Consider the following 71178-nt stretch of genomic DNA (forward strand, 5'->3'; position numbering starts at 1 on the left):
CCTCCCTGGTTTGCTCGTCATGTGACGGACGGACGTTCTGCGACGCCTGCGACGACCTCTTCCACCGCCTGCCCGCCAGAGCCAATCACAGGAGGGCCGCGCCGCCGGGTACGCCGGGCGCCGGAGACGGGGCCGCGGGCGCTTGGGCGCCACGCTTGTTTGTGAAGTTGTTGTTGTTGTTGCAGTGGGGGTCTGCACCATCTGCTCCTGCAGCCACGCACTGTGTGACCCCTGTGACGCGCTGTTCCACGCACACCCCGACCACCGGGGGCACCGCAGGGGGGCCACGACCTCCAGGTGAGGACAGGAAGGGCTCCTCTTCTTCTTCTTCTTCTTGTTCTTATTTTTCTTTTTCTTCTACTTCTTCTCATCCTCCTTCTTCTTGTTCTTCTTCTCTTTGTTGTTCTTCTACTTCTTCTCCTTTTAAATCTTCTTCTTCTCATCCTCCTCGGGCTGTGTCGAGACGGATGTAACATTCATTTTTCAAAATAAAACGTCCTTCTGACCTCCATAAGCAAACTATTTGTATCATTCATGAGTTCCTGAGCGGAATCAGAGGGTCCTGGTCCCCGAGGGTCCGGGTCCCTGTGGCCCCTGTGGCCCCTGACCCTCTGCCTGTCCGCAGCCCGTCCTTGTCTCCGTGGGCGTGCTCTCGCTGCACCACGGTGAACGAGATGCGCGCCGTCCTCTGTGCGACCTGCGAGCGACCTCGGCTCGCGGCCGCCGCCCCAGAGGTCGCGGCGCCCGTCCCCACGTCGCCCAGCGCGGGTGAGCCGGCGCCGCCCGTCACCGTCCTGCAGAACGCGCGTGTCACGCCCCCTCTGACCGGTTCGCGTGTGCTCGGCTCCTCAGAGTGGCGCTGTAAGAGCTGCACGGTGGCCAACGCCGGCAGCAGCATCCTGTGCGAGGTGTGTGAGCGCCCCCGTCTGGCCACGCGGCCGCCCGCCGCCGCCCTGGCGCCGCCCGGCCCGGGAGCCCCGGCTGAGCCCGGAGCCCAGGTCTGTGATCTGTGTGCGACGTGATGATCATTTTACTCTCTGGTCTTTGGTTTTGACCTTCAAAATAAAAGTCCTCTTATAATAACTTGAATTTCTTTGATAATTATTTTACAAAATTTGGCAAACAATGGATTATATATTATATATATTATACTATATATTAACATGTTTCCACCAGTGTTGGAAAGAACTTGAGGCTCTGTGTTAAATATATATATAGTGTATATGTTTATAAATATATATGTGTATATATAAATATTTATATATATGTTTATAAATATATATGTGTATATATAACTATTTGTATATATATTTGTGTATATATATTGTTATCAACTTTTACAACCTCCACTCTGTGTTTCTCTGATTTGTTGTCGCATGTCTGTCGGTGAATAAATCATGATGTCATAGTTACACAAAGGAGCTCAGAATTTAATGTTTTTAACACAATCTGACGAAAGGAAACAGATTTTAAATGAGATGCATAGAATAAATATAATGTTGATGAAATGTCACTATTTTAAGCTTCTTTGTGTTTATTACATATAATGTGTGTTTTTTAAGCCTCTATTTACGATAGTCTGTAGTTTTTAAACACGCCGTGCTCTGCCCCCTAGTGGATGTGCCAGTACTGCACCTACGTGAACTCCAGTGCCACCGGGCTTTGTGAGATGTGCAACTTGTCGTCCAGAGACTCCGCCGGAGCTTCTCTGCCTCGCTCACTCCAGCAGACCAAAGACCAGCCCCCCCCCGAGGGGCCCCGACCCCCCCCTGAGGGATCCCGAGGCCACCTAGAGGGACCCCAACTGGGACCAGGGGGCCACCTGGAGGCAAAACGCCAGAAGACGATGAGGGAGGACGGCCTCCACCTCGTCCAGCAGATCAGAGTAGGTCACATGACCCAAAGGAGGCGCAATGAATTCTGCACACTAATTGTTTGTATTGTGTGGATATATATATATTTATTTATTTATATATATATACATTTTAAAAATATATATTTAATTATATGTATATATTTTTTTATATTTATATACACAAATATATGTATATATATATACACACAAACAATATATTTATTTGTATTTAGACACATATATATTTTTCATATTTATATACACAAATATATATATTTATATACATATGTTTGTGTGTAAATATGTGAGATTCTCGTGTCAGAATTTTAATAAATATAAAAGAATAAAAATATAGACCTATATGAAGAATTAAGTGTAGATTTAATAGACTAGTATCGTTATAAGAGGGTCAATTAATGCAGTAGAAAAATGTATAAAATATCAAATTGCATTCCAACAACCCCGAAGTGATGGCGTCTCGGGGTCGACGGGTTCAAAGTGAACCAACATGGCGCTGCTTCCTGTTCCTCCTCCAGGAAGCCGAGCGCCGCGGCGTCAGCGCCGAGGAGGTGTACGCCGCCATCTGCATGTGCGGCGGCAGCAACACCGACCCCTGTGATTGGCTGACGTCGGAGCTGCCGCACCTGCTGGACGAGATCTGCGCCATGGCGGCCTCCGTCCAGGTGGAGAGGGACGGCGAGGAGGCGGAGCCAAGAGGCGTGAAGCTGTCCAGAGCCGAGGCCAAGACGGCCTGGCTGGCGGCGAGGGGAGACACGGAGAGAGCCGTGAGACAGATGCTGAGAGACAGACAGGTCAAGGTAGGACCGCAGGTTGTATAGAAGTCTCTGCTTCATGTGTTAAAGCTGCATTCTCTCTCCTGACCACCAGGGGGCGACTCCTCTGGCTGTATAGAAGCCTCCTCTGGCTGTATAGAAGGCTCCTCTGGTTGTATAGAAGCCTATGTTGTATAGAAGCCTCCTCTGTTGTATAGAAGCCTCCTGTGGCTGTACATAATCATTCTCTGGTTGTATAGAAGCCCCCTGTGGCTGTACAGAAGCCTCCTCTGGCTGTATAGAAGGCTCCTCTGTTGTATAGAAGCCTCCTCTGGCTGTACAGAAGCCTCTGATGGTGTGTCCCATGTGTAACAGATGAAGGAGCTCCGCTCTCTGGGCTTCAGGGAGGCCCCCCGCTGTGAGGAGGCCCTCCGGCTGAGCGGGGGGGAAGTGAAGGGCGCATTGTCTCTGCTGCAGCGCCCCCTGCTGGAGCCGTTCCACCAGCGTATCTGGGCTGACCAGCCCGAGCCGCCGATTGACCCCAAGCACCCGGACAAGCAGGTCCAGCTCCGGCTCTCTTTCTGTGTATTTGGTGTGAGTGCCCCCTGGTGGCCGTCGGGCCGCTCGCCCCGCAGCGTGTTTTTAACTCCTCGTGCGCCGCCCTCTCCTCAGAGGACGTGCCGCCGCCTGCTGGCGCTGTACGACCTGCCCAGCTGGGGGCGCTGTGAGCTGGTGCTGGCGCTGCTGCAGGAGCCGGACGTCACCTCCTCGCTGGAGGACGTGGTGCAGGCCGTGAAGGAGTCCCAGGACAAGGACTTCATCCGGCGCCTCCTCATCAACGAGTGCCCCTGCTGCCTCAGCAACTTCCCCCGCAGCAAGGTGGGAGCACAAGCCCACTAGTTCATGCCTAATGAATTTAATGTATACTTAATTCATTAATTACACAAGCATTCATTAATGTTTAATTAAGTAATGTATTATTCATTAATTACACATTTAAAATGTTTTATTAATGAATGAATTGAATGTAAACTTAATGAATTACATATTAAATAATTAATTACACATTCATTTTAATGTTTTATTAATTAATTGAATACATTATTTATTAATTACCAATAAATTAATAAATAAATGAACATTTAATTCATTAATGTGCGTTTTATTATTTAATATATATATGTGTATAAAGAATCTTAAAAAAATATATTAAATAAATATAATTACCGCAAAATAATTAATGTGTTTAATTAATCAAGGTGTAAATAATTTGTTTTGTGGTAATTATATATTTTAGTTGGACTAAATTAATTATACATGTTTTAATAATGAATAAATATTTTGTATTGTTTAATTCGCTTTGCAGTAAATATATTTTTTTATTAAACTAAATAAATATGTGTAGTTAATTTGCTTTTTGTAATATACAAATATATTAAATATGTATATTAATTATTTTGTACTCATTCATTCATGTGTTCATGTAAAGTAAATGCTCTGCATGTTTTATTGTCTCAGATACGAAGGACTTTGATTTAAAGAACATTTAAAGCGCCTCGTTTCTTCTTCTGTGGTTCAGATGCAGTCCCTGACCTCCTGCCAGTGCTCCGTGTGCCACGAGTGCTTCGGGCAGCACTTCACGGTCGCCGTGCGCGACCGCCACATCCGGGACATGGTGTGCCCCGTGTGCGGCGAGCCGGACATCAACGAGTCGGAGCAGCTGGACAGCTACTTCTCCACGCTGGACATCCAGGTGTGTGCGTGTGTGTGTGGGGGGGGGGTATTAATGCTTGTGACGTGAATACTGTGTCATTAACGCCCCTGCAGCTGCGTAACTGCCTGGAGGCCGACGTCTACGAGCTGTTCCACAAGAAGCTGACGGAGCACGCGCTCATGAAGGACCCCAAGTTCCTCTGGTGCTGCCACGTGAGTCACCGCCAGGCCCATCCACCGTGTACTAGTACACACTCGGGGTACTAGTACACACTCGGGGTACTAGTACACACTCGGGGTACTAGTACACACTCGGGGTACTAGTACACACTCGGGGTACTAGTACACACTCGGGGTACTAGTACACACTCGGGGTACTAGTACACACTCGGGGTACTAGTACACACTCAGTACTAGTACACACTCGGGGTACTAGTACACTGGGTACTCGGTTGTGCACACACTCGGGTGCTAGTACACACTCGGGTGTACACTAGTACACACTCGGGGTGCTAAGTACACACTCGGGGTACTAGTACACACTCGGTGTACTCGTACACACTGGAATGCTAGTACACTCGTTGTACTAGTACACACTCGGGTACTAGTACACACTCGTGTACTCGTGCACTAGTACACACTCGGGGTACTAGTACACACTCGGGGTACTCGTACACACTCGGGGTACTAGTACACACTCGGTGTACTCGTACACACTCGGGGTACTAGTACACACTCGGTGTACTAGTACACACTCGGGGTACTAGTACACACTCGGGGTACTAGTACACACTCGGGGTACTAGTACACACTCGGGGTACTAGTACACACTCGGGGTACTAGTACACACTCAGTACTAGTACACACTCGGGGTACTAGTACACACTCGGGGTACTAGTACACACTCAGTACTAGTACACACTCAGTACTAGTACACACTCGGGGTACTAGTACACACTCGGTACTAGTACACTCTCTGAGTACTATTACACACTTGGAGTACTCGTACACAAAACTAGTATCTTGTATCTATCAGTTGTAACTTGTAACATGTATATCTTTCAGCATTTCTACAGAACAGAAGTTATTTAATTAGTTTTAATCACTAAAGTTCCTCTTTTTAAGTTTTATGAATCATTTTTTGTGTCCTTTCAAAATTATTATTATTATTATCACCATTATTATCATGAGTATTATTATTATTGTAATATTTTGCCCTCATGATTCTTATCACTGTTATTTTTATTATTATTATAATAATTATTGTCCTGTTGCCTCCTGAGTCTGTATGGAATCAGCAGAAGACGAAACAATGCCCTCCTTCTCCTCTTCCTCCTTCTCCTCTCCTCCTCCTCCTCTTTCTCCTCTTCCTCCTTCTCCTCTTCCTCTTCCCCCCCTCTTCCTCCTCTTTCTCCTCCTTCTCCTCTTCCTCTTCCTCCTCCTCCTCCCCCTCCTCTTCTTCCTCTTCCCCCCCTCCTCATCCTTCTCCTCTTCCTCTCCCCCCCCCCCATCTCCTCCTCCTTCTCCTCTTCCTCTCCCCCCCCCTCCTCCTCTTTCTCCTCCTCTCCCCTTCCTCCTCCTCAGTGCACCTCAGGCTTCATCAACGATGGCGACCAGCTGAAGGTCACGTGTCCGTCGTGTTTCAGGAGTTTCTGCGCTCGCTGCAAGAAGCCTGTGAGTACCGAGATCTCCCACGCTCAGGACCCGCACTGAAACGCCTCACGCCGCTCAGGAATGTGGCCTTGAAGCCGAGGAGGTTCTGACTCCCAGTGGGAGGCCCAGCACCAGGACCTGTCCTGTGAGCAGTTCCAGCAGTGGAAGCGAGACAACGACCCGGATCACCAGAGACAAGGACTGGCCGGCTTCCTGAGGGACAACGGCATCAGTGAGGAGACTCGCCAGACTATAGATGTATATATATGTATCTATACATATATATATGTATACTTTTTATTATATATATTTTATATATTTATATATACATATAAGTAATATATATACATATATATCTAAATCAATATATATTTATATATAAAAATAAATAAATATATATATATCTAAATTAATTTATATGTATATATAAATAAGCCCCTGTGTGTCCTCAGCCTGCCCTTCCTGCAGGTTCCAGTACGCTCTCACTAAAGGAGGCTGTATGCACTTCAGCTGCTTACAGTGCCGCTACCAGTTCTGCAGCGGCTGCAACAACCCCTACCACAAGGTGAGCCCCCTCCCCTACCACAAGGTGAGCCCCCTCCCCCCCACAAGGTGAGCCCCCCTACCACAAGGTGAGCCCCCCCTACCACAAGGTGAGCCCCCCCTACCACAAGGTGAGCCCCCCTCACAAGGTGAGCCCCCACAAGGTGAGCCCCCCCTACCACAGTCTAACCTGTCTCCTGTGCTCTCTCTCCCCCCTGTCTCCTGTGCTCTCTCTCCCCCTGTCTCCTGTGCTCTCTCTCTCCCCCCCTGTCTCCTGTGCTCTCTCTCCCCTGTCTCCTGTGCTCTCTCCCCTGTCTCCTGTGCTCTCTCCTCCCCTGTCTCTCTCCTGTGCTCTCTCCCCTGTCTCCTGTGCTCTCTCTCCCCTGTCTCCTGTGCTCTCTCTCCCCTGTCTCCTGTGCCTCTCTCCCCCCTGTCTCCTGTGCTCTCTCTCCCCCTGTCTCCTGTGCTCTCTCTCCCCTGTCTCCTGTGCTCTCTCTCCCCTGTCTCCTGTGCTCTCTCTCCCCTGTCTCCTGTGCTCTCTCTCCCCCCTGTCTCCTGTGCTCTCTCTCCCCCCTGTCTCCTGTGCTCTCTCTCCCCCCTGTCTCCTGTGCTCTCTCTCCCCCCTGTCTCCTGTGCTCTCTCTCTCCCCCCCTGTCTCCTGTGCTCTCTCTCTCCCCCCCTGTCTCTTGTGCTCTCTCTCCCCCCTGTCTCCTGTGCTCTCTCCCCCCTGTCTCCTGTGCTCTCTCTCCTCCCCCCTGTCTCTTGTGCTCTCTCTCCCCCCTGTCTCCTGTGCTCTCTGTCTCCTGTGCTCTCTCTCCCCCCTGTCTCCTGTGCTCTCTCTCTCCTCCCCCCTGTCTCCTGTGCTCTCTCTGCCCTGCAGACGGTCTGTAAGGCGGCTCAGTGCAGCTACACCGGGCTCCACGCTCACCACCCACGGGACTGTCTGTTCTACCTGAGGGACTGGGAGCCGGCCCGGCTGCAGGCGCTGCTGCAGGTGGAGCCACCGGGTCACATGGGTTCTGACCGGGTCACATGGGTTCTGACCGGGTCACATGGGCCCTGACTGGGTCACATGGGCCCTGACTGGGTCACATGGGTTCTGTTTAGTACAATATACACAAATATTTAGACACGAGTTTCATCTCTCTGTTAGTGGAAATAATTAATAAACATGTAGCATATATATGAAAAATATACATATATATATTTTATGTTTATATATATATATATATATATTTCAAATATATACATATATATATAATATTTATATATTTTAAATATAGGTTCAAAAGATATACATTTATAAAATATTTAGATAAAATTACAAAATATATATATATTATATATTTCATATATATAGTTCTAAAAAATATACATATATAAAATATTTAGATAAAATTAAAAAAAAGATATATATTTTATATATATATATATTTGAAAGAAATATAAATAAAAGTAGATTATTGGACTGATAACCGACGAGAGGAATCAGACGTTTGTTTTTATAGTTTTAATGACTTTTATGGTTCATTGTTTTGTGAATGTTAGGTCATCCAATAACTGACGTGTTATTTTATTTATATGTCAAGACCATTACAGAATAAATACCGTTACAGCCTTTTGGCTTATATAATAATTTGTGATTAAATGTTCCTGCAGAACAATATTATTTATAACCAGCGGAGCAACATTTACTTCCTCGTTCTTGAATGTCGAGTAAAGTTGAGTTAACGAGCTCCTTCCTCTCGTCTCCAGAGGAGCGGCGTGGACTTCAACACGGACCCTTCAGACGCAGCGCAGGGCGGTAAAGCACGCCTCCCTTAGTCTCTACGGCTTGTTGGACCTTTGACCTGTGAGTTGACGCGCCTCTCCTCCTCCAGCCTTGTGCTACGTGATGGAGCAGAAGGACGAGGACGGGCAGCAGATCGATTCCCCGTGCGGCCACCGCGCCGAGACGGGCCGCGCCGGGCTCTGCGAGTGAGTTCAGCTTCTGAAGGGGAAACGAGAGGCGCCTGTTGGAGACGGGGGGGGGGGTCATCATGTAATATAATGATGTCATCATATTATTATATAATCATACAATCATATTATATAATGATGTAATAATATTATTATATAATGATGTAATAATAATATATAATGATGTAATAATATTATAATATATAATGATGTAATAATATAATAATGTTATAATATAATGATATTTTAAAATAAAAATATAATGATGTAATAATATTATAATATAATGATGTATTAATAATATAATGTCATAATATTATATAATGATGTAATAATATAATATAATGATGTTATAATATAATGATGTATTTATATAAAAATATAATATAATGATGTATTAATATTATACAATGATGTAATAATAATATATAACGATGTACAAAATTATATTGAATATAATACTATTATATTATACTATAATGATAAAATATAATGACATAATATAATTGTAGGAGCGCGGGAATGAACGATATGGACAAAGTCACTTTCTTTGGCTGCACACCTCTGTGGCCGTTTATTTCCTCACACAAAACATTTCCCCCGTGACACTGACACCTCGTGACCTTTAAACCCTCGATGCCACCCCGTTGCCCTGGTTACGCTCCCAGCTCTTAAAGGGACCCGGTCACGTATCCTGCACACCACCCTACTAGTCTTGTGAATTATGTGCTCCCAACAGAGTCCCCTACATACGCCCCCCCAGAATTCACCAAGACTAAAGAAAACAAAAACAAAAAAACACACTCATAGTCTCGGGGCCCGAATCAACCGTCCTGCCTGACTCCTTGTTACTGGAGCCGGAATTGGAGGCAGCGCGGCCGTTGCCGGCAGCTTCTGGGCCTTGCAGCGTGGTGGAAATATATAGGGCGCCAGCCTGGAGGTTCGGCCAACCTTACCGGCCGGTCTAGGTCGCGCTGTGCTGGTTTAAGGTGATCAACCGACAATTGCTCCACCTTACCGCCAACGTCGACTTTGAAGGTTTTTGTCCCCGGCCTCTAGAACGCGAAACGGTCCTTCGTAGGGCGGTTTAAAGGGCCCATGGCGGCCGTCCTGGCGAATGAAGACGTACTCTGCTGTCTTTAGGCTGGACGGGACGTGTGACTGCGGGAGGCCGTGCTGCGACGTGGGCACAGGGGTGAACACTCCAGTCTTTTCCAGGAGAGCGGCCCGCTGTTGTGTCGCAGACCACGGGTCTGTGACCTTGGGGATGAACCCGCAGCGGCTGGCCGTACACCAACTCGGCGGATGAAGCTTGAAGGTCCTCCTTGGGGGCTGTTCTGAGCCCCAACATGACCCATGGGAGCCTGTCCACCCAGCCCCCGTCCTTGAGGCTGGCCCGGAGAGCACAACCCATTAGCCTGTGGGTGATGAGCAGGAGTACGGTGGAGCTTCACCCCCAGGCTTTCTGCTACTGCGTTCCAGAGCGCCGACGTGAACTATGGGCCTCTGTCCGAGGAAACGTCAGCTGGGGCCCCAAACCTGGCGACCCGAGTCCCAATGAACGCTCGAGCCACCTCATCCGATGTCGTTGATGACAGCGGGACGGCCTCTGGCCAACGCGTGGTTCGGTCCACCGCGGTGAGGAGGCGTGTGAACCCTCGGGACGGAGGAAGGGGTCCCACCAGATCCACATTTACATGTGCAAACCTCCATTCTGGAACTGAGAACTGTGACAACGGGGCTTTTATGTGGCGGTGAACCTTGGCACGTTGACACACCACACAAGTCCCTGCCCATTTTCGCACATCTTTCTTCAAGCCGTGCCAGACAAACTTCGCCGTCACCAACCTCTGCGATGCCTTCTTGCCGGGGTGCGAAAGATCATGAATAGTGTCAAACACTTGCTGTCTCCATCCGGTGGGAATAACCGGTCGTGTCTGACCTGTGGAGACGTCGCAGAGGAGCGTGGTCCCTTTTTCGCCGAATGGAACCTCCTCCAATTGCAGTCCCGTTGTTGCCGTCCTCAATTCCTGCACGCCTGAGTCCGAAACTTGATCCTCCGACATCTTAGCATAATCCAGTCCCAAATGAACCGGCCCCACGAGAGCTCTTGATAAACAATCTGCGACCAGGTTATGTTTGCCTCCCACATGTTGAACATCTGTGGTGAATTTGGAGATGAAGGAGAGCTGGCGCTGCTGGCGGCCTGACCGTGGTTCAGCTGTCTTACGCATCGCGAATGTCAATGGCTTGTGATCCCCAAAAGCTGTGAACTGTCGAGCCTCTAGCAGGAACCGGAAATGTCGAATGGCAAGAAACAGGCCAAGGAGCTCCAGATCAAAAGTGCTGTACTTTCTCTCGTTAGGACGCAGCTGTCGACTAAAAAAGCAAGTGGCTGCCATGCCCATTTCACCCACTGCTCGTACACGGCGCCCACTGCAAAATCTGAAGCGTCAGTGGTAATGGCGATCGGAGCCTTGGGTGCGGGATGTGCCGGCATCGTTGCCCTTGCCAGAGCAGTCTTGGTATCCCCAAATGCCTGGTCCCGCTCCTCTGTCCAGTCAACCGCTTGTTTGACAGTCTTGCCTTTCAGGGCTTGAAAAGGTCGCATCAACTGTGCTGCCGGGATGAATCGATGGTAAAGTTCACCATTCCTAAAACTCCTGCAGTGCTTTCACTGTGGCGGGCGCTGAAAGTTAGCCACCGCTCCACCTTCGCTGGAAGGGGAACGGCCCCGTCTTTAGTGATGCGATGTCCAAGGAAGTCAATGGTTGTCAACCCAAACTGACACTTAGCCGGGTTGACGATCAACCCGTGTTGGTTGAGCCGAGCAAACAATATCCGCAGGTGAGACATATGCTCTGCCCTCAATGAACTGGCAACCAGGATGTTGTCCAGGTAAACAAACAAAAAAGGCAGATCCCTAAGCACAGAGTCCATGAGGCGCTGGAAAGTCTGTGCTGCATTTTTGAGGCCAAACGGCATCCTCAAAAATTCAAAGAGGCCGAAAGGTGTGATCAGTGCCGTCTTGGGAATATCCAGAGGTTGAACGGGCACTTGATGATAACCCCGAACCAGGTCGACCTTAGAAAACACCACGCTACCGGACAAATGGGCAGAAAAATCCTGGATGTGCGGAACTGGGTCGCGGTCCGGGATCGTTGCATCGTTGAGCCGGCGATAATCCCCACGGACGCCACCCACCTCCAGGCTTGATTGCAATGTGTGCGGGTGACGCCCACGGGCCGTTGGAGCGGCGGATGATGCCCAGGCGCTCCATGTTGTCTAACTCTGTCTTGGCGATGATGAGCTTTGCCGGGTCCAGGCGCCGGGCCCGGGCATGTACCGGTGGGCCAGTGGTCAAGATGTCATGTTCTACCCCATGTTTGACCGTGGAGGATGAGAAGGTGGGTCGTGTGAGGTCCGGGAACTCAGCCAGCAACCGAAGAAGCTCATCCGCAGCTGAGCGGCGAGCCAGCCTGGGTGCCTCTGCTCCCCCGAGTGTTCACGGGTCAGAGAAGAAAGTCAAAGCATTAATCAGGCGGCGGCCCTTGACGTCTACCAACAGTCCATAGGCACACAGGAAATCCGCACCAAGTAAGGGCATGTTCATCCTCGCCGTCACAAAGTCCCAGTGGAAATGCTGCCCCCTGAAGCACAGCTGTACGCGCCGTGTCCCAGATGTGCGGATGGAGCTGCCGTTCGCGGCTTCAAGGGGGGGGGGGGGGGCATGTCCACCCGTGATGCCGGCATGACGCTGATCTGCGCGCCCGTATCGCACAGGAGACGCCGCCCGGAGACGTCGTCCTGGAGGAACAGCAGCTGCCCGCTCGGCCGACGCTCATGGCAGCTACTGAGCGCCGGCCCGGCATTTCCCTTCTTGCTGTAACTGCATGGCGAGCGGCACCGTGTCGCCCTCGGTCCAAACCGTGCGTGGTAATAACACCAGCCGGCGGTTCCCCGTCGTTGACTTGCTTCCGCTGCCGCGACCACGCCGTCTCCGCGGTAGCCATACATCTTGCGCCGGCTTCTGCACCGCGCAGTGTTGTTGTCCGGCAAGAAAAAAACTTATCGGCCTCCTCGGCCAACTCCCGACAATCCGTAATCCTGGAATTGGCCAAAGCTGACCGCACCTGCAAAGGCAGCTGCTGTAGAAAAAGTCCCAGCATCTTGTCCATAAGCTCCGCCGGCTTGCTGTCCCGAGGCCGTTCAGTGAGCAGCCGGCAGTCCAAACGCCGTCAGCAAGTGTTCTTTCAACGTGGCGTACTTGTCTCGAGGATGCTCACCGCTCGGCCCGCTGTCGAACAGCCGAGCGCCGCCACGACAATAATATTTCGTCGAGTCTGCGGTAATGTCTCTGAGTGCGAACTGCGCTTCGGCTTGAGCAAACCAGACCGATGCATGCGTCTCCCAAAACTCCGGCAGCCGAAGCGAATCTGCGTGCGTCGTCATGTTCGTCTCTGGATCCGTCCAGGAGAGCCAGGGTCACCAATGTAGGAGCGCGGGAATGAACGAGATGGACAAAGTCACTTTCTTTGGCTGCACACACTGTGGCCGTTTATTTCCTCACACAAACATTTCCCCCGTGACCTTTAAACCCCTCGACGTTACCCTGGTTACGCTCCCAGCTCTTAAAGGGACCCGGTCACGTATCCTGCACACCACCCTACTAGTCTTGTGAATTATGTGCTCCCAACAGAGTCCCCTACATAATGATATATAATGATATGATGATATAAATGTAATGCAGGAAGCACTACAAGGAGTACCTGGTGAGCCTGGTCAACGCCCACTCTCTAGACCCCGCCCCCCTCTACGAGGCCGGAGAGCTGACTCGCGCCTGTGAGCGCTACCTGGTGGACACGCAGAGAGCGGCGGGCGGCGAGGAGGACGACGACCTCTACCACGCTCGACTGCTCAAGGTCAGACATGCTGCCGTGTGGCCGGAGGGGGTGGTGCACCGTGACTGAACAATGTCATTCTAAATGAGCCACTTTATTTGTTTTGGACTAATTAGTTCTTAACCGGTCGTCCTGAGATGATCTTTCACTACAAGATTTATTAATAAGACAAAACAGTTAAGAATCCACAATCACTGACATATTAGAATATAAATAACTATTGTTGTGCATGTAGATTGTGTTTTTTTAAGGGCTGTAAGTAAGTAAGTAAGTAAAAGTTTATTTCTATAGCGCCCTTCGCAGTACGAATACACAGAGTGCTTTACAATAAAAACAGTAAAAACAGTACAACATCATCAATATCATCATGTTAAGCATAGCAGCAAGGTGCAGAAGCCAGTGCTACATCACAAATTGCGGGTGCATTACCTCCAGTACACAAGACTTTTGAGCAGTCACAAACGCAGTAGAAGAAACCAACAAACAGTAAATTAAACATAGAGAGCAGAAAACCGATAACACACAGAAACCTAACCCAGAAATGCCTGTTTGTAGAGATGTGTTTTTAGCTGATTTCTGAAGCTATTTTCGGACTGAGCTGCTCTCAACACCTGCGGAAGTGTGTTCCACAGGCGTGGGGCCACTGCAGCAAAGGACCGATCGCCCTTTGTTTTTAATCGTGTGCGCGGCACTGCCAGGAGCCCCTGGTCAGCTGACCGTAAGGACCGGCTGGGGGTGTGCTGTATGATGAGGTCATGTATATAACTGGGGGCGAGGCCGTGTATGGCCTTAAAGGTAAAGAGAAGTACTTTGTACTGGATCCTGTACTGGATTGGTAACCAGTGTAGGGCAGCCAGTATAGGGGTAATGTGACACGATTTCTTTGACCTGGTGAGTAATCTGGCAGCTGCATTTTGAACCAGTTGGAGGCGGTTTATGGATGCCTGGTTTCGACAGGTGAACAGTGAGTTGCAATAATCCAGTCTGGAGGATACAAAGGCATGTATAGCCATTTCCATCTCAGAGTGGGCGATGATGGAGCATGGTGGAAAAAGCAATTGCGACTCAGAGTCATGACGTGTTTATCCAGCAGCATTGCCTGGTCAAAATGAATACCGAGGTTTTTAATGGTTGGGTGGACATTATTTTTGAGAGGGCCCAGATGTTCTAGTACCCTGGCTCTGGTGCCATCGAGGCGATGACCAACACCTCGGTCTTGGTTGCATTTAACTGCAGGAGGTTGTTAGCCATCCAACCCCAATGGCGGCTAAACACTCCATCAGGATGCTGAGGACTGCATATGCTCCGGTTTAAAGAGCAAAGCAGCTGGATGTCGTCAGCATAAAGGTGGTATGTGATGCCAGAGAATGTTCTGATCAGCTGACCCAATGGGATCAGGTATAGGGCAAAAAGTAACGGGCCAGCACCGAGCCTTGTGGTACCCGCGGTGCAGAGGCGGAGTCGGTTTATATGGACCAGCTGACACTGAGAAATGTCTCTCACTGAGGTAAGAGGCAAACCATTTTAGTGCTAGACCTGACACCCCAACCCAGTTCTTTAGCCTATCTAGGAGAATACTATGGTCGACTGTGTCAAAAGCTGCACTCAGGTCTAGCAGGACCAGAACAGAACTTTTGCCACAGTCGGAGGCCATCATGATGTCATTAGATACTCCAAGAAGGGCAGACTCGGTGGAGTGTTTCTTACAGAAACCGGATTGAAACTTGTCACCAATGCTATGAAACGATTACACATTTTAATCAAATTAATCACAGGTTTCTGTGGATTAATCATGATTAATCACATATTACCGATATTCTCGGTATATTTTTGTGAGAACATAGAGATTTATGACAAAAGACGGATATATACATTTATACACAGGGGTGCACATAACTTGCTCCCCAGTGTGCGCGCATCGCGGCATCCGATCTCTGCGGCGAGCGACACGGAGATCGGAGTCGTGTTAACGCGACACTAGAGACAGAATGACACGCTGCTGGAGAGACGACCAACAACAGACGGATTGGAAGCTCATTCTGCGCATGCGTTAAAAAAAATTAACTAATTAATCCTGTAATTTAATCATAACGCGTTAATGCGTTATTTTTCACAGCACTAGTTTTTTTGTAGCTATGAATAGATCGTGTGTGCTGCTGTTGTTGTTGTTTTCTGTAATGTTTCAGACTTGTTTTTCTTCAACCCACAGAAACTGACGGAGGTTCCTCTCGGAGAAACGGTTCCTCGGAATAAATAGAACAATAGAACGGTTCTCCTGAACCTCAGCGCCGCTTCGTCGTTTACTGGACCGGAAGACCCGAAACAACAACTAGGAACATCAAAACAACAACATTAAAACAACAACAGGGAACATTAACATGGTGGCAGCTGATTGGTCGTTGATCGTTGTGATTAATTGATGGTGACGATCTTTCTAATGAATGTATTTGGTTCTGGAGTTTGGATATTTTGACAGTTTGTTGATTTTTAATATTTTTGGAAATTTGTTTCAAGATTTCTGGGGGGAAATTTATAAATAAAACTGAAACAAATAAAAACAGAAATTATAATACAGAAAAATCTAAAGTGTAAGAATATTCATATTTGATCTGTTTTGTCAGTTTTTGCTTAATATAAAAAAATGATTATTTTGAAGTGTGGATTTATTGACTAACACATCAGTTTGGAGCATGAAACCCACAAGGTACTAATACATATATATTAAAGCTTAAACAAAGTACTTCAGGGCCATACAATATTAAAAACTTAAAATGTACATACATGCAGGATAGTACAAAGTACTACATTCACCTAACACTTTTTACTGATAAATCAATACTTTTAGTATTTTTACAGTGATATAAGTATCTGAATACTTTATTCTATGACTAGATAATGTGTGTATATATATAATATACATATTGTATATTATAATATATATTGATATATATACAATATATTATATATATATATATATATTTACACTTATGACTGGATAATGTGTATATTATATATATAATATAACGTATATAAATGAGTGCTGTGAAAAATAACGCGTTAACTCAGTTAATTAAATTACAGGTTTAACTAGTTTAAAAAAAATGCATTTAACGCATGCGCAGAATGAGCTTCCAGTCCGTCTGTTGTTGGTCGTCTCTCCAGCAGCGTGTCATTCTGTCTCTACGTGTCGCGTTAACACGACTCCGATCTCCGTCTCGCGCGCCGCAGAGCTCGGATGCCGGCGTGTGCGCGCACATCGGGACGAAAAAAAGTCACTAGCACCACCCCCCCCCCCCGGTCAACAACTCTTCTCGGAGCTCTTGCCTGTCTTGAGAGCCCTGTAAGTGTATATATGTGATTAATCATGATTAATCCACAGAAACCTGTGATTAACCTGATAAAAAATTTTTGTCGTTTCACAGCCCTAATATAAATAATATATATGAATTTGCATGTATATATATTAATATTAATACATATATTTAAATATATATTAATTTTGTATATATATTTATACTTTTTCTACTACTTGATAATATTTATATTATATATACATAAAATATATATATTATATATTATAATATAAACATATATTTTATATCATATGTATATATATATAAAATATATACGTTGATATTTATATATAATATTAGTATTAGATATATAGTATATACATATTATATATGTTATATATTAATACGTATATATATTAAATATATATATATATATATATATATTCTGTGCTCCGTGTCGCCCCCTGGCGGCCTGCCGGCAGAGCGGTTCCCTAAAGTCACGTGACTTCTGGGAAAAGGAGCGCCTCTGAGCAGCGGGTCCGGACCGCAGAGCGCGAGACGGTTCAGTCCGGAGCGGCGCGAGCGAAACCAGCAACTTCCCCCCAGGTGAGGAGCCGCGGGCCACCGCGGGGCCACCTGTTGTTGTTTATTGTTTACTTGTTGACGAGCTGAAACCGAAACTGACCGCACGAGACGGAACGTCCGCGATGAGGAACCTTTAAAGTGATATCCTGAACTGTGACGCGCAGGTTGTTTACTGTTGTTGTTGTTGTTGTTGTTGTTTCCTAAAGGAGTCATGGCAGCGGGAAGAGTCAGGTCCACGCGCAAACTGCGCTCATGGATTGTTGAACAGGTGAGCGTGTGTGTGTGTGTGTGTGTGTGTGTGTGTGTGTGTGGGTGTGGGTGTGCGTGTGTGCACGCGTGGGCGAGATTCAGAGTGAGGGGAGGAAGGAGGAGAGATCCCTCGAGGTCTCTAGTGAACAACAGATCACTTCAAAGACCTGAAAGTACTCAGTAGAAGTACTAATACACTAATACGACACAGTACTAATATATATATTTAATATATGTATTAATATATTTATAATTTATTTAGATACATATATTTCTTTATATATATATATATATATTATTTTGTTGTTGTTTATAATATATATAAATAAATATCTTCTTAAAATATACATATTTTTAAATATGTAAATAAATGTATTCAATATATATATATAGAAATACATTGAATTAAAATGTGTATAAATATATATAAATAAATGTATTATATATATGGAAATAAATGCATTAGAAAAGAATATATATATGGAAATAAATGCATTTAAAATATATATACACTACCGTTCAAAAGTTTGGGATCACCCAGACAATTTCGTGTCTTCCATGAAAAATCACACTTTTATTTATCAAATGAATATAAAATATAGTCAAGACATTGACAAGGTTAGAAATAATGATTAATATTTGAAATATTAATTTTGTTCTACAAACTTCAAGCTCAAAGGAAGGCCAGTTGTATAGCTTATATCACCAGCATAACTGTTTTCAGCTGTGCTAACATAATTGCACGGGTTTTCTAATCAGACATTAGTCTTCGAAGGCGATTATCAAACACAATGTACCATTAGAACACTGGAGTGATAGTTGATGGAAATGGGCCTCTATACACCTATGGAGATATTTCATTAGAAACCAGAAGTTTCCACCTAGAATAGTCATTTACCACATTAACAATCTATAGAGTGTATTTCTGATTAATTTAATGTTATCTTTCTTGGAAAAACAGTGCTTTTCTTTGAAAAATAAAGTCATTTCTAAGTGATCCCAAACTTTTGAACGGTAGTGTATATGTACTTATAATATAGAAATAAATGCATTGTATATATATATAAATAAATGTATTTTATATATATATAAATGAATGTGTTTAAAATATTTATATAACATACAGGACTGTCTCAGAAAATTAGAATATTGTGATGAAGTTCTTTATTTTCTGTAATGCAATTAAAAAAACAAAAATGTCATGCATTCTGGATTCATTACAAATCAACTGAAATATTGCAAGCCTTTTATTCTGATTTATTGCTGATTATGGTTTACAGCTTAAGAAAACTCAAATATCCTATCTCTAAATATTAGAATATCATGAAAAAGTATACTAGTAGGGTATTAAACAAATCACTTGAATTGTCTAATTAACTCGAAACACCTGCAAGGGTTTCCTGAGCCTTGACAAACACTCAGCTGTTATAAATCTTTTTTTAAACTTGGTCTGAGGAAATATTAAAATTTTATGAGATAGGATTTTAGAGTTTTCTTAAGCTGTAAGCCATAATCAGCAATATTAAAAGAATAAAAGGCTTGCAATATTTCAGTTGATTTGTAATGAATCCAGAATGCATGACATTTTTGTTTTTTTAATTGCATTACAGAAAATAAAGAACTTTATCACAATATTCTAATTTTCTGAGACAGTCCTGTATATTAAAAAATATATATAAATGAAAGTATCTAAAGTGTATATATCAATAAAAGTATCTAAAGTATATATATATGAAAGTATTTAAAGTGTATCTATAACAGTATTCAAAGGTATATATAAATAAAAGTATCTACAGTGTATATATAAATAAAAGTATTTAAAGATGTATAAATAAAAGTATTTAAATGTATACAGGACTGTCTCAGAAAATTAGAATATTGTGATAAAGTTCTTTATTTTCTGTAATGCAATTAAAAAAACAAAAATGTCATGCATTCTGGATTCATTACAAATCAACTGAAATATTGCAAGCCTTTTATTCTTTTAATATTGCTGATTATGGCTTACAGCTTAAGAAAACTCTAAAATCCTATCTCATAAAATTTTAATATTTCCTCAGACCAAGTTAAAAAAAAGATTTATAACAGCTGAGTGTTTGTCAAGGCTCAGGAAACCCTTGCAGGTGTTTCGAGTTAATTAGACAATTCAAGTGATTTGTTTAATACCCTACTAGTATACTTTTTCATGATATTCTAATATTTAGAGATAGGATATTTGAGTTTTCTTAAGCTGTAAGCCATAATCAGCAATAAATCAGAATAAAAGGCTTGCAATATTTCAGTTGATTTGTAATGAATCCAGAATGCATGACATTTTTGTGTTTTTTTAATTGCATTACAGAAAATAAAGAACTTCATCACAATATTCTAATTTTCTGAGACAGTCCTGTATATATATATGAAAGTATTTAAAGGTATATATAACAGTATTTAAGTATATATAAATGCAAGTATTTAAAGGTATATATAGAAGTATTTAAAGGTATATATAACAGTATTTAAGTGTGTATATGAAAGTATTTAAGTGTGTATATGAAAGTATTTAAGTGTGTATATGAAAGTATTTAAGTGTGTATACCTGTGTCGTGGCTCAGGTGAGCAGTGGGCGGTACCCGGGCGTCGTCTGGGACGACGAGTCCCGAACGACGTTCCGTATCCCGTGGAAACACGCTGGGAAGCAGGACTTCAGGAAGGACGAGGACGCCGCCATCTTCAAGGTCCCCCAGTGCCGCTGAGCGATGGTCTGACCCCCCCCCCACCCCTGTGACCCCCGTGACCTCTGCCCCTCTCTCTCCTCAGGCGTGGGCCGAGTTCAAGGGCAAGCCGACCGGCGGCGGCCGGGGCAGCCCGGCGGCGTGGAAGACCCGCCTGCGCTGCGCGCTCAACAAGAGCCCCGAGTTCCGGGAGGAGGCGGCGCGCGCGCAGCCCGACCTCTCGGAGCCCTACAAGGTCTACCGGCTGGTGCCGGCCGGCGAGCAGGGTGAGCCGGGGCGGGGCTTCGGCGAGCAGGGGGCGGGGCCTCGGCACGTTGCGCAACTCCTCCACACGGCGGCTTCATACGAGCCACGGGGTCAAAGGTCGACGCGCGATGTCACGACTACGCTCCTGTTCTTAAACTTTAGGCGTTTTATGTTTCGTGTTTTTTCCGGTGGATCAAAACGAGACGTTTGAGGCTCTGAGAAAAAGTGGGATTTTACTGCTTCCTGAGGTTTTTAAAGACAAATTAAAATAACGAAGACCGGAAGTAAACTGACCTTCAGGGACTCATCTGGTCAACGTTTACTACAGAGTAGAAGTACTCTGAAGTACAAGTACCTCAGTGTAGAAGTACTCTGAAGTACAAGTACCTCAGAGTAGAAGTACTCTGAAGTAGGGCTGCAACAACAAATCGATAAAATCGATAAAAATCGATTATTACAATAGTTGGCAACGAATTTCATGATCGATTCGTTGTGTCGCGCGATTATTACGGCGCTCAATAAGTCACGGAGTATAAACAAAGTTGAGTTGAGCGCAGAGCGGCGCAGGAGAAACAAGAGCGGAGCGAGAGGAGAGAACGCTGCGTTGTGAGAGCCAATCAGCGCTAAGCTGCTCCTCTGTTGATGAATCTAATTGGCTGCTGCTGCTCACGTGGCGCTGGATGCGGAAGTCCTTCACGTAGTCGGAGACATTCACGGAGCTAAGTGCGCCTCCGGGTGACGTCATTACCCCAGACACCAGGGCGCTACATGTCACGACGTCTGTGGCATTTCCACAAGAGGATAACGTAGAAAACGTGGTTATTTATTCTGTGGCGGATAGCGGGAAATATTTTTCCACGGAGAAAGGCAACGGAGATAAGCCACGCCCCCACTCGCTGTGAGCGCTGCGCGTGCAGACAGCATTTAACGGAGCGGAGCAGCGCGTGCGCTCTGATCGCTCTGATCGCTCTTTTAATGAAGTATCGACACTAGAAATATGCTAAATCACATCGTGTTTAGCGTACGGGTACTTTGTTAGCATCGCTACACCGTGCAGCGGGACAGCAGCAGATGTAGCGGACTAACATTCAAGCTAACCTGAACCCCCAAACGATGTGGACATCTGAACGCTGATTGGCCGAGACGCAACACGTCCCATGATGTTTTATTGTGAAGAAGATCACCACTTCACACTTTTTCCGCGTCTCACTGTAATCTCAACGGCAGCGGGCCAGGTGAACAAAATAATAAATCGTAACGCGTCTCTGATATTGTTCAGGGGGCGGAGCCACATGGGGACCACTGCTCAGGAGAGGAGAGCTGTCAGTCTGTTTGTGACGGGTCATCACCATGGTGACCAGTGAACAGGTTCATCACATGGTGACCAGTGAACAGGTTCATCACCATGGTGACCAGTGGACAGGTTCATCCACATGCTGACCAGTGAACAGGTTCATCACCATGGTGACCAGTGAACAGGTTCATCACCATGGTGACCAGTGAACAGGTTCATCACCATGGTGACCAGTGAACAGGTTCATCACATGGTGACCAGTGAACAGGTTCATCCTCATGGTGACCAGTGAACAGGTTCATCACATGCTGACCAGTGAACAGGTTCATCACCATGCTGACCAGTGAACAGGTTCATCCTCATGGTGACCAGTGAACAGGTTCATCACCATGGTGACCAGTGAACAGGTTCATCACCATGGTGACCAGTGAACAGGTTCATCACCATGCTGACCAGTGAACAGGTTCATCACCATGGTGACCAGTGAACAGGTTCATCCTCATGGTGACCAGTGAACAGGTTCATCACCATGGTGACCAGTGAACAGGTTCATCACCATGGTGACCAGTGAACAGGTTCATCACCATGCTGACCAGTGAACAGGTTCATCCTCATGGTGACCAGTGAACAGGTTCATCCTCATGGTGACCAGTGAACAGGTTCATCACCATGGTGACCAGTGAACAGGTTCATCACCATGCTGACCAGTGAACAGGTTCATCACCATGGTGACCAGTGAACAGGTTCATCACCATGGTGACCAGTGGACAGGTTCATCACCATGGTGACCAGTGGACAGGTTCATCACCATGGTGACCAGTGAACAGGTTCATCACATGGTGACCAGTGGACAGGTTCATCACCATGCTGACCAGTGAACAGGTTCATCACCATGGTGACCAGTGAACAGGTTCATCACCATGGTGACCAGTGAACAGGTTCATCACATGCTGACCAGTGAACAGGTTAATCACCATGCTGACCAGTGAACAGGTTCATCACCATGGTGACCAGTGAACAGGTTCATCACCATGCTGACCAGTGAACAGGTTCATCACCATGGTGACCAGTGAACAGGTTCATCACCATGGTGACCAGTGAACAGGTTCATCACCATGCTGACCAGTGAACAGGTTCATCACCATGGTGACCAGTGAACAGGTTCATCACCATGACCAGTGAACAGGGTTCATCACCATGGTGACCAGTGAACAGGGTTCATCACCATGGTGACCAGTGGGTCTCCAGGATCTTTCCATGACTTTAAACCACATTTCCATGATTAAACATTTTGTGAAAACTCTGTCTATACGTGACAAAGTGAGAAGATGTAGTATTTAAACTAACAATGAGAATTCCAAAGCATACCGTATATATAACGTGTAAATTAACATTTGAATAAAACAAATTTGCATTACTTTTCCAAATATTTTGGGATTTTATTTTTTTCAATTACTTTTCTAGGCCTGCTAATAGTCATTTAATAATTCCATGACTTTTCCAGGTTTTCCATGACCGTACGAACCCTGTTTTGAATAAAGGGTTGAAAGTTAAAGTTTTTTTGTTTTTTTATCCGATGAATCGATTAATCAAAATAATCGTTAGTTGCAGCCCTACTCTGAAGTACAAGTACCACAGTGTAGAAGTACTTGAAGTATAAGTACCTGAGCAGTGGCGGTGCGTCCATAGAGGGCGCTAGGGCGCCGCCCCTCTTAAAATGTTGAGATGAAAAAAAAAAATGAAAAAAATATAATATATCCTGTCAAAAAACATGATATACCAAATCATTTAAATAGTAAATATACCGTGTTGACGCGCTAAATGTGTGTGGGAGACCGTCAGCCTGTCAACAACCACTTAAGTTAAATGTGACATAAATAATATATCGCCACTCATCATCATGGAGAGAAGCCCCTCCCCCTTTACGGGCGCCGGCCCAACGTGTGTGTGCGGCAGCGAGCAAACATTTCACGGTCGTTTCGGCAAGGACGGCTTCTCATTGGAGGATGAAACGTGAATTTGTTGATGTTGAGGACAGGATCCACCACCGGACGGCTCTGACTGAAAGAAACAGCGGAAGACTTTTACTTTGCATCTATAAGCATTTTATTCAGAAATCAGGATACAAGTAGACATCATGCATGGACCCCCTCCGCCGATACCTAGAGTATTCAGACCAGAGAGAGGCGCTGAGCAGAGGGCGCGGCGGTTTAAATAGTCATCAAGCATACCTGCAAACTTGTCACCTTTCGGTGAAATTCACCGTTTTGAACTCAGAATAGGTCGTCCACGTGAATCGTGGAGATCCGAAGAGTTTTTGTTTTGGGGGGGGGGGGGGGGGGGGTCACCTGGCCCGCTGCCGTTGAGATTGCAGTGAGACGCGGAGAAAAGTGTGAAGTGGTGCTCTTCACAATAGAACATCTTTGATGGGACGTGTCGAGTCTCGGCCAATCAGCGTTCAGATGTCCACAGCGTTTGGGAAGTTAGGTTAGCTTGAATGTTAGCCCGCTACATCTACTCCTGTCACGCTGCACGGTGTAGCGATGCTAACAAAGTACCCGTACGTTAAACACGATGTGATTTAGCATATTTTTAGTATCGATACTTCATTAAGAGAGCGATCAGAGCGCACGCGCTGCTCCGTGTCGAGCTGTCTGCGCACACTGCGCTGCGCAGCTCACAGCGAGAGAAGTGGCGCAGCTTTAGAGACTTCGGCTTAAAAAATACAAAGATGCCAGAAGGTAAATGTTTCAGTCTGTAAAGTTCTGTAACTCTCCAGCTGCTCATCCTGATGATCTGTGGATCATCTGGTCAGAGACTAACGGCCTCATAGTGTATCATCAATGCTATGATGGAACCATGTAGTTTCATTCATATCTGGCTGTATGAATACTCATATTACTGACATTTGTTAAGTGTTGAAAAAGTTGGTAAAAAGTGAACCATACAGATGTTTTATTTATTACTATTATAGATAAATATACCAGTCTCGTATTTATGGTACCATATTGTTTTTATTGTATTGAATTCTGGTATCGGGTATCATGATATTTATGGCAGGTATGTAATATGTATAGAAGTTATAATATGAGTATCGTGACAAACAGGTAGAGACAGAACAGATTCAGGGAAAAGTCCATGAGGACTGTTCCATCTAAAGGAAGTTGGTTCATGAATGACTTTAACCATATCATATATAACTAGAATGGGCACTCGGTAGAGCGCATACCTTCGCATATCACAAGATTGGGCATTGAATTATGAACATTTTGGCATTAGTTGCATGCCAATTGGACAAAAATGTGTCGTGCTATGGTAAAAAAAAGATTTTGACCTTTCCATGACCTTGACCTTTGACCCGATTGATCCCAAAATCTAATCAAATGGTCCCCGGATAATAACCAATCATCCCACCAAATTTCATGCGATTCAAGAACATTTTGACCTGTTCATGACCTTTGACCTTGACCTTTGACCCGATCGATCCCAAAATCTAGTCAACTGGTCCCCGGATAATAAACAATCATCCCACCAAATTTCATGCGATTCGGTTCAATACTTTTTGAGATTTGAGAATAACACGCATACAAATAAATAAATAAATACACGGCGATCAAAACATAACCTTCCGGCATTTTCAATGCGAAGGTAATGACAATATATATTTGTTATTACTATCATTATAGGGCTGAGTCAGAGCGGAGGACCTTTTGTTCTGAAACTGTTTATTATCATTGTTTAGATTTGTGGTCAGAACAATAAAATGACTAGTTGTGGTTCTAAAAGCTTTGAGGCTTCAAACAACGTGGATGTGGTGTGGTGAGAAAAGAAAGAAAGTCACCTGTCCTTCTCGGCCCGCCAATGAGAGCATATGTTGTGAAAAAGTGTGGGAAGAGAAAGATGGAATTCACTTGTAGCTTCCTTTGAAGCTTCTTCCACTGAGCTCGGGAGTTTTCTAAGATAGTCTTATCTCTTCCGAAGTGGGATGCGCTGCGTCCAGAAGGTCGTTCATCAAAAGGGGCCTCTTCACGTGTGTGTGGGTCAGAGAGAAAGCATGTGTGTGTGTGTGTGTGTGTGTGTGAATCCGGATATTAATGGCCCTAGCTTGGACCGTTCCTTATCTCATCTGCGCTCAGTAAATGTCTCTGTTGCCTTCTCCTGCTCTGAGAGTATATAGAGCTTCTTTGTTCTAGTCATCTTCATCTTCTCGGATGAGCGTGGTGCATAACGTTTCTTTCGTGTGTCACTCTTATCTTCTTTGATCAGTCAGGCTGAATGCCCTGCTGAAGCTTCTAACTTCCCACAGTGATTTTCCACTTCACACATAACATTTATGCACAACACTAGGCTATGCTAAGCTGTAATATATATTATTTACAAATCTTGGGGCGCAAACATTTGCGCCCTGGCCAATGACATCGTTTCATATTTCACGTGACTGGACTATTCGGCCAATCAGAGACCGGTATCGTTCCCTCAGCCAGAGAGCTCCACGGAGCTACGGGAGCAGGTAGCTAACGGAGCTGTTAGCTGGAGCTCAGTGAGTAATGCGCTGTTTAGTTTCCCTGTCTGTTGTTCCAAAGTCCTGGGACTGAAACTCTCTGGACTACAACGGGGGAGGGATCTAAAGAGATGCAGACAAGTGTAAAGCACGAATCTTGCCGCAGCATCTAGCTAACAGCATGAAGCTAACGAGCTAACAGCATGAAGCTAACTCGCTAACAGCATGAAGCTAACTCGCTAACAGCATGAAGCTAACCCTGTTTGCAGAGCAGCAGAAGGAGACCGAACTGGTATCGAAACACAACGAAGAAGTTCTGAAACAGACACATTCCCTCCAGAATAATGGAGGCTGGTTACAGACATGATGACTTTAACCAGAGAGTTATGGAGAAGTTTGACCACTTTAAAGAGAGGAGCTACTTGTCTTTACAGTAGTGGGTCTGCTCTGTCACCCAATGTAACATGTGATCTCTTTCTGACTCTATTCTGCTCTGAACCTCTTTCATGTGAGGGTGAAACTCTTTTATTCTGTAAACCTCTGAAACCCAACCCCATGTTCCTTAAAGCTGCTCTGAACCTCTCATGCCCAAAGTCACAGTGTGTTGATAGTTGTTGTTGGACAGTGTTGAGCACGCTGTGTTCTTTAAATAAAGCTTTGTTTTTTACAATATTCTACTCAAAACCTCTTTTCTTCTCATTGTTGAGTGATATTTAAACTGCCCCCCCCCCCCCCAAATGTCACCAGCCGCCACTGGACCTTAGTGTAGAAGTACTCTGAAGTATAAGATAGATAGATAGATAGATATATACTTTATTAATCCCCAAGGGGAAATTTGTCGAGTCAGTAGCAGCAACACAAGAATAAAAAAACAAAACACAAAATATAAGAAGGGTTAGGGTGATCTGGCAAGAGGTGAACTGTTGTAGAGCCTCATAGCCGTCGGCAGGAATGTTCTCCTGTATCTCTCCTTGTGGCAGCGGAGCGTGAGGAGACGTCTGGAGAAAGTACTCCTCTGTCCCTGTAGGAGGTGGTGGAGAGGGTGGTCCGGGTTGTCCAATATGGACACCAGTTTCTTCAACGACCTCCTCTCCACCACCTGTTCCAGGTGCTCCAGCTGGCAGCCGATGATGGAGCCAGCCTTCCTAACCAGTTTGTTAAGGCGGCTGGTGTCACGGCTCGATGCTGCTCCCCAGCAGACAATGGCAAAGTGCAGCACACTGGCGACAACCGACTGGTAGAATAACTCCAGCATCTTGCTGCACGTTGAAGGATCGAAGCTTTCTCAGGAAAAAGGCGACTCATCCCCTTCTTGTACACAGCGTTGATGTTGGCCTTCCAGTTCAGTCGGCTGTCGATGGAGACGCCCAGGTACTTGTACTCCTCCACCATGTCCACGTCCACTCCCAGGACACTCAGAGGTGTAGGAGCTGTCGCCTTCCTCCTGAAGTCCACCACCATCTCTCTGGTCTTGGCCACGTTCAGCGCAGGTGGTTCTCATCGGCCCACTTTACAAAGTCACTCACCACTGCCCTGTACTCCTCCTCCCGTCCATCCCTAATACACCCGACCACTGCAGAATCATCAGAGTACTTCTGCAGATGGCATGACTCCGTGTTGTACTGGAAGTCACTGGTGTACAGGGTGAAGAGGAAGGAGACAGAACAGTTCCTGTGGGGCTCCAACATCACTGACCACCGTTCCAGACAGCACGGCCCATTCTGACAAACTGTGGTCTGCCTGTGAGGTAGTCAGTGATCCAGGAGATGGTGGAGCGTCCACACGGCCACCGCAGCTTCTCACTCAGCAGCAGTGGCTGGATGGTGTTAAATGCACTGGAGAAGTCAAAGAAAGTGACTCTCACAGAGACATCGGTTCCATCCAGGTGCGACTGAGCTCGTTGCAGCAGGTAGATGATGGCGTCGTCCACTCCCACATGAGGCTGGTAAGCAAATTGCAGAGGGTCCAACGATGATTTCACCTGCGGCGGAGGTGGGCCAAGACCAGCCTCTCCAGCACCTTCATCACATGGGAGGTGAGGCGACGGTCGGTAGTCGTTGAGGCCAGATGGTGCTGACTTCTTTGGGACAGGGACCAGGCACGGCGTCTTCCACAGCACGGGACTTCCCCAGCCTCAGGCTGAGGTTGAAGAGGCGCTGCAGGACACCAGACAGCTGGGTGGCGCAGGTCTTTAGGACCCTGGGGCTGATGCCATCAGGACCTTCAGCTCTGCGCTGGTGTAGTTTCTCCAGCTGTCTTCTCACCTGGTCAGTCGTCACAGAGAGGGGAGGTGGAGGAGCCCATTGTTATTGAGGGCTCGGTGGATGTGCAGCTCAGCAGGGGGGACAGAGGGGGAGGAGGTGTTTGGGAGGTGTGATGTGTGGAGGAGACGGGGGAGGGCTGTGAACTGAACCTATTGAAAAAAAACAATAAGTACCTTAGTGTGGAAGTACTCTGAAGTATAAGTACCTTAGTGTAGAAGTACTCTGAAGTATAAGTACCTTAGTGTAGAAGTACTCTGAAGTATAAGTACCTTAGTGTAGAAGTACTCTGAAGTATAAGGACCTTAGTGTAGAAGTACTCTGAAGTATAAGTACCTTAGTGTAGAAGTACTCTGAAGTATAAGTACCTTAGTGTAGAAGTACTCTGAAGTATAAGGACCTTAGTGTAGAAATACTCTGAAGTATAAGGACCTTAGTGTAGAAGTACTCTGAGTATAAGTACCTTAGTGTAGAAGTACTCTGAGTATAAGTACCTTAGTGTAGAAGTACTCTGAAGTATAAGTACCTTAGTGTAGAACTACTCTGAGTATAAGGACCTTAGTGTGAAGTACTCTGAGTATAAGTACCTTGGTGTGGAAGTACTCTGAGTATAAGTACCTTAGTGTAGAAGTACTCTGAGTATAAGTACCTTAGTGTGGAAGTACTCTGAGTATAAGTACCTTAGTGTAGAAGTACTCTGAGTATAAGTATCTTAGTGTAGAAGTACTCTGAGTATAAGTACCTTAGTGTGGAAGTACTCTGAGTATAAGTACCTTAGTGTAGAAGTACTCTGAGTATAAGTACCTTAGTGTGGAAGTACTCTGAGTATAAGTACCTTAGTGAAGTACTCTGAGTATAAGTACCTTAGTGTAGAAGCTCTGAGTATAAGCACCTTAGTGTGAGTACCTGAGTATAAGTACCTTAGTGTGAAGTACTCTGAGTATAAGTACCTTAGTGTGAAGTACTCTGAGTATAAGTACCTTAGTGTAGAAGCACTCTGAGTATAAGTACCTTAGTGTGAAGTACTCTGAGTATAAGTACCTTAGTGTGAAGTACTCTGAGTATAAGGACCTTAGTGTAGAAGTACTCTGAGTATAAGTACCTTAGTGTAGAAGTACTCTGAAGTATAAGTACCTTAGTGTAGAAGTACTCTGAAGTATAAGGACCTTAGTGTAGAAGTACTCTGAAGTATAAGTACCTTAGTGTGGAAGTACTCTGAAGTATAAGTACCTTAGTGTAGAAGTACTCTGAAGTATAAGTACCTTAGTGTGGAAGTACTCTGAAGTATAAGTACCTTAGTGTGGAAGTACTCTGAAGTATAAGTACCTTAGTGTAGAAGTACTTTTTACAAGCCTTTGAGTAAAATAAAGGTTCCTGTCGTCTGAATTATTGACGGGAAATAGAATAATTTAACAAAATTAAACGACTTTATAGAAATAGAAAGAAATCAAGAATATTTATTAATATTCATTTAATTCATTTACATTTTAATTGTTTTAATATCCTCTGATGATGTCACTGTTCAGGTGTTGCGTAACATTCGCTGACGTGTGTGTGTTGTGTGTGTGTGTGTAGTGTGTGTGTATGTGGTATGTGTGTGTGTGTTGTGGTTTATTAAATATTGCTCTCTTCAGGCGCGGTGGTTCCTGAGAAGAAGCCCAGAGTGAAGGCCGCCAATAGGAGGAAGACGAGGAAGAGGAGGAGGAGGAGCAGCAGCAGCCAATCAGAGAGCAGCGAGGTGGACACGCCCAAGCAGATCAAGATGGAGGAGGTCGTCTCCCAGTCGGTGAGTTCGGTTCTTATGATTCACATTCAGAACCAACTCAGATGAAATTTAAATTATTAAATAAAGTCCCCTGAGATAAATAAACAGATAAAAGTCCTCTTAAATAAATAAATGTGGAATTATTAAGTTAAATAAATGTACTTATTTAATAAAAGAATAAATAAATAATTACACGTAGAATTATTAAATAAAAGTCCCCTGAAATAAATGAATGAATGTACTTATTAAATAAAAGAATACATTCATTATTACACCTGGTATAATTAAATAAAAGTTCCCTGAAATAATAATAAAATAAACGTAGAATTATTAAGTTAAAGTCCCTGTATATATATAAATAAATGTAGACGTATTAAATAATATAATTAATCAATGTAGACGTATTAAATAATATAATAAATAAATGTAGACGTATTAAATAATATAATAAATAAATGTAGACTTATTAAATAATATAATAAATAATGTAGACTTATTAAATACTATAATAAATAATGTATACTTATTAAATAATATAATTAATAAATATAGACATATTATATAATAAATAAATGTATACGTATTAAATAATATACATGAATAAATGGAGATGTATTAAATTATATAATAAATCAATGTAGACTTATTAAATAATATAATAAATAAATGTAGACTTATTAAATAATATAATAAGTAATGTAGACTTATTCAATAATATTATAAATAATGTAGACGTATTAAATAAAAGAATAAATATATGTAGACGTATTAAATAAAAGAATAAATAATGTAGACTTATTAAATATAATAAATAAATGTACTTATTAAATAATATAATAAATAATGTAGACTTATTAAATAATATAATAAATAATGTAGACTTATTAAATGAAAGAATAAATAAATGACATTAAATAAAAGTCCCCTGAGCTCAAATAAATAATAATAATAATAATACATTCGTTGCCTCATTTATTTGTTTCAGAATCTATTTCTCACTCATTTATGTATTTTATAAAGATCGTGTTTTAAACGTGTATAAGTCAGAGACAGGACCTGGTAGTGTTGTTGTTGTTGTTGTTGTTGTTGAGAACCTTTAAACCCCACAGGGTTCTGCAGAGGTTCTGCGGTGGAGCGGCGTGCAGACGGAGGAACCCGCCCCCCCCCTCCCCCTCCCCCCCCTCCTCGCCATGCACAGAGACGGTGAGTTGGACCACAAGTCTGAAACTCTCCAAGCTTTGTATCGCCACGACAACCAGTAACCAATCAGAGTGAAGCTGGTTCCACGTGTGTGAAGTACTCACGTTGTACTAATACCTGTAGCCACGTTGTACTAACACCTGTAGCCACGTTGTACTAACACCTGCAGCCACGTTGTACTAATACCTGCAGCCACGTTGTACTAATACCTGCAGCCACGTTGTACTAATACCTGTAGCCACGTTGTACTAATACCTGCAGCCACGTTGTACTAATACCTGCAGCCACGTTGTACTAACACCTGCAGCCACGTTGTACTAACACCTGTAGCCACGTTGTACTAACACCTGCAGCCACGTTGTACTAATACCTGCAGCCACGTTGTACTAATACCTGTAGCCACGTTGTACTAATACCTGCAGCCACGTTGTACTAATACCTGTAGCCACGTTGTACTAATACCTGTAGCCACGTTGTACTAATACCTGCAGCCACGTTGTACTAATACCTGCAGCCACGTTGTACTAATACCTGTAGCCACGTTGTACTAATACCTGCAGCCACGTTGTACTAATACCTGCAGCCACGTTGTACTAACACCTGCAGCCACGTTGTACTAACACCTGTAGCCACGTTGTACTAATACCTGCAGCCACTAACACCTGCAGCCACGTTGTACTAATACCTGCAGCCACGTTGTACTAATACCTGCAGCCACGTTGTACTAATACCTGCAGCCACGTTGTACTAATACCTGTAGCCACGTTGTACTAATACCTGTAGCCACGTTGTACTAATACCTGTAGCCACGTTGTACTAACACCTGCAGCCACGTTGTACTAACACCTGTAGCCACGTTGTACTAATACCTGTAGCCACATTGTACTAACACCTGTAGCCACGTTGTACTAACACCTGCAGCCACGTTGTACTAACACCTGTAGCCACGTTGTACTAACACCTGTAGCCACGTTGTACTAACACCTGTAGCCACGTTGTACTAATACCTGTAGCCACGTTGTACTAACACCTGTAGCCACATTGTACTAATACCTGTAGCCACGTTGTACTAACACCTGCAGCCACGTTGTACTAACACCTGTAGCCACGTTGTACTAATACCTGCAGCCACGTTGTACTAACACCTGTAGCCACGTTGTACTAACACCTGCAGCCACGTTGTACTAACACCTGCAGCCACGTTGTACTAACACCTGTAGCCACGTTGTACTAATACCTGTAGCCACGTTGTACTAATACCTGTAGCCACGTTGTACTAACACCTGCAGCCACGTTGTACTAACACCTGCAGCCACGTTGTACTAACACCTGTAGCCACGTTGTACTAATACCTGTAGCCACGTTGTACTAATACCTGTAGCCACGTTGTACTAATACCTGTAGCCACATTGTACTAATACCTGCAGCCACGTTGTACTAATACCTGTAGCCACATTGTACTAATACCTGTAGCCACGTTGTACTAATACCTGTAGCCACGTTGTACTAATACCTGTAGCCACGTTGTACTAACACCTGCAGCCACGTTGTACTAACACCTGCAGCCACGTTGTACTAACACCTGTAGCCACGTTGTACTAATACCTGTAGCCACGTTGTACTAACACCTGCAGCCACGTTGTACTAACACCTGTAGCCACGTTGTACTAACACCTGTAGCCACGTTGTACTAATACCTGTAGCCACGTTGTACTAATACCTGCAGCCACGTTGTACTAATACCTGCAGCCACGTTGTACTAATACCTGTAGCCACGTTGTACTAACACCTGTAGCCACGTTGTACTAATACCTGCAGCCACGTTGTACTAACACCTGTAGCCACGTTGTACTAATACCTGTAGCCACGTTGTACTAATACCTGTAGCCACGTTGTACTAACACCTGCAGCCACGTTGTACTAATACCTGCAGCCACGTTGTACTAACACCTGCAGCCACGTTGTACTAACACCTGCAGCCACGTTGTACTAATACCTCTCTCAAGAATAATGAAGTTATATATTATTATTATGACTCCATATGACGAGGCGTCCGCTCCTCTGTCCTCAGGGCTCGATGAGTTCCGGCTGGACGTTCGCATCGAGGAGATCTTCGAGGCTCCGGCTGAAGGTTAGAAACGGAACCCCGCTCTTATCTTTCTGGTCCCTTCAAAATAAAAGACCCTCTTTAGAAACATAGTAATAAAAAAACATGCACTTTGAACCTGACATGCACGTTGCACCAAATGTTGACCTTTTATTTTGAAAGGTCTCTTGACCCCCATGTGTGTGTGTGTCTCCAGTCCAGGACTCCTTCGACGTGGCGGTCTATTATTTAGGCCGCGAGGTTCTCCGGCGTCAGATCCAGAGCCACGACGTCCGGATCGCGTTCCCGCCGCCCTCCCCGGCTCCGCCCACGCCGGCCGTCCTCAAGGGGCGGTTCCCTCGCGTGGCGCTGCCGGAGCCGCCGCCCTCGCTGCCGGCCGGCCCGGAGAGCCAGGCGCTGCTCACGCTGCTGCCCTTCATGGAGAAAGGCGTGGTGCTGACCGCCATGCGGCACGGCGTGTACGGCAAGCGCTTCTGCCAGGGCCGGGTCTTCTGGACCGGGCCGCACGGCGCCGCGGGCGGCGGGCCGCACAAGATGGAGCGCAACAAGGAGCCGGAGATGCTCTTCAGCAAAGACGCCTTCAGGCAGCGTGAGGACGTCCTCCTGGAGAGGGCTTTTATTTTGAAAGTCTGAGTTTACTATTTATTTAACATTTAATTTTAACACAAATTTCTCCTGCAAACTGAAACTGAATGTATTATTATTTATATATTGTATATATTGTTTCTTTTATATACAGGACTGTCTCAGAAAATTAGAATATTGTGATAAAGTTCTTTATTTTCTGTAATGCAATTAAAAAAACAAAAATGTCATGCATTCTGGATTCATTACAAATCAACTGAAATATTGCAAGCCTTTTATTCTTTTAATATTGCTGATTATGGCTTACAGCTTAAGAAAACTCTAAAATCCTATCTCATAAAATTTTAATATTTCCTCAGACCAAGTAAAAAAAAGATTTATAACAGCTGAGTGTTTGTCAAGGCTCAGGAAACCCTTGCAGGTGTTTCGAGTTAATTAGACAATTCAAGTGATTTGTTTAATACCCTACTAGTATACTTTTTCATGATATTCTAATATTTAGAGATAGGATATTTGAGTTTTCTTAAGCTGTAAGCCATAATCAGCAATATTAAAAGAATAAAAGGCTTGCAATATTTCAGTTGATTTGTAATGAATCCAGAATGCATGACATTTTTGTTTTTTTAATTGCATTACAGAAAATAAAGAACTTCATCACAATATTCTAATTTTCTGAGACAGTCCTGTATTGTATATATTTTAATCCGGTGATTCTGGGAAACTACAAAAGGAGAATCAGGAATTTAATCATTAATAATATTGATAAGCAGAATGTTGTCTGACCTCAGTGAAGTGAATGATGTACTGAACTCGTTGTTGTTGTCTTCAGAGCTGGACCTGTACCGTCTCCATGGCGGCGAGCCTCCGGCGTGCAGCATCACGTTGTGTTTTGGAGAAGAACTCAACGCGGCCGACGACCCGACCAACAAACTGATCATAGTTCAGGTAAATGTACGTGTACTCCACACTGAGTATTAGTAATATTATTAATAATATTATTACTGTTAGCAGCTAAAATCAAATACCATCAGAATAATTAATGAGACGCTATATTTAAACTAAAATTCTACTTTCGTAGATTCAAGTTGTGAAACTACATTTATTATTGTGAATAGATATTTAACTGTCTAATACTTTAGGTAACTATTAATGAATTGTTAATTAATCTATACTCAACCACTATTATGAATTAATTATGAATTTCTTAAAAATATTGTTAATCATTACCAACTTAAAACTATTTGGAAATACCTAAAACTATTATACATAAAACTACTATTAAATACATACAACTATTATTAGATACATAAAACTATTATTAAATACATAAAACTATTATTAAATACATAAAACTAATATTAAATACTTTACATGTTTGTTGTCAATCATAAATTACTCAAACTATTGTTAACTAAACTAAACTTACTTAAATTATTATTTACTCTAAAAAAATTATAATTATTACTTTCACTTTTATTTAATTATTTAAAAACTTTTGTAAATGTTCTTAAAATTTATTTTAATTTCAAGGAAAAGTTTGGATGTAAAATATCAAATTAGTTGAAATATTTTATTTTAAGAATATTATCAAATGAAAGCGACACCGGAACTAAAGTTTGAGCCAGTAAACAACAAGCTGCTGCCTCTCCCCTCAGATCGTGTTCCCGTGGGCGGAGCAACAGCTGCTCGGCGTCCAATCGCTGCTCGACTCCTTCAACGTCCTCCAATCGCTGGCCAGCGAGTCGCCGCTGCGGGAAATCACCCTGAACCTGGTCGCCGTGCCGATGGACTCGGAGACCGCCTCCTGAGGGCCTTTCAAAATAAGAGACAACCCGTTCTTTCAAAGTAAGAGCATACGGGGCCGAGCCATACGTCGACATATCTATCCCCTTAAAGGCATCATCATCATCTCTTATTTTGTTATAAGATTTCAAAATAAGAGCTTTTGGTAATGTTCTCCTTGTTATCGCCGGCCCCGACAGCTCCACAGAACTTTTGCACTTATGAAAAACATTTTGTGTGAAGCCGGAGCCTGACGAGTCGACACTGAGGAGCGCCCGCCGCTCTGATCAGGCATCCATCTTTATGTCACATTTTAGATCTTAAAAGGGTTTTTTGGAAGTGAAAAAACGTAGAAATTGAAGAACTTTTTTTAAACGTACATTTCACAGACCGACGATCCTCCGGTCGTCGTCTCGTGGACTTTTCGTTCTTTTCCCAGAAATGTTCATGTGAACTCGGCCCTGGTTCCCAACATGTGGGTGGAGACCCTCAAAGGGCCGCGGGGGTCAAGAAGAAGAGACGCTCAACATGGAGCTTTTATTCTTGTGAAGTACTGGATAGTTTTAGGATTCGTGTATTCAGGTTAAGAAGGTCAGAAACCATGAGCAGGACATCGTTTATACGACTGCACATTCTATAAATATCAACCTCGCCCTTTGGCTTTAACGCTTTAACTCGTTAATTCATGTTACATGAACTAAACTCGGCTCAGTAGAACTTAACGTCACGTTTCTTTGACTCCTCGTTCGTTCTTCACGTGACGAACATTTTAAAGAATCTAACCTTCACTCTGCATTTTATTAAGCAAGAGGATTTTGGAGTTTAGTGTTTACAGTTTACCAAATTCTGACTTTAAAAAACATGCATTTGCTGTTGTTACGGAAGAGTAAACAAACAATGAGTCAACAACAACAGTCCAGTGCTGAAGTCCTGCAGTAACGGCCCGCTGGTCTTCAGGGTGTAGAACACATATTCTATAGGATGATGTTATAGCAGCAGACGGCCACCGGGGGCGCTACAGTTCACAAACACCATGTCCTTCATGTTATTAACCATTTATTAATCATTCACTATTTACAGATCCTATAACGCTAAACGGAGGCGTCAGTAAACACTTCATTAATAACTTCCCCCCGAGACGCAGCAGGAACAGGAAACATTTGGGGCTTCAACTAATTACGTTTTTACTTTCTCGTATTGTGCGGTGTTTCTGTTATGTTGTCCACCTGCAGCGTGAGACGTCGGGTTAATAAGATATAACAAAGACTAAAGGGATCAAAGCATTCAAATAAGTATCACCGTGTTTTAAGGTCACGTTTCCTTTAAATCAGGGGGGGGGGGGCTGAGGGGGGCGGGGCTACATGCTGTAAATATGTTATTTATACTCTGTTATTAAAAATAAGAAATAAAAAGGTGTGTGTTGTGTAAAGCGCATGTTAGGGGGGCTACTTCCTCTTCCTGGTCTACACTTTGGGGGGCTACTTCCTCTTCCTGGTCTACATGTTGGGGGGCTACTTCCTCTTCCTGGTCTACACGTTAGGGGGCTGCTTCCTCTTCCTGGTCTACACATTGGGGGGCTGCTTCCTCTTCCTGGTCTACACGTTGGGGGGCTGCTTCCTCTTCCTGGTCTACACATTGGGGGGCTGCTTCCTCTTCCTGGTCTACACGTTGGGGGGCTGCTTCCTCTTCCTGGTCTACACGTTGGGGGGCTGCTTCCTCTTCCTGGTCTACACGTTGGGAGGCTGCTTCCTCTTCCTGGTCTACACGTTGGGGGGCTGCTTCCTCTTCCTGGTCTACACGTTGGGGGGCTGCTTCCTCTTCCTGGTCTACACGTTGGGGGGCTGCTTCCTCTTCCTGGTCTACACGTTGGGGGGCTGCTTCCTCTTCCTGGTCTACACGTTGGGGGGCTGCTTCCTCTTCCTGGTCTACACGTTAGGGGGCTGCTTCCTCTTCCTGGTCTACGTTGGGGCTGCTTCCTCTTCCTGGTCTACACGTTGGGGGGCTGCTTCCTCTTCCTGGTCTACATGTTAGGGGGCTGCTTCCTCTTCCTGGTCTACACGTTGGGGGGCTGCTTCCTCTTCCTGGTCTACACATTGGGGGGCTGCTTCCTCTTCCTGGTCTACACGTTGGGGGGCTACTTCCTCTTCCTGGTCTACACGTTGGGGGGCTGCTTCCTCTTCCTGGTCTACACGTTGGGGGGCTGCTTCCTCTTCCTGGTCTACACGTTGGGGGGCTGCTTCCTCTTCCTGGTCTACACGTTGGGGGGCTGCTTCCTCTTCCTGGTCTACACGTTGGGGGGCTGCTTCCTCTTCCTGGTCTACACGTTGGGAGGCTGCTTCCTCTTCCTGGTCTACACGTTGGGGGGCTGCTTCCTCTTCCTGGTCTACACGTTGGGGGGCTGCTTCCTCTTCCTGGTCTACACGTTGGGGGGCTGCTTCCTCTTCCTGGTCTACACGTTGCCGTTGGCCGGCGAGGCGAGCTCGGCGATCTTGGCGTTCAGCCTCTGATTGGTCCAGTCCTTGGTGATGTCATCCAGGTGGCTGTCGAAGTCCACCAGGTGCGCCTGCTCTCCGGCCTCCAGCAGCTGGCCGGCGATGGCCTGAGTCTCCTCCCAGTGCCGCAGCATGATGCTGGACCACCGGGGGGGGGGGGTTAAACAATTAACTATTTAACATGAAGCAGTGACGCCCAACACAACATTAATACACAGCAGAGATGCACCGATCAGGTTTTTGGTGCCGATCACTGAAATCAGTATCTGCCGATCTGATAATACCGATCACGGTGTCGATTGAAGCATTCTATTTATTGTGGAGCATTATTGCTATGAGGACTATGAGGAAATACATATATAAAGCACCTCAAACATTAAAGAAATTACAGATTTCTTTAAACATTTAGGACTTTTACTTTGAAAAATGTCCTAATTGATACATTAAAATTGTTTGATTGCTGTTGTAGGGGATTTCAGATATGTATGGAACACATCTGCATCATTCATTTCCTGGAACTCTTGGGGAAATCTATAGACAGGACTTTGTTTAACATACAAAAGTCTGACTTATTTTTATAAACTCTTCCTTGGTACAGTACAAATGTTTTAATGTTAGCATAATTTCAGCTAAATCTAAGAAACGATCTATAAAAATACAAAATCAGTTCATTGTTTACTTGTATATGTTTGTGTGTGATTTGTCGACATCTTATTTTGAAAAACGGATGTTGTTTCACGTGGTTCTTTCCGCTAACTCTCTCAAACCCTCTCGCTCCCGATGGAATGTGTTTAGCGTGAGCATCTCTAGGGGCTCAGAGCCTCAGACATGTGAGAGTCGGCTGAGTCGACCCAGAGATTCAACTCGGGGGACGGGGAGCCGCTCGGTGGTGAGCATCCCCTCTGACCTCTGACCTCTGACCTCTGACCTCTGCGGCCCTCGCCGGGCGCATCGTCTCCGTTGCGCCGCGATTGAAACGTCTGATAGTTCTCACAGATGTTACGTCATCTGATCGGCCGTTTTGAGAACGCCGATCAAAACCGATAATGGGAATATCGGCCGATATGGATCGGCGCCGATCAGATCGGTGCATCCCTAATACACGTCTTTTACTTTTTAGGTTGAATTACAACAACAACTCACGTGTGCTTGTCTTTGAGCAGCCATCTTGAATCTTTGCGCTCGTACATGACGATGGGCGGAACGCGATAGTCAGAGGTCATCTTACCGCCGTCCAGCTGGGGAGCGAAGCACAAGAAGCTTTGGATGCCGTTTCTGGGCCCCGAGCGGCCGACAGGAAGTGGCTCAACCGGCCGACAGGAAGTGGCTCAACCGGCCAAAAGGAAGTGGCTCAACCAGCTGACAGGAAGTGGCTCACCATCAACAGGACCGCGTTGTCGAACTGCTCGGAGATCTTGTCGGCGATCTTCAGCGCACACGGAGTCGGGCTGCGGAGGAGAGAAAGTTCTGGTCACTGGAGGAAGAACCGGCAGAACATCTGGAGGACGAGGAGCTCACCTGCTGTCCGACACGCAGGCGTTGGACTGGTAGTATCCCACAATCCTTTGCTGCGTCTGAGAACACCACACGTCCACCTGAGGCCGAGAGAGCACGTCAAAAACACTGCAAATACTCCCTCAGTACTTCTACTGGTTTAAAGACGGTAATACTTCCTCCCTCAGTACTTCTACTGGTTTAAAGACGGTAATACTTCCTCCCTCAGTACTTCTACTGGTTTAAAGACTGTAATACTTCCTCCCTCAGTACTTCTACTGGTTTAAAGACTGTAATACTTCCTCCCTCAGTACTTCTACTGGTTTAAAGACTGTAATACTTCCTCCTCAGTACTTCTACTGGTTTAAAGACTGTAATACTTCCTCCCTCAGTACTTCTACTGGTTTAAAGACTGTAATACTTCCTGCCTCAGTACTTCTACTGGTTTAAAGACTGTAATACTTCCTCCTCAGTACTTCTACTGGTTTAAAGACTGTAATACTTCCTCCTCAGTACTTCTACTGGTTTAAAGACTGTAATACTTCCTCCCTCAGTACTTCTACTGGTTTAAAGACTGTAATACTTCCTCCCTCAGTACTTCTACTGGTTTAAAGACTGTAATACTTCCTCACTCAGTACTTCTACTGGTTTAAAGACTGTAATACTTCCTCCCTCAGTACTTCTACTGGTTTAAAGACTGTAATACTTCCTCCCTCAGTACTTCTACTGGTTTAAAGACTGTAATACTTCCTCAGCTCAGTACTTCTACTGGTTTAAAGACGCTAATACTTCCTCCCTCAGTAGTTCTACTGATTTAAAGACTGTTATACTTCCTCCTCAGTACTTCTACAGGGTTAAAGACGGTAATACTTCCTCCCTCAGTACTTCTCCTGGTTTAAAGACTGTAATACTTCCTCCTCAGTACTTCTACTGGTTTAAAGACTGTAATACTTCCTCCTCAGTACTTCTACTGGTTTAAAGACTGTAATACTTCCTCCCTCAGTACTTCTACTGGTTTAAAGACTGTAATACTTCCTCCTCAGTACTTCTACTGGTTTAAAGACTGTAATACTTCCTCCTCAGTACTTCTACTGGTTTAAAGACTGTAATACTTCCTCCTCAGTACTTCTACTGGTTTAAAGACTGTAATACTTCCTCCTCAGTACTTCTACTGGTTTAAAGACTGTAATACTTCCTCCTCAGTACTTCTACTGGTTTAAAGACTGTAATACTTCCTCCCTCAGTACTTCTACTGGATTAAAGACTGTAATACTTCCTCCTCAGTACTTCTACTGGTTTAAAGACTGTAATACTTCCTCCTCAGTACTTCTACTGGTTTAAAGACTGTAATACTTCCTCCTCAGTACTTCTACTGGTTTAAAGACTGTAATACTACCTCCCTCAGTACTTGTACTGGTTTAAAGACGGTAATACTTCCTCCTCAGTACTTCTACTGGTTTAAAGACTGTAATACTTCCTCCCTCAGTACTTCTACTGGTTTAAAGACTGTAATACTTCCTCCTCAGTACTTCTACTGGTTTAAAGACTGTAATACTTCCTCCTCAGTACTTCTACTGGTTTAAAGACTGTAATACTTCCTCCTCAGTACTTCTACTGGTTTAAAGACTGTAATACTTCCTCCTCAGTACTTCTACTGGTTTAAAGACTGTAATACTTCCTACCTCAGTACTTCTACTGGTTTAAAGACTGTAATACTTCCTCCTCAGTACTTCTACTGGTTTAAAGACTGTAATACTTCCTCCTCAGTACTTCTACTGGTTTAAAGACTGTAATACTTCCTCCTCAGTACTTCTACTGGTTTAAAGACTGTAATACTTCCTCCTCAGTACTTCTACTGGTTTAAAGACTGTAATACTTCCTCCTCAGTACTTCTACTGGTTTAAAGACTGTAATACTTCCTCCTCAGTACTTCTACTGGTTTAAAGACTGTAATACTTCCTCCCTCAGTACTTCTACTGGTTTAAAGACTGTAATACTTCCTCCTCAGTACTTCTACTGGTTTAAAGACTGTAATACTTCCTCCTCAGTACTTCTACTGGTTTAAAGACTGTAATACTTCCTCCTCAGTACTTCTACTGGTTTAAAGACTGTAATACTTCCTCCTCAGTACTTCTACTGGTTTAAAGACTGTAATACTTCCTCCATCAGTACTTCTACTGGTTTAAAGACTGTAATACTTCCTCCCTCAGTACTTCTACTGGTTTAAAGACTGTAATACTTCCTCCCTCAGTACTTCTACTGGTTTAAAGACTGTAATACTTCCTCCCTCAGTACTTCTACTAGTTTAAAGACTGTAATACTTCCTCCCTCAGTACTTCTACTGGTTTAAAGACTGTAATACTTCCTCCCTCAGTACTTCTACTGGTTTAAAGACTGTAATACTTCCTCCCTCAGTACTTCTACTGGTTTAAAGACTGTAATACTTCCTCCCTCAGTACTTCTACTGGTTTAAAGACTGTAATACTTCCTCCCTCAGTACTTCTACTGGTTTAAAGACTGTAATACTTCCTCCTCCAGTACTTCTGCAGGTATAAAGACGGTAATACTTCCTCCCTCAGTACTTCTACTGGTTTAAAGACTGTAATACTTCCTCCTCAGTACTTCTACTGGTTTAAAGACTGTACTTCCTCCTCAGTACTTCTACTGGTTTAAAGACTGTAATACTTCCTCCTCAGTACTTCTACTGGTTTAAAGACTGTAATACTTCCTCCTCAGTACTTCTACTGGTTTAAAGACTGTAATACTTCCTCCTCAGTACTTCTACTGGTTTAAAGACTGTAATACTTCCTCCTCAGTACTTCTACTGGTTTAAAGACTGTAATACTTCCTCCTCAGTACTTCTACTGGTTTAAAGACTGTAATACTTCCTCCTCAGTACTTCTACTGGTTTAAAGACTGTAATACTTCCTCCTCAGTACTTCTACTGGTTTAAAGACTGTAATACTTCCTCCTCAGTACTTCTACTGATTTAAAGACTGTAATACTTCCTCCCTCAGTACTTCTACTGGTTTAAAGACGGTAATACTTCCTCCCTCAGTACTTCTACTGGTTTAAAGACTGTAATACTTCCTCCCTCAGTACTTCTACTGGTTTAAAGACTGTAATACTTCCTCCCTCAGTACTTCTACTGGTTTAAAGACTGTAATACTTCCTCCCTCAGTACTTCTACTGGTTTAAAGACTGTAATACTTCCTCCCTCAGTACTTCTACTGGTTTAAAGACTGTAATACTTCCTCCCTCAGTACTTCTACTGGTTTAAAGACTGTAATACTTCCTCCCTCAGTACTTCTACTGGTTTAAAGACTGTAATACTTCCTCCATCAGTACTTCTACTGGTTTAAAGACGGTAATACTTCCTCCCTCAGTACTTCTACTGGTTTAAAGACTGTAATACTTCCTCCTCAGTACTTCTACTGGTTTAAAGACTGTAATACTTCCTCCTCAGTACTTCTACTGGTTTAAAGACTGTAATACTTCCTCCCTCAGTACTTCTACTGGTTTAAAGACTGTAATACTTCCTCCTCAGTACTTCTACTGGTTTAAAGACTGTAATACTTCCTCCTCAGTACTTCTACTGGTTTAAAGACTGTAATACTTCCTCCCTCAGTACTTCTACTGGTTTAAAGACTGTAATACTTCCTCCCTCAGTACTTCTACTGGTTTAAAGACTGTAATACTTCCTCCTCAGTACTTCTACTGGTTTAAAGACTGTAATACTTCCTCCCTCAGTACTTCTACTGGTTTAAAGACTGTAATACTTCCTCCCTCAGTACTTCTACTGGTTTAAAGACTGTAATACTTCCTGCCTCAGTACTTCTACTGGTTTAAAGACTGTAATACTTCCTCCCTCAGTACTTCTACTGGTTTAAACACTGTAATACTTCCTCACTCAGTACTTCTACTGGTTTAAAGACTGTAATACTTCCTCCCTCAGTACTTCTACTGGTTTAAAGACTGTAATACTTCCTCCCTCAGTACTTCTACTGGTTTAAAGACTGTAATACTTCCTCCCTCAGTACTTCTACTGGTTTAAAGACTGTAATACTTCCTCCTCAGTACTTCTACTGGTTTAAAGACTGTAATACTTCCTCCTCAGTACTTCTACTGGTTTAAAGACTGTAATACTTCCTCCTCAGTACTTCTACTGGTTTAAAGACTGTAATACTTCCTCCTCAGTACTTCTACTGGTTTAAAGACTGTAATACTTCCTCCTCAGTACTTCTACTGGTTTAAAGACTGTAATACTTCCTCCCTCAGTACTTCTACTGGTTTAAAGACTGTAATACTTCCTCCTCAGTACTTCTACTGGTTTAAAGACTGTAATACTTCCTCCTCAGTACTTCTACTGGTTTAAAGACTGTAATACTTCCTCCTCAGTACTTCTACTGGTTTAAAGACTGTAATACTTCCTCCCTCAGTACTTCTACTGGTTTAAAGACTGTAATACTTCCTCCCTCAGTACTTCTACTGGTTTAAAGACTGTAATACTTCCTCGCTCAGTACTTCTACTGGTTTAAAGACGGTAATACTTCCTCCCTCAGTACTTCTACTGGTTTAAAGACTGTAATACTTCCTCCTCAGTACTTCTACTGGTTTAAAGACTGTAATACTTCCTCCCTCAGTACTTCTACTGGTTTAAAGACTGTAATACTTCCTCCTCAGTACTTCTACTGGTTTAAAGACTGTAATACTTCCTCCCTCAGTACTTCTACTGGTTTAAAGACTGTAATACTTCCTCCCTCAGTACTTCTACTGGTTTAAAGACTGTAATACTTCCTCCTCAGTACTTCTACTGGTTTAAAGACTGTAATACTTCCTCCCTCAGTACTTCTACTGGTTTAAAGACTGTAATACTTCCTCCCTCAGTACTTCTACTGGTTTAAAGACTGTAATACTTCCTCCCTCAGTACTTCTACTGGTTTAAAGACTGTAATACTTCCTCCTCAGTACTTCTACTGGTTTAAAGACTGTAATACTTCCTCCCTCAGTACTTCTACTGGTTTAAAGACTGTAATACTTCCTTCCTCAGTACTTCTACTGGTTTAAAGACGGTAATACTTCCTCCCTCAGTACTTCTACTAGTTTAAAGACTGTAATACTTCCTCCTCAGTACTTCTACTGGTTTAAAGACTGTAATACTTCCTCCTCAGTACTTCTACTGGTTTAAAGACTGTAATACTTCCTCCTCAGTACTTCTACTGGTTTAAAGACTGTAATACTTCCTCCCTCAGTACTTCTACTGGTTTAAAGACTGTAATACTTCCTCCCTCAGTACTTCTACTGGTTTAAAGACGGTAATACTTCCTCCCTCAGTACTTCTACTGGTTTAAAGACTGTAATACTTCCTCCCTCAGTACTTCTACTGGTTTAAAGACTGTAATACTTCCTCCCTCAGTACTTCTACTGGTTTAAAGACTGTAATACTTCCTCCGTCAGTACTTCTACTGGTTTAAAGACTGTAATACTTCCTCCTCAGTACTTCTACTGGTTTAAAGACTGTAATACTTCCTCCTCAGTACTTCTACTGGTTTAAAGACTGTAATACTTCCTCCTCAGTACTTCTACTGGTTTAAAGACTGTAATACTTCCTCCTCAGTACTTCTACTGGTTTAAAGACTGTAATACTTCCTCCTCAGTACTTCTACTGGTTTAAAGACTGTAATACTTCCTCCTCAGTACTTCTACTGGTTTAAAGACTGTAATACTTCCTCCTCAGTACTTCTACTGGTTTAAAGACTGTAATACTTCCTCCCTCAGCACTTCTACTGGTTTAAAGACTGTAATACTTCCTCCCTCAGTACTTCTACTGGTTTAAAGACTGTAATACTTCCTCCCTCAGTACTTCTACTGGTTTAAAGACTGTAATACTTCCTCCTCAGTACTTCTACTGGTTTAAAGACTGTAATACTTCCTCCCTCAGTACTTCTACTGGTTTAAAGACGGTAATACTTCCTCCCTCAGTACTTCTACTGGTTTAAAGACGGTAATACTTCCTCCCTCAGTACTTCTACTGGTTTAAAGACGGTAATACTTCCTCCCTCAGTACTTCTACTGGTTTAAAGATGGTAATACTTCCTCCCTCAGTACTTCTACTGGTTTAAAGACTGTAATACTTCCTCCCTCAGCACTTCTACTGGTTTAAAGACTGTAATACTTCCTCCTCAGTACTTCTACTGGTTTAAAGACTGTAATACTTCCTTCAGTACTTCTACTGGTTTAAAGACTGTAATACTTCCTCCCTCAGTACTTCTACTGGTTTAAAGACTGTAATACTTCCTCCCTCAGTACTTCTACTGGTTTAAAGACGGTAATACTTCCTCCCTCAGTACTTCTACTGGTTTAAAGACTGTAATACTTCCTCCTCAGTACTTCTACTGGTTTAAAGACTGTAATACTTCCTCCTCAGTACTTCTACTGGTTTAAAGACTGTAATACTTCCTCCTCAGTACTTCTACTGGTTTAAAGACTGTAATACTTCCTCCCTCAGTACTTCTACTGGATTAAAGTCGGTAATACTTCCTCCTCAGTACTTCTACTGGTTTAAAGACTGTAATACTTCCTCCTCAGTACTTCTACTGGTTTAAAGACTGTAATACTTCCTCCTCAGTACTTCTACTGGTTTAAAGACTGTAATACTTCCTCCCTCAGTACTTCTACTGGTTTAAAGACTGTAATACTTCCTCCCTCAGTACTTCTACTGGTTTAAAGACTGTAATACTTCCTCCTCAGTACTTCTACTGGTTTAAAGACTGTAATACTTCCTCCTCAGTACTTCTACTGGTTTAAAGACTGTAATACTTCCTCCTCAGTACTTCTACTGGTTTAAAGACTGTAATACTTCCTCCTCAGTCCTTCTACTGGTTTAAAGACTGTAATACTTCCTCCCTCAGTACTTCTACTGGTTTAAAGACTGTAATACTTCCTCCCTCAGTACTTCTACTGGTTTAAAGACTGTAATACTTCCTCCCTCAGTACTTCTACTGGTTTAAAGACTGTAATACTTCCTCCTCAGTACTTCTACTGGTTTAAAGACTGTAATACTTCCTCCCTCAGTACTTCTACTGGTTTAAAGACTGTAATACTTCCTCCCTCAGTACTTCTACTGGTTTAAAGACTGTAATACTTCCTCCCTTAGTACTTCTACCGGTTTAAAGACTGTCATACTTCCTCCACCACACCTGTCCTACCTGTGTGAGCGCCAGCTGGCTGATGGGGGCCAGCGGCAGGTGGGAGTGGAGCAGCGGCACGCAGTCCGTCACGCACACAGCGCCCCCTGCCGAGCCGGAGGACAGCAGCAGCCCGTTGATGCTGCACCGCGGAAAGAGGCAGGCGTGCAGGTACATCTTCACGTAGGCCCGGCAGGACAGCTCCACCTCGCCCATGATGGCGTGACCGTCGCCGTGGGGACGCGAGCGCGTCGGAAACTAGCGACAACACACCGGAAGCAGCGGCTGAACACGCGTCACACGGCGTCTTTACGTTCACCCGACAACCGGCGTCTTACAAACACAACGACATGAATACACTTACAGATGATCAATATGTCAGTTGATTCAATGTTTCCGACCGTGTTTGAGGTTTCTGAAGAGCTGAAGCCGCTGACTGTTTCTGTCAACAGCGAATTTTAAAAAGACGTCTGAAGGGATACTTCCGGTTCCGCCCACACGAGTTGAATATGTTCATCTGATTGGCCGAGAGGTCGTCCTCCGGGTTCTCTTTGGACCAACAAGGTGTCAATCATTTATTTTCAGCCTTCTTCAGCTGCGGTGTCATGGTTATGCTTTACACCACAGCGCCCCCTAGTGGACGGGATGTCGCCCGTCATGCGAGTTCTTTCAAAAGGGGTTAAAATGAAATTTAAATTGAATTAAATTACAATAAATTAAGAGCAACCAGTGGCGGGCCGTCAGGGCCAGCAAGGCCTTCTCTGCTGGCCTAAACATCATCAGAATATATATTTTTTTCTAAATATATTTTCCCACAAATATGTATTCAATTATTTCCCAGAGTAAGAGTTATTCTCTTCATTTCATAGCTTTCCTCTTGGTTGCGCTGCTGCCAGCCCCAGGTTGAGATTTGGAGGGCTGGTCTTTATGTTAGATCTTTTATCCAATCATATTCAGCCATCGTGTGTTGCCAGGGGGCTAAAATCTGCCCTTAGGCCTTCAGAATCAACATTGCGGGCGCTGGTAGCTTCAAGTGAATGGGAATGACAATGTTGTGTCAACCAATCAGCTTTAGAGTTGGCTCCTCTAGGCCCCGGAACCGGCACAGGAGCCAGCTAGCAGGCGGAGTGCTGCACGTCTTTTGATTGGATTACCAATATTGCAGAACCTCAGAACTAGGAAACTGAATTTGATAGACTGTACAACAGAGTCATTGAAGTCTTCTTGAGGAAAGAAAGAAGGATGGATTTTGTGTTCAAATAATCAGTCTTTGGTGAGTAGGCATACAATGCATTCTATTTTTTATTAAATGTGTCTGTATGTTTGGCACAAAATAAAATGGCAAATAGCCTATGTTGCAAATTATTTGTTTTCTTTCTTTTATTTTCAGTGAATAGTTATGTGTCTTTATCATCACGGTGAAACTGCTTTGGGTGCGACAATGCCCTGTTTAGTGAACAAACTAGTGCAAGTTACTTTTTCTTCTTCTTTTTCTCCGTCCCGATGCGCGCATTCTGCAGCGCGCGAGACGGAGAGCCGAGAGAAATGACATGCTGTTGTGTAGATACGATCAACATCAGACGGCTGTTTAGTTTAATAAATGAACAAAGACGTGCTATAGAGAAAATGACGGGGGCGGGCCAATTTTTTTTAATGTCATGCGATCTACCAATACTACGCCGCGATCGACCGGTAGGTCGCGATCGAGGTATTGAGCAGCCCTGGTCTAGAGCCATGGCATCATAATGAGAGTAATAAGAGGTGGATTAATTCGGGTGGGACTGTGTAGGACCTCACTGAAGGCCCAGGCCCCAGGCCCACGGCCCGCCACTGAGAGCAACACACTATTGGAAAATTCATTCAGACCCTTCGGTAAAAGTACTTCCACAACTCAATAAAAACATATGAACATTTGTGTATATATATATGTATATATATATTTTTTTTTAATTTATATTTTATTAGTGTTCAGAATCTCACATACACATATTGACATTTTTCAGATTCTTTGTATAAAGAGAAGTAAAAAACAAAAAAATAAACACATATGCAAATAAAGAAACAAAAACAATACCAAAGTAACAAAACTATCAAATAAAGCAGGGAGAAATCATTTTCTATAGAGTAAAGAAATACAGTCAGGCCATTTATCTGTGACATAGTTGCACCACTTTTGCCAGTGCTTAAGAAATGTTTCCGTTCTTTGGTTAACATGGGCTGTAATCTGCTCCATTCTGTAGATCTCTGTCACAATGTCTCTCCATGATGTGATTGTTGGACACTCTGGTAATAACCATTTTCTGGTAATAGACTTTTTACTGGCCACCAGCATTGCATTTATCAAGAGTCTGTCCCCTTTCGGCCAGCTTTGAGGTATATTTCCAAGGTACAGAATCTTAAAGTCCAAAGGGATGTCCTCGTGAAAGATGTCCTGTAAAGCATTGTGTACCGCCTTCCAAAAGTTTTTAATGATGGGACAGTCCCAGAAGATGTGGTAATGGTTTGCGCTTTGGTGTCCACACTTTCTCCAGCAAACAGGAATGTTATCGCTATAATGAGATGTCTGAGATGGTGTAATGAAGTATCTTATACAATTTTTCCAGTTAAACTCTCGCCAGCTCATTGAACTGGTACATTTCCATCGATACCCCCATATTAATGTCCATTCTTCCTCAGAAATATCTATCCCAGATTCCTTTTCCCATTTTACTTTAATGTATGCTGTTGAATGAGTTTTAAGCTCTAGAAAGCATTTATATATGGCTGATATTGCCCCTTTATTGCAATTTGACTTGTATGCTCTTTTAAACAGTTCTATGAGACTGGAGTTTACCTCTGTTACCTTTTTAACATTTTCATTGACAAAATGCCGCAACTGTAGGTATCTAAAGAAGTCCTGTTTCTCTAAAAGATCATTTTCTTTAATCATTTCAAAACTAAACAGTTTGTTTCCCTTCATAATATTGCATAAAGCTGTTATTCCATTAGCTCTCCATTTTTTGAATCTGGTGTCCATTTTATTTGGTGTGAAGTCTGAGTCATATCCACACCATTTAAGGCACAGTAGATCTCCTTCAAGTTTGTATTCTCTAATGATATTCTTCCACACTTTAAGGGTCAATTTGACCCATGGATTATCAGAACTGTTTATGTAGTGTTGCATTTTAGAGTCAGCTATGATTGCTTGTATTGGAATGGGAAATATTTTTTCTTCAATGTCTTTCCACTGTGCATCATATGAAGGATTGCACCAGCATATTATAGCTCTTGTCTGGGCGGCATAGTCGTATTCCTTGAGGGATGGCAGACCCCACCCCCCCTTCTCCTTTACTAACTGCAGTGTTTTAAGGCGAACCCTTGGTCTCTTGCCTTGCCACACGTATCTCGACAACATTTTGTCCCATTCATAAAGCTGGCCCTGAGAAACTTCTATTGGTAGGGTTTGAAATAGATATAACAATCTGGCTAATATGTTCATTTTATTAGATTGTATTCTTGAGCTGAAACTAAAGAAAGGTACGAGGTTCCATCTTGTGATATCTTCTTTGATTTTTTTTGTTTATAGGTGAGTAGTTATATCCTGATAGTTTTGACAGATCTTTTGGAATATTTATGCCTTGGTACTTAAGGGATTTTGCTTGCCATGACCATGGGTCATGGCAAGCAAAATCCATTTCTGATGTTGGATTATAGTTATACGATAGTACTTGGGTTTTACCCACATTAACCTTATATCCTGATAATTGCCCATATTTCTCAAGTGCCAGCATCAGCTGGGGCAAAGAGTGTGTTGGCTGGCTAAGATAAACTAGTACATCATCTGCGTAGCAAGCTATCTTATGCTCTCTTTCTGCCAGTTGAATGCCTCTTATTTCTCTGTTTTGTCTTAAATATTGGGCTAGTGGTTCAAGGAAAAGTGCAAATAATATTGGTGACCATGCGCAGCCCTGTCTTGTACCCCTTTCCAGGGTAAACCTATTTGATAAATAACCATTGACCTTGACCCTTGCAGTAGGAGTATTGTATAATGATTGTAAGGTTTTAATAATCCTGACATGAAAACCAAATCTATGAAGAGTTCTGTAAAGAAAATCCCAATTGACGGAGTCAAATGCCTTCTCAGCATCTATACTAATTACTATTGCTTCCAATTTGTTTTTTGCTACATGATTAATAATATGTAACGTCCTTCGTATATTGTCTTGTGTTTGACGTTGGTGTATGAAACCTGTCTGATCGTTGTGGATCAATTTAGTCATAAACTTTTCAAGTCTTCTGGCCATAATAGAAGTGAACATCTTATAATCTATATTTAAAACAGATATTGGTCTGTAAGACGCACACTCCGTTTTATCCTTGCCTTCCTTTGGAATGGCAGAAATAATGGCCTCCTTCCAACTAGGAGGTGTTTGGGCCTTTTCCAGGACCCAGTTTAGTGTAGGAAGTATGATAGGAATCAAGTCATTTTTAAACTCCTTGTACCACTCAGCTGTAAAACCATCGGAACCTGGAGCCGTACCTACTTTAAGTCTGCTAATTGCTGCTTGCAGTTCACTTTCTGTTATCTCAGTGATTAGCTCTTGGTTTTGCTCTTCATTAAGAGTGGGTAATTTCAGGGTGTTCAAGAAAGTATCAATCTGGGCTATGTCTCCTCCTGGGACTCTTGTATACAATTTTTTGTAAAATGCTTCAAATGCTTCATGAATCTCACTTAGTTTGTTTTGGATCTCCTTTGTCCTAGGGTGTCGTATTTTATGAACTGTATTTTCAGCTAGTTTTTTCTTCAGTTTCCATGCCAGTATTTTCATTGATTTTGGGCCACTTTCATAATGTCTCTTGTTTCAGATACATGAGGTTTCTTTTAATGTCTTGTGTGGTTAAACTTCTAATTTCATTTCTGGTTTTCTCGATTTCCTGAAATGTATTTCCATCTGAACTGGCCTTATGTTTTGTTTCTAAATTCTTCAATTTTTGTTGTAGCTCCTCTAGTATGTATATATTTTCATAATAAATGTATGTATTATCAGCTAAATGTATTTAAATTTAATTAAAAGCATTTCTGTTTTATCATATCTAATGTTTCTGGATTAATATCACTCCTGAATTTAAACTCTTCTAATTACGTTTTGCTAGTTTAAGTTACAGCAAAATTCTAAAAGATTGTTTTTCTTTCTTTAACCTTATGCATCCGATTGAGATTTAAAATCTTTTTCGAGAGTGACCTGGACAAGACAGGCAGCAGCATAAGAAACATAGTTAAACCAAAAACACAGAACAAGACGAGTTAATAGAAACTAAAAGTTAAGAGACAGTGACATAAGAGTTAAATTATGAATCAGACATTTTTGGGAACCTGCCGCCATTTATTTCATTTTATAAGTAAAAGCAGTAATAGCTATCACTTCTTTGAGTTTTAAATTATTCCCCAACATATTCCAGGATGAGGGTGTTCTGGCATTTGGGTCAGAGCTTTACAGTTGGTAATGACCGCGGTGAAGCATGGTAGGCCGTGTCCACCATACGAAGACAGTTAGCAGAGGCATGCATGTAATGAAGATCCCCGTAGTCCAACACACGTAAAAAAGTAGCAGCAACTAATCCCTTTTTTACATTAGTTGAAAAGCACAGGACCAGGTACTGCACATGTGGCTTGAAAGTCAATCAATCAAAATACCCAAATATTTATAAGAGTCAACAACCTTTATTTCACTTCCTTCAAGAGTGAGCACCGAAGGGATATTCTGTGGCCTCCACAGACAGTTTGAAAATAATGTTTAACACAAGTTTCAGTTGAAATCTGGTATTTTTAACATTAAAAGCTTTTTGCAAGAGATCAATGCCCTGCACAAAAGTTGTCGCACAGCAATATATCACAGCATCATCAGCATAGAAGTGACAACCTCCACCTCATTTTGGTCGAGATTTATATAAACAGTAAATAAAAGGGGACCCAATACAGAACCTTGTGGTACACCTTTGCATAATATAACATATCTAGAGACCCCAGAACAGTTTCTTCCATGAACAAGTCAAATCTTTTGCATTATAAATCTTTGCAAAACAGAATACCCAAACGCCCAGCAGACGGTTCATGCCTTTCTCCCAAACGAACCCAATTCTTGTGAGCAATGTGTATTACAAAACATAAAATACTAGGAGTTAAACAGAGTTGGCGTGATTTTTTACAGCAGTAGAGTTCTGCATAGGCCGAAAGTAAAAATCAGTTCCATTCATTAAGGTGTGAAATCTCAACCAACTAGCAACCCGAGACCTGACCTGTACACTTGTAATTCCAAGCATTCGGTCAGTGAGATCACTCAGATGCTGAACTTCCAAGTTGGCGAAAAGAAACAGATTAGTAGAGATTACAGGATACAAAATGATTTTATTTTAAGTGGACAAGCCAATGCATTAGCTCAACTGGAAACACCTCCAGTGTGCAATGCCCTAACACCAAGAAATGGATTTATGGAAAATCAATATTTGAAATACTGAATACAGATTGCCAAGTAAATTGACTGTCCATATTAGCTCTGGCTTTGATTCAAGACCATATCCAGACACAATATTACTATTTTAATACATTTGGGCAGCTCTTTGGGCGGAAGTTGGATAATTCCTGCTGGGGAAGATGCTGGCTGGGCCGCAGGGGCACTTGGTGCTGCCGCTGCGAAGAATAACTCGGTGGCTGAGGAAGTTGCTGCCCCGGCTTCAACTGGGCAGGATAGTCAAGGTGTTGCTGGGGCACCTGGGGCCGCAGCACGGGATAGTCAAGGTGTTGCTGGGGCACCTGGGGCCGCAGCACGGGATAGTCAAGGTGTTGCTGGGGCACCTGGGGCCGCAGCACGGGATAGTCAAGGTGTTGCTGGGGCACCTGGGGCTGCAGCACGGGATAGTCAAGGTGTTGCTGGGGCACCTGGGGCTGCAGCACGGGATAGTCAAGGTGTTGCTGGGGCACCTGGGGCTGCAGCACGGGATAGTCAAGGTGTTGCTGGGGCACCTGGGGCTGCAGCACGGGATAGTCAAGGTGTTGCTGAGGCATCAGTGTGGGATAGCCAAGATGTTGCTGGGGTAACTGGGGCTGCAATGCTGGATAGCCAAGATGCTGCTGCTGCTGCTGCTGCTGTTGCTGCTGCTGCTGCTGCTGTTGCTGCTGCTGCTGCTGCTGTTGTTGTTGCTGCTGTTGTTGTTGTTCTTGTTGGTGGTCACGTTGTTGCTGTTCTTGTTGGTGCTGCTCCTGCCGTTGCAGCTCCTGCCATTGCTGCTCCCGTCGTCTCTGATGCTGCACAGGATAGCTAGGTTGCTGGGGCTGCGGGGGAAGATAGCGAGGCTTTTGGGGGGGCTGGGCCACCCTCCACTGGCTAACCTGGGGCACCTGCCGCTGGGGCTGGTACCCATACTTCGGAGGTTGCTGGGGTAGATAGCTAGTCTGCGAAGGAACCTTCCGAGGCTGCTGGGGAGTATCTCTACCCTTTTGAGGAACCTGGGGCAACTGCCGCTGGTACCCCGACTCTGCTATCTGTGGCTGTTGAGGATAATTTGATGAAAACTGTATTTCTGGCACAGACTGATCATATGATTGCTGAGATTTAGCTTCAGGCTGGTAACCTGCAATAAGTTTGTTGTAGCCATTTGCATTTGAGGTTGAAACCACACCAAGAAGCCTATTGCTCGATGAAGACCCGTCTCCAGTTTTAAAGCCACTTGAATATGGTCGATAGACTCCAACTGGCACATCGTCTTCATCCTCCTCATCAGATCCAATACTGTAACCTGTAGAGCAGACATGTTAGTGCATGAACACAACCAAGTCAGGAGCTTCACAGCTCAAGTAAACTTACCACTCGCTTGATGCCTTCCAACAGCTAGCAGAGACAACAGAAACCATCTAAACAAGACATACCAGAGTTATTGTTTTACTAGTGAGTGGAATAATTAAACAGAATAATGTTTAAAACATACCTAAAGAGAAACCCCATGCCTTCAGCTACAGTTGTAGGCCAGTGAAGCAGTAAACTCAATCACTTCTGTCAGCTGCTACCAAACCACACAACTGAACCAGACTGACAATGAGAAGGAAGTGAAGAGAGACATTTTTAAGCTCACCTGTTTACCTCATTGATCAATGAGACACAGGTGTGAGCATTTAAAAGCAAGTGTGGCTAATTATCTGACAAAAGAACCACTGCATTATTTTAACCATTTAATTCCTGAACATGATTTTTTTTTAAAGATGTTGGTGAAAGCTTTAGATATTCGATAAAAGTAGGAACGAGTAAATGTATCTGCTCAGCACGTTTCAGAAAACATCCAGTAGAGGACAGAAGAAAGTCAGATTAGACTTAGTTCGAATTCAGGACTCCAAATACATACATTCCAACTTTCAATTATATTGGTTCATCAGTCTTCTAAACATTTTAAGTTTCTCTAGAGCTGTTCCGGCCAACTGTTTCACTTTACTCATAAGAAAGAAATAGCGTCAGTTCAGATACGTATTCATTCGATTGACCAATACGTTGATCTTTGTAATCTAATTGGGGAAAGAAGATGTCAAAAGTTGTGTAATCCTCATTAGGTCCAGCAGGGTGCCCACGAGTGGGGAGGATGTCACTTTTAATGTTTGTGTCAGGGATAAATATAGAAAAACAATGTTGAAAGAACTATCGAAAAGCTTATTCGGTCACTCCCCAAGTCTCATGACCTTCGGTGAGGATCACAATGTAGATGCAATTGTAAATTGAGACGTTTGCCTTCCTGCCCAGCATCAATGCCAATTCCACACAGAACGTGTTTTCCAACAGAAAACAGTTCAACTGGTATTTCATCATCAGTCTTTTATACATCCACCCTGCATGGCTGTTTCAGGATCAATAGTAATCCTTCATCACAATAATAATTGGAGTGTTGGTAGGGTGTGCAGCAGCGGCATTCTGAACGGGACTAAAAGTTTGGGATACAGAGTGCATTGGAAACCTCGACGAGATTTATTTTAATGACACGTCAATACATGGACTCAGTTGGAAGCAGTCTTTGAACCTCAAGTGTTACGATGCTCTAAACAGATTGAGGAAAATCTGTATTTGAAAGCCTTCAATGAGATCACAAAGTTCATACCTTGCCAATTGCTATGGATTTGATTTATACATACACACCCAATATTAGTTTTAGAATGCCTGGGAGGTCAGCAAGGCAGTAGAGGTCACCAAGGAATGGCCGCCAGGGAGATCAGCAAGGGGCGGTAGACGTCCCCGGAAAGGAAAGGTCGGTATGGAGGTCAACGAGCACGGTAGAGGCCGCCGAGGATGTCAACAAGGACGGGCTCAGGGTCTAAGGCCTTGGTAAAAGTCTGAACAGTTGTCACACCCAAAAGAGCCATCCAACTGGCCAAGATGATCTTCAACCAATTCTTCTGTTGTGCAATTATGTACAGCAAGGTACCCACTTGTGGAGAGGATATCACCTTTGAGTTCTGTGCAAGTGATACAAATATAAAGAGTGGTAGTATAAACACTTTAATGTATCATTCTATAAGATTGTTTGCAGCAACACTCTTGTAAGAACCATGAAAGAGAGCTAATAGATCGTCCTAGTCAGTTTGATCCCCCACTTGGTACACTAGTCAAAGAAATCATTGAGATTACAGGATATAAAAGGAGTTTATTTCAATTAAAGTTGAAACAATTGCCCAGTTGGAAACCATCTTTGAACAATCCCCATTGTTGCTGTGCCTGAAACACAAAACGGATTTAAAAGAAGGTAGTCATCATTTCAAAGCCTAAATCTTAGATAACTTAATTAGTGTGTACCATGACTCTAGTAGCACTGTACCAGGACTTGATCACAGCTTACCCTATTGTGGCTACTGGGACATCCTGCGCGGCATGTAGGAAGGCCATTGTTGCTGCTTGGGTAGGTAGTGTGGCTGCTGGGTTATCCTGCGAGGCATGGAGGAAGGCCATTCGGGCTGCATGGGCAGATAGTGTTGGTGGTCTGGCAACCGCCGTCTCTGTGGCTCACGTGGCTGCTGAGGAATCCTACGTTGCATGTCGGAAGGCCATTGAGGGTGCTGCTTAGGCGGATAACGTGGCTGCTGAGCAAGCCTGCGTGGCATATAGGAAGGCCATTGGGTCTGTTGCTGGGCCACCTGGGGTTGCTGAGGCAGATAGCTAGGCCACTGGGCAACCTGGGGCTGATGGCTACTGAGCTGATGGCCATGCTGCTGCGGTTGCTGCTGCTGGTGATAGCTAGGGGGCTGCTGGCCAGGTTGCAGTGGCTGGAGCTGATGGCTACGGGGCTGAGTGTCAGGCTGTTGCTGCTGGGGGAGATAGCGCAGTGGCTGCTGCTGGCCAGCCTGCAGTGGCTGCTGCTGGCCAGTCTGGTGGTGTTGGCTAGGGAGCTGATGGCTACGGGGTTGAGTATCAGGCTGTTGCTGCTGGGGGTGATAGCGCAGTGGCTGCTGCTGGCCAACCTGGTGGTGTTGGCTAGGGAGCCGATGGCTAATATGCTGATGCCCAGGCTGCGGTGGATGGGGCAGGTGGCCAGCCTGCGACGACCACTGGCCAGGCTGAGGACGATGGCTAGGGAGCTGATGGCTCGGTTGTAGCAGCTGGGGCTGATGCCCGGGCTGGGGTGTCTGCGGGGGCTGAGGGCTACGGAGCTGGGGTACCTGGGGCAGATGGCCACGCTGGGGTACCTGGGGCAGATGGCCACGCTGGGGTAGATGGCCAGACTGCAGGAGCTGATTGCCAAGCTGCGGCGGCTGCTGGGGGTGAGAGCCAGGCTGTTGGAGCCGCTGGGCTACCAGGGGAGGATAGCTATGCCGCTGGGAAACCTGGGGTTGCTGCTGATACCCAGACTCTGCTACCTGTGGCTGTTGAGGAGAATTTGATGAATACTGGATTTCTGGCACAGACTGATCATGCATTTTCTGAAAGTTAGCTTCAGGCTGGTAACATGTAATTGTGTGTTGTAGCTACTTGCCTGATATGCATTTGACATTGGAGCACCGCCAAGAGGCCAAGTGCACCATGAAGACTGGTCTCCAGTTTTAGAGCCACTTGAATGTGTTCGATAGCCTGCAACTGGCACTTCATTATCTTCATCCTTCTCAGCTGATCCAATATTGAAACATGTAGAGCAGACACGTTAGTGCATGAACACAACCACGTCAGGAGCTTCACAACTTGACTAAACTTACCACTCGCTTGATGCCTTCCAACAGCTGCCAAGGGCAACAGAAAACATCTAAACAAGACATACTAGAGTTATTGTGTTTTACTAGCGAGTGAAAGAATTTAAACAATTAAACAGAATAATGTTTAAAACATACATCAAGAGAAACCCCATGGCTTCAGCTTCAGCTACAGTTACAGGCCAGTGAAACAGCAAACTATGCCACTTCTGTCAGCTCCTACTAAACCACACAACTGAACCAGACTGAAGATAGAAAGTGAGGGCAGACACACCAGAGCTACTTTTAAGCTCACCCATTGTACGTTATTGATTAACTGGACACAGGTGAGAGTAGTTTAAGGCAGGTGTGGCTAATTACCTGATAACACTCACCTGATTTCACCTAAAGTAGCTGCAGGGCAATACTAATAGTCAACCAATAGGTGGCATTAGTGGGGTTTGGCATGACTGCCACTGTAATTATTGTCGAAAACAGGCAAGTTTGACCAGCACAACACAGATAGTTAATATGTGACGCAGCTATTAACGTGAGACTCTCTTGGTGTGTTTACAGGTGAGAAAAGTACACGAGCATCACATATATTAATGTTATGTTCACTCCCTTTAGCGGTGCTATATTTTGATAGTCATTTAGTGTGTAGTAGTTAAAGAGAAGTCAGCTAACTAAGGCTAGCGCCGTTAGCTAAATAATGCAAATCGCGCAATAGTGTTTTAATGCTAATAATGTGAGACGGTCCTGGTGTATTTACAGAGCACAATAAAATCCTCTGGAATGCTGAATGGTCATTGTCATCCTTCAGTGTGTAACATGATTTGGCGAGCCAGCCAGGAGGGCCGTATTGGACACCAGAGAGATACAGTTCCTGCTAGAGAAACAAACCTAGAAAAACCAAGACCGGTTGAATTGGATTCACACAGATGTTCTTGGTTATATTTGGTTGACATATGAGAAATCAAACAGGAGGGATGAACAATTACTGTTATTATACATTTAGAAATAAATGAATGTGAAATGTATGAAAAACAATCTTCATGAATATTGAAGTTATAATAATAATATATATTTTTAATGGGGCACCTCAACAAACAAATGCATACTCTCCAACTTTCAAATATATTGGTTCATTTAAGTTTCTGAAGAGCTGCAACAGTTGATGTTGAATGAAATATATATGTATAAATAAATAACCTCTAATTTCATCACTTTGTTTCATCTTTAATGTTTCTTAGTAAATGTAATATACAAGACACATTTCCATGCTTCTACTGGTTATCCCATTGTTATTTATATGTGTATATATATATATTCATATATGTATATATATTTACATATTCCACATATTTATTTCTCAAACAACTAATTTTGTCATTGAAGCTCATTTGGCAAATTATTTAAGAAAAGAGTCTGGAAGACATTCAAACTGGGGAGTAAAAAGTATTAAATAAATACCAACAATTGTACACAATCTTTTTTTTAAACATATTTACACCATTTTAAGCCCAGTCTGGAACCCTCAACCTTTTACCAGATGACGGCTAATTGTAAATATTGTTTTTTAGTCAGGAAGGTTCTAACGGAGTGAAATGACCTGGATGTATCGAAGTGGTCACCATGATAGGAGCCAGATCACAGCTGAATTGGTGACAAGGGACCACATTGGCGGAGGCCAACACTCACTCGAAACAGGTTTGATGACTCAGCTCTCACGTTGGTGATACAAAGACCTGATGGCTCATCGATGACCTTGGTACCCCCTCTACTTTTGGACCGTCAAGTTATGATTTCATACATTTTAAATGGGGAAAATACCCAAATGTCAGAATCAGAAAATGGATTAAACTGTCCCTCTGATGACCCGACTCAGCAAGTCTGCAGACCCTTTGGGAAGCTGTCAGAAACAGAGCTAAAAAGTGAACCTTTAAAGGGTGTAACTTTGAGTCATCCCCACACAGTCGGTTTCATAACTATCATGTCCACGGTTCAGACATCATGCATGATAACTGACCCATTTTCATTTAATGTTTTACCCAAATGGCAGCAAATGCCCTAATTAGCATGTGGGGTCAAAATCAAATGGTCACCCATCTCAGGATTTCCCCACTCTGCACCTTCAATCCCCGAATGTCAGTTTTTCCCAATAGGATTTTGGCAAAACTGTAAAATCACCCCTGTGCAGAAAAGTCACATTTGGGTATAAAACCCCATGCAAACAGACCTCCATTTCGGGGACATTACCTTTCAAGTCTTGAACATTCAGTGGAGATTAAACTTATTACATTGAGACCCCTGGTCACTTGCATCACTAAATGTTGAATTTGCAGTTTAATAAAAGAAAGATTCATTGAGATTAGGATTCAAAGAAGTTTATTTTAATTTGACAAGTCAATGGCTCAGTGTGAAGCAGTCTTGAAGAATCTCCAGTGTTGCAATGCCTGAAACACAAGTGGATTTAAGAATATATTCAGCATTTGAAATCAGATTGTGAAGTTAATTTACATACCTTGCCCATTGCTGCTCTGGATTTGATTGAAGACTATAGCCTACATTACCCAATGTTACTATGAAGTACACCATTTGAATGCATTTGGGGAGCTCCATGGGCAGTAGTATTCTGGTAGCGGGGCGGCTGGTGGAGAGTATAGCTTGTCTGCTGTATTTGGCGGGCAGGAAAGCTAGCCCGCTGCTGCTGAAGATGTCGGGCAGGATAGCTAGCCTGCTGCTGAAGAGGATAACGGGGAGGGTAGCTAGCCTGCTGAAGATAGCGGGGAGGGTAGCTAGCCTGCTGCTGAAGATAGCGGGGAGGGTAGCTAGTTTGCTGCTGCTGAAGAGGATAGCTAGCCTGCTGCTGAAAAGGATAGCGGGGGGGAACACTACCCTGCTGCTGAAAAGGATAGCGGGGGGGAAAGCTAGCATGCTGCTGAAAAGGATCGCGGGGAGGAACACTAACCTGCTGCTGAAAAGGATAGCGTGGTGGAAAGCTAGCCTGCTGCTGAAAAGGATAGCGGAGGAAATAGCTAGCCTGCTGCAGCAGAAAAGGATAGCGGGGAGAAAAGCTAGCCTGCTGACTCTGAACATGATAGCGGGGCGGTAATCTAGGCTGCTGATGCTGTAGAGGAAAGGTAGCCTGCTGCTGCACCTTTGGAGGCAGCACCTGTTGCTGAAGAGGATAGGGAGATAAACTAGCCTGCTGCTGAAGATGGTAGGGAGATAAACTAGCCTGCTGCTGAAGATGGTAGGGAGATAATCTAGCCTGCTGCTGAAGATGGTAGGGAGATAATCTAGCCTGCTGCTGAAAAGGATAGGGAGATAAACTAGCCTGCTGCTGAAGATGGTAGGGAGATAAACTAGCCTGCTGCTGAAGATGATAGGGAGATAATCTAGCCTGCTGCTGAAGAGGATAGGGAGATAATCTAGCCTGCTGCTGAAGATGGTAGGGAGATAAACTAGCCTGCTGCTGAAGATGGTAGGGAGATAAACTAGCCTGCTGCTGAAGATGGTAGGGAGATAAACTAGCCTGCTGCTGCTGAGCTTTTTGAGGGAGTGCCTGTGGCTGGGAAGGAAAACCAGCCTGCTGCTGAAGGTCGTGGGGAGGAAATCTAGCTTGGTGCTGAACCTTCGGAGGCAGGGCTTGTTGCTGGGGAGGAAAGCTAGCCTGCACCTTTGGAGGCAGCGCAAGCCGATGGAGAGGAAATCTAGCATGCTGCTGAACCTTCAGAGGCATTCCCTGTTGTTGAGGAGAAAAGCTAAGCTGCTGGACCTTTGGAGGCAGGACCTTTAGAGGTGGCAGCTGCAGCAGGTTCTCCTGGGGAAGATTGCTGGTATTCTGGCGAATCATCTCGTGCCGCTGGGAAAGTTGGCTAGCATGCTTGGGAACAGTCAGCGCCTGCTGGGGATGATGGCTGGTCTTCTGGGGAACCGTCTCATGCCGCTGGGGATGATGGCTGGTACCCTGGGGAACCTTCGCAAGCCGCTGGGGATGATGGCTGGTACCCTGGGGAACCGTCGCAAGCCGCTGGGGATGATGGCTGGTACCCTGGGGAACCTTCGCAAGCCGCTGGGGATGATGGCTGGTACCCTGGGGAACCGTCGCAAGCCGCTGGGGATGATGGCTGGTACCCTGGGGAACCTTCGCAGGCCGCTGGGGATGATGGCTGGTACCCTGGGGAACCGTCGCAAGCCGCTGGGGATGATGGCTGGTACCCTGGGGAACCTTCGCAAGCCGCTGGGGATGATGGCTGGTACCCTGGGGAACCTTCGCAAGCCGCTGGGGATGATGGCTGGTACCCTGGGGAACCTTCGCAAGCTGCTGGGGATGATGGCTGGTACCCTGGGGAACCTTCTCAAGCTGCTGAGGATGATGGCTGGTACCCTGGGGAACCTTCGCAAGCTGCTGGGGATGATGGCTGGTACCCTGGGGAACCTTCGCAGGCTGCTGAGGATGATGGCTGGTACCCTGGGGAACCTTCGCAAGCTGCTGGGGATGATGGCTGGTACCCTGGGGAACCTTCGCAAGCTGCTGGGGATGATGGCTGGTACCCTGGGGAACCTTCGCAGGCTGCTGAGGATGATGGCTGGTACCCTGGGGAACCTTCGCAAGCTGCTGGGGATGATGGCTGGTACCCTGGGGAACCTTCTCAAGCTGCTGAGGATGATGGCTGGTACCCTGGGGAACCTTCGCAAGCTGCTGGGGATGATGGCTGGTACCCTGGGGAACCTTCGCAGGCTGCTGAGGATGATGGCTGGTACCCTGAGGAACCTTCGCAAGCTGCTGGGGATGATGGCTGGTACCCTGGGGAACCTTCTCAAGCTGCTGGGGATGATGGCTGGCACGCTGGGGAACCTTCGCAAGCTGCTGGGGATGATGGCTGGCGCGCTGGGGAACCTTCGCAAGCCTCTGGGGATGATGGCTGGCACGCTGGGGAACCTTCGCAAGCTGCTGGGGATGATGGCTGGCACGCTGGGGAACCTTCGCAAGCCGCTGGGGATGATGGCTGGTGCGCTGGGGAACCTTCGCAAGCCGTTGGGGATGATGGCTGGTGCGCTGGGGAACCTTCGCAAGCCGTTGGGGATGATGGCTGGTGCGCTGGGGAACCTTCGCAAGCCGCTGGGGATGATCTCTAGACTTTTGAGGAACCTGGTGCACCTGCCGCTGGTACCCAGACTCTGCTACCTGTGGCTGTTGAGGATAATTTGATAAATACTGCATTTCTGGCACAGACTGATCATGTGGTTGCTGAGATTTAGCTTCAGGCTGGTAACCTGCAATTAGTTTGTTGTAGCCATTTGCCTTATTTGCATTTGAAGCACCACCAAGAAGCCTATTGCTCGATGAAGACCCGTCTCCAGTTTTAAAGCCACTTGAATGTGTTCGATAGCCTGCAACTGGCACTTCATTATCTTCAATCTTCTCAGCAGATCCAAAACTGAAACCTGTAGAGCAGACACGTTAGTGCATGAACACAACCACGTCAGGAGCTTCACAACTTGACTAAACTTACCACTCCCTTGATGCCTTCCAACAGCTAGCAAGGACAACAGAAACCATCTAAACAAGACATACCAGAGTTAGCATTTTACTAGCAAGTGGAATAATTTAAAAGAATAACATTTACAATGTACCTCAAGAGAAACCCCATGGCTTCAGCCACAGTTACAGGCCAGTGAAACAGCAAAACTATGCCACTTCTGTCAGCTCCTACTAAACCACACAACTGAACCAGACTGAAGATAGAAAGTGAGGGAAGACACACCAGAGCTACTTTTAAGCTCACCCATTGTACGTTATTGATTAACTGGACACAGGTGAGAGTAGTTGAAGGCAGGTGTGGCTAATTACCTGATGGAACCATGCATTATTTTAACCAGGACAGGCTGGCTCAAAGGCATTTTGTTTTCATTCCTGAAAATGATTAAAAAAAATATTACTATGAAAGCCAACATATGTATTTGATAAAATTAGGAAAGAGTAAAAGTATCTAGTTAGCTTCATCGCTGTTTTTAAATTCAGTCATATTTCATATATCATCAGAGTCAAAACATTTGTTTCAATAAACAGTAAAATGACAGAAAAAAAAGTTATATCAGACTTCAAAACTAAAATAATGCTTTCTGCTCAACTAAATTAAAGTATTTTCCACACATGTGTAATCATTCAGACAACTACTTGCTTGTGTGGCACCCTGGACATTTTAAGGGCTAATATTGTTGCCAGAAATGTATTATATTGTGTTAGTACCTTGCCCCCATCATCCTTATTTGTTGTCTATTATAATTTGTAATTCTATGTGTGAACTTAAAACTCACTTGCTTTCACCTAAAGTAGCTGCAGGGCGATACTTATATTCGGCAATAGGTGGCATGAGTGAGGTTTGGCATGACTGCCACTGTAATTATTGTCGAAAACAAGCAAGTTTGACCAGCACAACACAGATTGTTAATATATGACGCAGCTATTAACGTGAGACTCTCTTGGTGTGTTTACAGGTGAGTAAAGTACACAAGCATCATATATATTAATGTTATGTTCACTCGCTTTGGTGGTGCTATATTTTGATAGTTATTAAGTGTGTAGTAGTTAAAGAGAAGACAGCTAACTAAGGCTAGCATTTTAACACCATTGTAGCATCAGTAACCTGGCCTGAGAATTAAATTGTTCCATGTAAGATTATATAGATACAAGTTGTGTCCCGTGACTGATAAACAGTAGTGTGTGATAATGTATAGTTTTAGGTTGTCTGTTCCCAATGAGTTAAATTATTGTCTAAAACAAGTAAATTAGACCAGCATAACACAGACAGTCAATATGTAACGCAGCTATTAACGTGAGACTCTCTTGGTATGTTTACAGGTGAGAAAAGTACACAAGCGCGATATATATTAATGTTATCTTCGCTTCCTTTAGTGGTGCTATATTTTGATAGTCATTTAGTGTGTAGTTGTTAAAGAGAAGTCAGCTAACTAAGGCTAGCGCCGTTAGCTAAATAATGCAAATCGCGCAATGGTGTTTTAATGCTAATAATGTGAGACGGTCCTGGTGTATTTACAGAGCACAATAAAATCCTCTGGAATGCTGAATGGTCATTGTCATCCTTCAGTGTGTAACATGATTTGGCGAGCCAGCCAGGAGGGCCGTATTGGACACCAGAGAGATACAGTTCCTGCTAGAGAAACAAACCTAGAAAAACCAAGACCAGCATTACGCAGAGTTAATATGTGACGTCGATATTGTGAGACTGTCTTGATGTGTCTACAGAGAACAATACAATCATCTGGAATGCTGAATGGATATTGCCATCCTTCAGTGTGTAACAATTGTCTGGCTTTTATTACTTAGAATGTGTCTTTAAATAAATTAGATCATTTGAGTCAACATTTAAGTTTCCCTGGAGCTGTTGTGGCTGTTCTGGTATTGATCGGATTGGCCAATACATTGTTCTTTGCAATATAATGTGGGCAACAAGGTCTCAATTTCAGCCTTCATCAGCTGTTTTGTAATGCTCATTATTTCCAGCAAGGTTCCCACTAGTGGAGAGGATGTCACCTGTGGTGTGTTGTGTAAATGATACAAATTTGAAGAAAAAAAACAGGTGAAAAAAGGATTTTTAGTTTAATGTTCAGCAATGAATCATGTTCTATAAGTTCATAATACGTTTAGCGTCACTGTCCTGTGAGAACTGCTAGTCTGTAAAAAGAGGCATTTTAAATGTATTTAGCTGAAGTAAGAAGATTATGTCAACACACAAAACACTTCAGCCTTCAGTTTATCATAAATATTCAACACATATTAAGATACTTTGTTTTCACTGGACAGGAAGAGAATGAAACTCATCTAAGAAGTAGCTAAAGCCGTCATCCACTCAATTCTCTTCCGCTTATTCAGGGCCGGGGTCAGCAGGTTGAAGACAGTATTTCAGATGTTCATCTTCACAGCAATGTTTTCCAGCTCTTCCCGAGGAAACCAGAGGCTTTCCCAGGCCAGACAAGATGTATCTGTTCTCCGTCTACACCAGGGCCTCTTATCGGTGTATAACCTGCCCATTAATGTGCTGGATTTGATTGAAGTTCATATCCATACCCAATGTTGTTACCATGACCTCCAGTGGTGCTGTACCTGAAAGAAATGTTAACTTGGTCAGATTACTCACCGATGCTGATAATAGTGAATACTAGAACATGATCACAGCTTACCTATTTGAATCCTTTTGGGGTGTGCCTGAAGGCAAACGTTGTACATTTACTTTAGTATGGCTGCTGATAAACCTGAGGTTGCTTGAGCAGGTAGCGTGGCATCTGGGGAATCCTGCGTGGCATCTGGGGCATGTAGGAAGGCCATTGGGGCTGCTTGGGCAGGTAACGTGACATCTGGGGAATCCTGCGTAGCATCTGGGGCATGTAGGAAGGCCATTGGGGCTGCTTTGGCAGGTACCGTGGCACCTGCTTTCTCTGTGGCTGCTGCTGCTGGGGAGAATAGCTAGGTGGCTGGAGCACCTGGGGTGGCTGCTGCTGGGGAGAATAGCTAGGTGGCTGGAGCACCTGGGGTGGCTGCTGCTGGGAGAATAGCTAGGTGGCTGGAGCACCTGGGGTGGCTGCTGCTGGGGAGAATAGCTAGGTGGCTGGAGCACCTGGGGTGGCTGCTGCTGGGGAGAATAGCTAGGTGGCTGGAGCACCTGGGGTGGCTGCTGCTGGGGAGAATAGCTAGGTGGCGGGGGCACCTTGGGCGTCTGCTGCTGGGCAAGATAGCCAAGTTGCTGGGGAAACTGTTGCTGGGCAGGATAGCCAAGTTGCTGCTGCTGGGAAAGATAGCGAAGTTGCTGCGGAAGCTGCTGCTGGGCAGGATAGCCAAGTTGCTGGGGAAGCTGGGGTGGCTGCTGTTGGGCAGGATAGCTAAGCGGCTGGGGCACCTTGGGCGTCTGCTGCTGGGCAAGATAGCCAAGTTGCTGGGGAAACTGTTGCCGGGCAGGATAGTCAAGTTGCTGGGGAAACTGTTGCCGGGCAGGATAGTCAAGTTGCTGTGGAAGCTGCTGTTGCTGGGCAGGATAGCCAAGTTGCCATGGAAGCTGCTGGTGGGCAGGATAGCCAAGTTGCTGGGGAAACTGTTGCCGGGCAGGATAGTCAAGTTGCTGTGGAAGCTGCTGTTGCTGGGCAGGATAGCCAAGTTGCCATGGAAGCTGCTGGTGGGCAGGATAGCCAAGTTGCTGCTCCTGCTGGGCAGGATAGCCAAGTTGCTGGGGAAGCTGCTGTTGCTGCTGCTGGGCAGGATAGCCAAATTGCTGGGGAAGCTGCTGTTGCTGCTGGGCAGGATAGCCAAGTTGCAGGGGAAGCTGCTGTTGCTGCTGCTGCTGCTGCTGCTGGGCAGGATGGCCAAGTTGCTGGGGAAACTGCTGTTGCTGCTGGGCAGGATAGACAAGTTGCTGGGGAAGCTGCTGTTGCTGGGCAGGATCACCAGGTGGCTGGGGAAGCTGTTGCTGCTTAGCAGGATAGCCAAGTTGCTGGAGAAACTGCTGGTGCGGTTGGGCAAGCTCAGTAGGTTGCTGGGCAGGATCGCTAGGTGGCTGGGGAAGCTGCTGCTGAACAGGTTTGCTTGGTGGCTGGGGAAGCTGCTGCTTCTGAACAGGATTAATTTGCGACTGTGGCTGCTGGGCTGGATAACCAGTTTGCTGGGGCTGCTTCTGCTGGACGGGAAAACTAGGTTGCAAGGGTACCTGGGGCTGCTGGGGAGGATAGCTAGGTTGCTCGGGCAACGGAGGCTGCTGGGGAGGATAGCTAGGTTGCTGGGGCACCTGGGGCTGCTGCCACTGGGGCAGATACCCAGACTCAACCTGCATCTGTTGAAGATAATTTGATGAATTCTGGACTTCTAGTACCGTTTGTTCATGTGGTTGCTGAGATTCAGCTTCGGGCTGGTAACCACTACCAAGAGGCCAAGTGCTCCATGAAGACCCATCTTCAGTTTTAAAGCTACTTGAATATGGGTGATAGTCTATAACTTGTAAATCATCATCATCATCATCTCCATGCTCCACATCAGATCCAATACTGAAACCTGTAGAGCAGACATGTTAGTGCATGAACACAACCAAGTCAGGAGCTTCACAGCTCAAGTAAACTTACCACTCGCTTGATGCCTTCCAACAGCTAGCAGGGACAACAGAAACCATCTAAACAAGACATCCCAGAGTTATTGTTTTACTAGTGAGTGGAATAATTAAACAGAATAATGTTTAAAACATACCTAAAGAGAAACCCCATGCCTTCAGCTACAGTTGTAGGCCAGTGAAGCAGTAAACTCAATCACTTCTGTCAGCTCCTACCAAACCACACAACTGAACCAGACTGACAACTAGAAGGAACTGAAGAGAGACATTTTTAAGCTCACCAATCTTACCTCATTGATCAACTGGACACAGGTGTGAGTATTTAAAAGCAAGTGTGGCTAATTATCTGAACAAGGATTATTTGAAATAGGAAAGAGTAAAAGTATCTAGCGTCTCATTTATAAAACATATCCACACTAAATGTGTGTGTACGAGGAAATATATATCCATATTTGGATTTTTCAAACATTGCGTCCGTCTAGCGCAGCGCAATTTATTTGTATAAATCCAAAATCAACCTGTAAATATGTGCAGATATTTCAGCCTTGAATGCTGACAGTAAACCATAAATGGTGAATGCAAAGCACCTCAAGAATGTTGATGATAATCACGTATTCATCTCGTACCAAGCCTCTCAAATGAACCGGTGAAGAGATCTCTTCAAAGTCAATCATCCTACCTTGTTGATAATCTGGACAAAGGTGTGAGTAGTTTAAGGCCAGTGTGGCTTGTAATTAATGAAAGCTTAAGTAGATATTTGATGAAAGTAGAAAAGGGTCAATGTATCTGTTCACCTTCACTGTTTATTCAGTCATACGTCATATGAGCTAAAACATTCGATTCAGTAAACATCCAGAAGAAGACTTCAAAGGTAAAAGCTGAGCAGTGCGATACCACAATAATTGCAATACACTTTCAGGTACCTCTTTTAGAAATGGGAACCACCATTCCGGTCTGACACGTCACAGGAACTGTCCCTCCACACAACATTCAAGATGCTTTCCAGCCAAAACATCCCAAAATTGGTCTTAGTCTTCAGAATCTAATTCACCCCTGGCGCCTTAATGCTGAGGAGATTTGTTTACTACCTCTGCCAGGAATATGGACCAAGTTCTTACCCTGAAACCTTCAAATTCCTCTTTCTCCACAAAAGGACTTGGTTGGTTTCAGGAGTTCATAAAAGTGCCGTTTCCACTGCTTGACATGGTCACCATTACAAGTCCACAATGCTCCTCCCCTGCTGAACACAGCATGAGCAAAGCCCAGCTTTCCATTTCGGAGTCTTCACATGGTTTGCCAGAATGTTCTTGAGGGCAACCAAAAGTCCTTCTGCATAGTCTCTCTTGAACTTCCCTTTTCCCTTGGCAACTGCTGCAACCCTTCTGGCCAACTGGTATGAGTCTGCTTTGCACATCAGTGAGATCACTACTTGATGCTACACTTTACAGTTGTCTCTCAGAAACAGATTCATTGCAAAGATTACAAGATACATGGGAGAGTTTATTTTGATTTGACAAGTCAATGGCTCAGTCCTTGTTGACCCTCCAGTGTTGCGATGCCTGAAATACAAGAAGAGTGGTTAAGGAAAATCAGTATTACGCTTAAAATCATATGGCAGAGTTCATTTACGTACCATCCCAATTAGGGTGCTGCAAGGGCAAAAGATGAATAATTGCCGTCTCTTCGGCTGCCTGTGGGCGACTTTTTGTCTCTTCGGCTGCCTGTGGGCGACTACTCGTCTCTTCGGCTGCCTTTGGGCGACTACTCGTCTCTTCGGCTGCCTGTGGGCGACTTCTTGTCTCTTCGGCTGCCTGTGGGCAACTACTCGTCTCTTCGGCTGCCTTTGGGCGACTTCTCGTCTCTTCGACTGCCTGTGGGCGACTACTCGTCTCTTCGGCTGCCTTTGGGCGACTTCTCGTCTCTTCGACTGCCTATGGGCGACTTCTCGTCTCTTCGACTGCCTATGGGCGACTTCTCGTCTCTTCGACTGCCTATGGGCGACTTCTCGTCTCTTGGCTGCTGCTGCGCAAGATGGCCATGCTGCCGGGGCACCTGCTGCAGAGATGTCTGTCTCTGTGTCTGCGCAAGATGGCTAGGCTGCTAGGGCACCTGCTGCAGAGATGTCTGTCTCTGTGTCTGCGCAAGATGGCTAGGCTGCTAGGGCACCTGCTGCAGAGATGTCTGTCTCTGTGTCTGCGCAAGATGGCTAGACTGCTGGGGCACCGGCTGCAGAGGTGTTTGTCTCTGCGGCTGCACCAGAGGGCCAGGCTGCCGAGGCACCTGTTGCAGAGATGGCTGTCTCTGCGGCTACCGGTGGGCGGGGGCTTCTGGGGCAGGAGGTGGCTGATAACCAGACTGTGGCCATTGGAAAATAACTTGATGAATACTATATTTCTAGCAAAGGCTGATGGATAACCTGAGCTGGCTGCTAAGGAGAGTTTAGCTAGCCTGGGGAAGCTGCTGCAGGGAATGATGGCCAGCGGTCTGCAAAGGGAGAAGATGGCCAGCCTGCCGCGGCTGCTTCAGGAGATGGCCAGGCGGCAGGGGCACTTGGGGCGTAGGCTGCTGCAAAAGATGGCCAGGCTGCAGGGGCTCCTCCGGCGGTGGTGGCTGCTGCTGATGATTCTTTGAAATATGGCCAGGTTACCAGGGCACCAGGGTCAGCGGCAAAGGATGGCCAGGCTGCAGGGGCATCGGCTGCAGAAGATGGCCAGCCTGCCGGGTGACCCGGGGCGGCG

At 44.5% G+C, this 71178-nt stretch overlaps 3 protein-coding genes and 1 long non-coding RNA gene across 10 annotated transcripts in view; 2 read left to right on the top strand and 2 right to left on the bottom strand.

The window, feature by feature from the left end:
- Positions 1–16052, top strand: part of LOC130205898 (E3 ubiquitin-protein ligase RNF31-like) — a 19332-nt gene extending 3280 nt beyond the window's left edge. For 3 of the 4 annotated variants that reach the window (XM_056433425.1, XM_056433424.1, XM_056433426.1), the window contains 18 exons: positions 1–108; positions 186–297; positions 626–768; positions 853–998; positions 1616–1885; positions 2392–2673; positions 3004–3189; positions 3301–3507; positions 4208–4381; positions 4456–4554; positions 5926–6015; positions 6112–6226; positions 6447–6559; positions 7418–7531; positions 8293–8341; positions 8418–8514; positions 13247–13418; positions 15607–16052. The exon at positions 1–108 is cut by the window's left edge. In XM_056433425.1, coding sequence (XP_056289400.1) covers positions 1–108; positions 186–297; positions 626–768; positions 853–998; positions 1616–1885; positions 2392–2673; positions 3004–3189; positions 3301–3507; positions 4208–4381; positions 4456–4554; positions 5926–6015; positions 6112–6226; positions 6447–6559; positions 7418–7531; positions 8293–8341; positions 8418–8514; positions 13247–13418; positions 15607–15654 — 2525 coding nt within the window. In that variant the 3' untranslated portion in view covers positions 15655–16052. The remainder of the gene's footprint in view (positions 109–185; positions 298–625; positions 769–852; positions 999–1615; positions 1886–2391; positions 2674–3003; positions 3190–3300; positions 3508–4207; positions 4382–4455; positions 4555–5925; positions 6016–6111; positions 6227–6446; positions 6560–7417; positions 7532–8292; positions 8342–8417; positions 8515–13246; positions 13419–15606) is intronic. The other variant, XM_056433427.1, reaches the window with a different exon arrangement.
- Positions 16053–17192: 1140 nt separating this feature from the next.
- irf9 (interferon regulatory factor 9) lies at positions 17193–37411 on the top strand. 4 transcript variants are annotated; one of them, XM_056433428.1, is made up of 10 exons: positions 17193–17296; positions 17482–17543; positions 20119–20241; positions 20324–20504; positions 30175–30326; positions 31415–31508; positions 33577–33636; positions 33809–34201; positions 35027–35148; positions 35853–37411. In XM_056433428.1, exons 2-10 carry the CDS (start codon positions 17487–17489, stop codon positions 36003–36005), a joined length of 1335 nt encoding a protein of 444 aa, XP_056289403.1. In that variant the 5' UTR covers positions 17193–17296; positions 17482–17486; the 3' UTR covers positions 36006–37411. The 4 variants fall into 4 exon arrangements, with proteins under 4 accessions (XP_056289403.1, XP_056289406.1, XP_056289405.1 ...); XM_056433431.1 differs by having other exon boundaries at positions 35027–35142; XM_056433430.1 differs by having other exon boundaries at positions 17201–17295; positions 17468–17543.
- Positions 37412–38312: 901 nt separating this feature from the next.
- emc9 (ER membrane protein complex subunit 9) lies at positions 38313–47618 on the bottom strand. Its single transcript, XM_056433432.1, has 6 exons — positions 47517–47618; positions 47174–47410; positions 39990–40066; positions 39850–39919; positions 39615–39709; positions 38313–38609 (listed from the first exon to the last, which is right to left on the bottom strand). Exons 2-6 carry the CDS (start codon positions 47366–47368, stop codon positions 38429–38431), a joined length of 618 nt encoding a protein of 205 aa, XP_056289407.1. The 5' UTR covers positions 47369–47410; positions 47517–47618; the 3' UTR covers positions 38313–38428.
- A 10526-nt stretch (positions 47619–58144) lies between these two features.
- On the bottom strand, positions 58145–58548 carry LOC130205928 (uncharacterized). The gene is made up of 3 exons (XR_008834003.1): positions 58482–58548; positions 58350–58396; positions 58145–58263 (listed from the first exon to the last, which is right to left on the bottom strand). It is a non-coding gene; the product is annotated as an uncharacterized LOC130205928 (long non-coding RNA).
- Positions 58549–71178: the final 12630 nt, after the last annotated feature.

This window comes from Pseudoliparis swirei, chromosome 16, assembly GCF_029220125.1.
Source record: "Pseudoliparis swirei isolate HS2019 ecotype Mariana Trench chromosome 16, NWPU_hadal_v1, whole genome shotgun sequence".
Classification (NCBI taxonomy): Eukaryota; Metazoa; Chordata; class Actinopteri; order Perciformes; family Liparidae; genus Pseudoliparis; species Pseudoliparis swirei.

Coding starts and splice junctions, on each gene's coding strand:
- irf9 (XM_056433428.1), top strand. CDS start 17,487: ATGGCAGCGGGAAGAGTCAGGTCCACGCGCAAACTGCGCTCATGGATT. Junction 30,327..31,414: donor AGGAGGTCGTCTCCCAGTCG/GTGAGTTCGGTT, acceptor TAAACCCCACAG/GGTTCTGCAGAGGTTCTGCG. Junction 35,149..35,852: donor TGATCATAGTTCAGGTAAAT/GTACGTGTACTC, acceptor CTCTCCCCTCAG/ATCGTGTTCCCGTGGGCGGA.
- emc9 (XM_056433432.1), bottom strand. CDS start 47,368: ATGGGCGAGGTGGAGCTGTCCTGCCGGGCCTACGTGAAGATGTACCTG. Junction 39,920..39,989: donor GCCTGCGTGTCGGACAGCAG/GTGAGCTCCTCG, acceptor TCTCCTCCGCAG/CCCGACTCCGTGTGCGCTGA. Junction 39,710..39,849: donor ACAACGCGGTCCTGTTGATG/GTGAGCCACTTC, acceptor TTCGCTCCCCAG/CTGGACGGCGGTAAGATGAC.